Source organism: Pinus tabuliformis, chromosome 9, assembly GCF_031772625.1.
Source record: "Pinus tabuliformis cultivar Carrire ecotype Pingquan chromosome 9, CPIR1, whole genome shotgun sequence".
NCBI lineage: Eukaryota > Viridiplantae > Streptophyta > Pinopsida > Pinales > Pinaceae > Pinus > Pinus tabuliformis.
Genome location: NC_142307.1, coordinates 1,900,636,584 through 1,900,708,672, shown reverse-complemented (window position 1 = coordinate 1,900,708,672; position 72,089 = coordinate 1,900,636,584). Strand labels below are relative to the sequence as shown.

Sequence of the window (72,089 nt, the reverse complement as noted above, 5' to 3'; positions counted from 1 at the left end):
CCTTTTGGGGTACGCAGGTGTTCCACTGGTGACCTGCGTACCCCGACATTTTCTCAGTTGGGAAAATGCCGGGCGTACGCAGTTTGCCTTAAGAGAACCTGCGTACATACGCTCTGTCTCTAAAGGCGGCCTGCGTACACCGCGGAAAGGATTTTCAAAAACCAAATTCTCCAAAATGGACCAACAAATTTTAATTTTATAGACTCTAACAGATGTTTTATGGTGTGTAGATTGCCCACCATGCTTGATTGGCGCGAGAGAGAACACGAAGATGTTGATTTGGCCGCGATTAATCATCAACCTTCCATTGATGCTTTGAAGGCATGCGGTCTTTACAAATACTGGGCCATACCTGGCATGAGGGCCCAGGTGCGCTTTCTAGAGTGGCTGGTTGAAAGGTGGAACGTTCAGGATCAGTGCTTTTACATTGGAGGGCACCAACTCGAGATAGAGCCCTCAGACATTTATTTTCTCACTGGTTTGCCCAAGAGGGGCGAACAATTGACTCTGTACAGGACTAGGCCGGGTGGCCAATCCATTACTAGTCTCCGTCTAGAGTGGTGCAATAATCAGAACCAGGAGAAGGGGATAGAGATCAAAACTATATCCCGACCTGAACTTATGGTAATTTCCTTTACAGTTACCAAACTTTGCGGGGCTGCCGCTTTGCACATTGCCACTGGATCCCAGATGCAGATGGCGATTGATTGCTATCGAGGCACCATTTTCAACTGGTGTGATGGTGTGTTGGCCAATTTAAAGGGCCAACTGACTAGGGCGAAAAACGGGCAACTAAAGACTTTTGGTTATGGGCCTTTAGTTATGAGTTTTGCTCTAGAGAGAGTTCCGATGCTGATCCCGCAGCATCTCACTGTTGAGGTTGGGCCTCCTCTAGAGCCTAAGTTGATGCGATGGGTTGCGGTGATGGCCCGTCATCCTGATGAGGGAGCGGGGGTTGACCGATTTCCTGTAGGGTACTTTCACTGGTTAGAGAACCAGGTCTTTTCGATCCAGGATTTTTCTTATGCCGGAGTCAATTTTCATGGAGATCCGGACATGGTTCTTCCACAGGGAGAACAATGGGACGACACAGGTAATTCATTTTTCACAAGTTTTTAAATTATCTATTTTTTTGGTTTTTATATATCTTCTCAAAACTGACAGTAAAAATTCTCAAAATGCAGATGTAGGCCCACGGTGTCCAGCCAATCTCCGGCCTTTCGATAGGAGACAGCCAGTTGCACCAGCACCGGTCCCACAGGACGAGGCTACAGAGACCTTAGCTGAGTTGGAACAAGACCTAGAGCGTCTGACGGCGGATATACCAGAGACTACTATAGATGATATTCCTATCAGGCTTCAGCGCTATGTAGTCGGAGTCCTAGGACCTTTTAGGAGGTTCTTGTGTAGGGTGGCTCGTGCAGTGGTGTCGTATAGAGAGCATCACCAGTGATTAGATGGTCACTTTGTAGACACATGTGACATTTTGGTTTTTTGTACTTATAATTTTTTGCCGATCATAAGGTGTTTTTCAACCTATGATCGAAGACGATGTATTTTTTGACACACTCCTATCTATATATATATCATTATTACCGGCTTATCTGTTGAACATGTGTGATGAAATGTTTTTAAATTTACATGTATGATTATTGCAAATGTCTATTTAACATTCGAGAAGCAATTGCATCTGCTAATGTATTTAAAGACCTTGGAATATGCTGATATTCAATGTAATCAAATTCACGTTCCAAGAGACGCACTCTCAAAAACAACCTTAATAACACTGGATTTCTAATGGCATAGACTCTATTAAGCTATAATGCAACGAGTTCAGAATCTAACCTCACTATCAAACTCTGAATCCCAAATGCAATAGATTCAGATAATAACTCAATCACTGCACTGTATTCTGCAATGTTGTTTGTTGTTTGACCGAGGCTCACCCCATGCATAGAAACTAACTCGTCAGAGGGCGAATAGATAACCCAGGCTGCGGAAGAGATATTCCGTGTACTACGACAAGCACCATTGGCGAATCCAATGTATGTTTGGAGAGGCGTCGACATCTGCAATATCAAGAGTAAAACCAAGATAAGCCAGAATAACGATGAAAAACACACTCTCTAAGTTAAGCACACTGTCTAAATTAACAAACACACCAGCTAGAAAGAAAACCTTAACCTAACTAAAATCTCCATACCCATCATTTAAGCATAATACCTCTTTAAGTAAAGTCCATTTCTGGGTTTACCCAAAGAGTCCCCGTCAAAGTCTACCAGCTCATAGGCTCCTTTTGCTAGCTTTCGCTTGACAATATAGGGCCCATGCCACATAGGAACGAATTTTCCAGCACCTAATTTATCATTAGCTTGATCATATAATAGCACTAGGTCTCCTTCCGAAAATTTTCGAGGGGTCACATTTCGATCATACTGAGCTTTCATACGTTTTGCGTGAGTCTCGATTGCTAATGCAGCATCATGTCGAGTCTCATCTAATTGAGCTAAGTATAATAAACGCTTCTCCTCTTCGGAAGTAGCTGGAAGTAATTCGATGGCCATTTGCAGTGACAGGATTTCGCATTCAATGGGCAACACAACTTCCAAACCATAAACTAGTTGGAAAGGAGTGAACCCTGTTGATGTTTTCACTGAGGTTCGGTATGCCCAAAGCGCTGAAAATAACATGTGCCAATTCGACCGATGAATACCAATGATTCGTCGGATCATGATAACTAAAACTTTGTTTATGGACTCAACCAGACCATTCGCTTGTGGATAATAAGGAGTTGAACTATCATGACGCAAACGAAGCTGGCCTGTAAGTTATGTCATCATAACATTTCGAAAATGGCACCCATAGTCAGTGATTATCGCTTGTGGGACACCAAACCTAGCAATAATGTGATTGAATACAAAAATTGCAGTTGTCTTGCCGTCTGCCTCGAATGTAGGCATCGCCTCGGCCCACTTAGTAAAATAATCAACCGCAAGGATGATATATGCATGCCCCCCGGCCGAGTGAGGGTTACATGTAATAAAATCGATACCCCATTTGGCGAAAGGACCAACGACAATTATAGGGTGGAGAGGAGCAAGTGGAGCGCGCATATTTCGATCAAACACTTGGCAGTTGTGGCATTTTCGGACCGCATAATACAGTCTTTAAATAAGGACGGCCAGAAGTAGCCAGCGCGCAATATCTTTTGGATGTGGCATACCCAGACATATGACCGCCACACGCTCCAGAGTGACAGTCATTCAGAACCCTTTCAACTTCCTCGTGAGCTAAGCAACGTCGAAAAACCAAATCCGCCCCACGACGATAAAGAGTATCTCCAATAATTTTGTATTGTTGGGTCTGGAATCGAATTTTCCGACGTTCCGACTTTGAAACTTCGGGCCAAAAGGATTGGGTCTGGAGATAGACGATTATATCCCCATACCACGGATCTAAAGTGCTGATGAGAAACAAAGATTCGTCCGCAATGGGCTCCTCTGCCACAGTTTCTGTGTTAGCACGCGGGAAGTCACACATTAACTCTGCAAAAACTAAAGATTTCTTAGACTTAGATTTCTCAAACTCCAAGTCGAACTCCTGCAGGATAACTATCCATTTGGAGTACTTGCCCCCTAGCAATTTTTTAGTCAAAATGTAGATCATAGGGTTGCAATCTGAAATCACTGTAGTTTTACGGAGTAGAATGTAGTGACGGAAACGTGGACAGCTTGAACGGCTGCCAGTGCCAATTTCTCCACATGTGAATATTTCAGCTCAGTTGGGGTTAACGTCTGACTAAGATAATATATTACATGTTCCATTCCGAATTCGTCTTCCTGAACTAAGACCATCCCAATGGTGGAATGAGCGGCAGCGAGGTACAAAAAGTAATCCTGGTTGTAGTTGGGAGGATGCAGCAACGGTGCATGGGTCAACGCGTGCTTGAGTGCATCAAAAGATTTCTGAGCTATCTCATCCCAAGAGAATTGAGCGTTCTGTTTCAACAACCGGGTCAAACCCTTTGTAACCTCGGCGTAGTTAGGAATGAATCGACGTAAAAAGTTTGCTTTCCCCTGCAAACTTTGGAGTTGGTGAAGACTCGAAGGAGGAGGCAATTTGATGATAGCTTCTACCTTCGAGGGATCGACACGAATACCGGCTTTTGAAACTACAAATCCTAGCAATCGTCCCACTTCTATACAGAAGACACATTTGTGTGGGTTCAACCGAATTCGATAATGCCTACACCTCATAAAAATGGCTCGTAAATGGATGAGGTGGTCAGCTCGATGTAAAGAATGAGCAGGCAAATCATCGAGATACGGTTGCACAATGTGTTTGATGTCATGAAACGCATAAGACATCGCCCTTTGAAAAGTTGCTCTGGCATTCTTAAGTCCAAAAGGTAATTTGCAGTAAGCAAATGTCCCCCAAGGACAAATGAAAGCCGTTTTTGGTTGATCGGCAGGTAGAATATTGATTTGATTGTAACCGGAAAAACCGTCCATAAAGGAAAATATTTCACTGCCGGCACAATCATCAATTATTTGATCGATATAGGGTGTTGGGTAGTTGTCTTTCGGACAAGCTCGATTAATATCCCTATAGTCGATGCATATTCTTATTGTTCCCTATTTCTTGTTAACTGGAACAATATTCGATACCCAATCCGTTAACGGGATCGGATAAATGAAACCTGCTTTCAACAGCTTCTCTACTTCTGCTTTAATTGCAGCCGCTTTTCGAGGGTGAATCTGACGCAGACGTTGCCGGACGGGTTTAGCGTCCGGGTAAGTCTTGATCTCATGGAAAACAATGGAGGGATCAATTCCTGGCATTTCCTCATAGGACCAGGCAAACACGTCGCGAAATTCTTGAAATAGGGCCTTGTATGTTTGAATTTCGTCATCTGTACACGAGGCACCTATATGAATGTTCTCAACAATTCCAGGTTTGACTGAAATGTCAATGGGAATAGTTTGAGAAATGTTCCCCAAATTCAGCTCTGAATCAGGATGTTTCATTGGATTCTGAGCTTCTTTGACATATTCAGCTGTAAAGATTGATGAGAAGTCATTTTCAAAATGATCATCCTCAGGTAAAAACGAAGATCTGTGATGGAGATCTTCCCATGGTAAATCGTCTACACACAGGACTTCACGAAGTTGCTCGTCAGATGACACAACTTCGGGAAATGCTATTAACTCCGAGGTTGATGTGAAAAGTGATTCCTCACGGACCACATTCATTTGGTCGATTTTGGTTGAACGCGGGTCGGTAAAAGACTGCACGGCTTCATAGGCAATTTCATATGGACTCAAAGGCATAGCATCACCAAATGAGTCTATTTCAGATTCAGAAGGGACGATCCAAGGATCATCATAAACAATGGTGTCTGATGTAATCATATGAATGGATGCAAATGAAGACACTGCGTTGATTGGAGGAAAAGGAAAAGTTCCCAGCAAACTGGAATCTTTAACTAATCCTACACCAACATCCTTATAAGGGATAGTCGTTTTACCGACATGCTGGATACTCTCTGAAGAGGTTGGTTCAGACGAAAAATAGGCCAGCTGGTCTATTGTTATGATCTTGCCATTATGTGGAAACTTTATGACTCGGAAGACCGATGAAACGACCGCTGTCATAGCGTAAGACCAACTGCGACCCAAGAGAAGGTTGTAGTCTAGAGGGGCATCAACCACCTCCACATCCAGACTAACAGTTTTTCCTTCAACCCCTATGGGCAAATCCTGTAGAATGCCGAACGGATGGAACCCACGACCATCAAAGGCCTTAAGAATTGTCGGGGATTGATTTAGTGAAGGAGAACCAAGCGATCTCCAACACTGTATCGACATAATACGCGTGGAAGCTCCCTCATCAATTACAGTCCGATGAATAGGCCTGTTTTTTACTATCACTGGGATCTGGAAGGCCATCTGATGAGGCAAACGCGGTGTACTATTTTCTAGATCAAAGATTATTAGGTTCGGGCCCTGAACATCAACAGCTCCTATAGCCGACAAAAGTAATTTGCGTTGTGCTGGGCATGATTGCAGCACTTCCAAAGCCGACATTGCTGAGGGTGAAACAACTAAGTCCTCAACAATGTTATAATTCTGGGCCGCTCTCGCATGTGGATTGAAAGCAGACTTTCGAAGTATACCCTTGGCGGGCGGTTTGATTACTAAGTCCGGGTTAGGTTTCTTGATCTGTAGTGGATCGGAACCGGGAGCTGAGGTTGATGGATTAGAATGAGAAGATTCTGCTTCTTTGCCATCAACAGGACTTTTACTACCATAATCTTGCGATCGAGTCAAAATCCGTACATGAGACATCATCAATATGGGTTCTTCACTGGCACTCGAGGAAGAACCTATCATTTTACTCTCCTGCTTTAGAAATGGATCTTTCAAAACAGCAGGAGTTGGGGAACCTTTGACGATTTTTACAACCTCTGCCCGATGAGGACAATCTCTTGTAAAATGATCCTCTTCACAAATTAGACAAGGATAACGAGGTTTGCGCTTTTCGTCATTAGTTTCCGACTTTTCTGTTTTCTCCTTTGGAGTTTTGTCTGCTTTATTCTTCTTCTTGTCTTTCTTTTTCCCACCGTTTTCTGATTTAGCCGTAGATGACTCTATAGCGTGAAGGTCGGCAGAAACTTCAACAGAAGATTCTCCTGTCGGGGAGTTTGGTAAGGTTATAATCGGAGAAGAATTCTTTGAGGATTTCTTCTTACTTTTAGTGTTCAAGGTACCAATCATGCCATCAGCAGCATGAGATCCCGAAGGAGCAGCGACGATTTGATTTGACTTAGGAAGATCTGGGATCTTTTCATGTAACGTACCTGACTGAGTATAAACTAAGTCAAGGTACTGTGCTTGAGCAATCACTTGCTCCTCAGTAACTACTCCGGCCTTAGCTATGTCTTCAGTAATCTTCGGTAACAATGATTTAACAAACCATTCAGCTAAGATTTGGTCCGGGATAAAAACTTTCACTAACAGCCTTCGACGTCTCCATTCATGAATATGATTGGAAATATAAGTGGACGTCGATTGTTTTAATGAAGTTAGTAACTCCGTGCCATTATCATATCTGACCGGCAACTGAAAATGAGTTAGGAACGAGGTAGATAACTGGCTAAAATTATAAAAAGAGGCCCGTGGTAACTCAATGTACCACTTGGCCGCGAGACTAATGAGTGTACGCTGGGAAAGACGTAAGCGGATCAAATCATCCGAGATGGAATTAGAGGCACACCAGAGGTGGTAAGTCATCACATGATTCGACGGGTCCTCTCTAGACTTACCTTCGAACTTGGGTATGTCACTGGGCAACTTATTTGGCATTGGCGGCCAAAACTGAAGATAATTAATTGGATCGTTTGTTAGGCGCAACAAGTCTGGTAAATCCAAATTTGCGATAAACGGTAATTGCCGATTAGGATCCCTAAAACTCTGGGTCACAAGACCAGTTCCAGGAGGAGGATATCCAGGATAACTAGGAATAGGAATCGCGTTTGGGATATTGTATCCTCCTGGAAAACCAGGATTAACAGGACCGTACTGGGTTGTTGTGATTGTTGATAAGTGTACCTAAGATACGGTTGATACTGGTAAACTGGTTGTTGGACAGCAGGACCGTATTGATACTGTCCCTGGTACTGTTGATAAGTGAATTGTGGTTGACTAGTGACAACCGTACTTGAACGAGGTTGTCCTACAAGCATCTGAACCGTAGTTTGAATTGTAGATCCAGATGAGGGTAAAGATGTCTGAGGAATAGTTACAGAGACAGTAGAAACCGGAGCCGTCGATACTCCAGAAGTAAGTGCGGTTGACTGAACAAATGTTGTGCTAGTTGCAGCAGTCGTTTGAGATGGAGTACTAGGTGCAATGGGTGACTGAGTAACTACCGAGGTTACAGAAGTTTGAATATGAGACTGGACTGGTTGCTGGGGTGAACCAGAAATTAAGGGTTGTCCAGTTTGAGATGACAACTGTATACTTAGCTGCAACACCTGTTGAACTTGTGATGGATCCCACACTATATTCATTCCGGGTATTGACCCGTAACAAGTTGAGGATATTGAGATCCGTAACCAGGTTGAGGGTAGGATTGATAATTGAAAGGTACATTTCCCATACCTTGAACATAAGATTGACCTTGGGGTGGTAGGTAACCTTGACTCGAGTACTGACCTTGGGGTTGATACCCTTGAGGCATGTACTGATACTGGTGTTGACCTTGAGGCATAAATTGATACTGAGGTTGACCTTGGGGTACATATTGAGGCTGGGGTTGACCTTTAGGAATGTACTGTACCACGGGTACATACTGTCCTTGAGGTTGCCCCCCAGACACAATTTGTGTACCTTGAGGTTGCCCCCCGGGCGTTAATTGAGGCTGGCCCCCAGGTGGTAACTGCCCACCTTGAGGTTGAGAACTGGGAATTGAACCTGACGTCATGTAAATGTCTCCTACGCTCAACGGTTGATTACCATTGTTTCCAGTTAATAACCCATGTTCAATGGGTTGAGGAGATGCTTCCGCAAAAGTACCAGAAAGGGACTGATACCTAGTGGGAACAGAAGGACCGCCGTAAAAAAAAGATTCAGGCGATTGAGTAAACATGGACGACTGACTAGACATATTTACAGGAGTATAAATACCTCTAGGTGGATAAGGAGTACGAGGTGGAGAAAAACTTGACCCTGCGTTGTCTAAATAATTAGTTAACGAAAGATATCAAGTAGTACTTCTAGGAGGACTGTAAAATAGGGATTCACGCTCCCTTAGATCAATAGTAGGTTGATGTTTAGGGATAGGGACGCCTATATCTTCTTCTGGAGCAAGTTCTTCAATAGCTATCAAACCAGAAGGAAGATTTTCGGTGATGACTCTTTCTACCCTAGGTGAATCTGGAGCACTAGAAGTCGGAGTAATAGGTTCAGATATTTCAGGTTCTTCGCCTATATCACTAGTAGATGAAAAAATACCAGCAAGCTCAGAAACTGCAATAGCTTCAGGATTATAACCTGTTTCTAGACTTTGGTAATCCGGATGAACTACCAACGAGGACTCTCCTTCTTCAGGTGAACCTACTTTACTGCCACTAGGAGTTACAAGGACTTTCAAACCTTCGTAATGACCCAGAACTTCTTCAGGAGGTTGGCCTCAAAGTCTATGAGACCTCCTCAACAAATCAGCCATGGTTACAACCTCAGGAGACTGGCCCCGAATTCTAGGGGATTGTCTCGGTAATTCAGCCACAGTTAAAAACTTTTAACTACTGCACACGCAAACAAAGTAAAATCTCAAAGCAAACCGCCTAAAGTCTCTAAAGAACCAAACAAATTCGAATCACACGCCTAAAGAATCTAGGGTGTCAAACCATGCACAAACAGTAACCTTCCGGACCGAAAACACTAGTTGGTGATGAAGCCCAACATTGTCGAATTCAGTACAGAAGTGGTGGGCGGAACAGTTACCCCGACAACCTGCTTAATGAACAGACTGGACCAAGTTCCTCCACTTTAACCGTCTCGAGTGAAGTGAACCCCCCAGAAAATCCAAGTGAGTCTAGCCGACGTCTGCTCCAGGTACAGTGGGATCTTCCCTCCACCGTCACCTCAGGTAGAACCCTAAAGATAATGGTCACTAAGGTCACCAACAGCAACAAATACACCTGGGGGAATAGTCTACGAACCGATAGCATGCAAGGGCAGAGTAACAAGCTCAATCCCCTTATCGGCTCCTTGACAATAATCCAAGGTTTACTGACAAGTGACCCCAGGCTCCTCGACAATAATCCGAGGTTTACCGTTTGTAGTACGTGTGTATCTGGCGTCGTTCCCAATGGAGGAGGATTGATTCCCTCACTGGTTCGGACACGATCTCGTGCTTCTCCTTTAAGAGGAGCTTTCCCAGAGCATAAATGTAACAGTTGGATTTATCCTACCACAAGATGAGATACTTGTTTGGTTTTGCTCTCTTGGAGAGTTAATTACTCTCCTACTCCAAGACACTAGCCTGATCTATATTGGTGTTTCAGAGCCCTAGTAAATAAAAAGTTACTAAGTTAATTTTACTTTAAGCGTTAATTTTATGGCTTTTCTTTAGGACAAAAGGTAGTGGAGATGAAATTGATGGTGTGTAGACTCGACTCAAATCCACTAAAAAGATGCACTTAAGATGATTTAAACTATTTTTCCTTTTTCAATGAATTCCCTAGCTAAGAGAGTTGGAGAATGCAAAATTTATATAAAGACAACTTTCTTGGCAAAGACAATCAAAGAAACAATCTCTTTATCTTTTCCAAAGCATACAACACATGACCACTAATTATTTCACGAAAATTCCTTTCTCTTTTCAAAGACTTCAAATGCCACTAAAACAAACTTTTCTTCAAAAGAGATTTTTGTATTTTTTCCTATATTAATAAAGCATGTAAAACTACTTAACAAAAATCAATTTTAACAAATCTATGAAAATCAAATCAATTTTACCTAAAAGCAAATCTAAGAGAAATTTACCTAAAAGCAAATCTAATGAGGAAAAAGCTTACAAAATATAATTCCAGGATGTTTGACTCAGTCACAATTTAACCAAGGACCAGTTCATGCAGAATCATAAACCAATCAAAAACAAAAATCAAAATCTTTTGTTCTTTTTCTTAAGAATGAAATTCACAGCTTTAACAAACAAGCTTTCTCGAAATTCCGCAAAGAGACAACACAAAGGTAGGTTTCTCACAAAGGTGGATTTTACGAAAGGTCCGACTCCTAAGAAGATTGAAAAGACCAGGGAGATCCAAGGTTTTTACAACTTCTAAAGCCAAAGTCACTACAAGACCAAACAAAAATCAACCCTAGGGCTAGAACTTCTATGAACTTCACTAAAACCCTTGATGCTAATGAAACAAGTTTAGATGAAGATCTCTGACAGGTAACCAGTGGATCTGGGCAGTAAAAACAAATTATAAACAAAATCTAAGAGGCAAAATGGAAAAAATTGGAAATTTCTCAACTTTTGACAGGGCACGTAGGCAGCCTGTTTGCACAGGTGCGTGTACGCTTTGTGTACAAAGCTGCAATGCGTATAGGTACGCACTGTGCTTAACGCAGAGGGTGCGTACTGCTTTCAAAACCAAGAAAACTAAAAACTAACTTAACCCTAAGCTATTCCACCCAAATTCACAGTAAAACAGTCAAAAACCAGAAAGAAATCGACTTTTCTCAAATCAAAGTAGTAAACAAAAGAGAAATCAATCAAATCCATGGATTCCCCAGCAGAGTGGCCATTTTGTCATGCGGAAAGAGTCAATTTTGCGGCAAAACCAACCTCCCTAGAAGCTAAGGCTTTCTAGTGACAAACAAGACAATTAAGCACTATCCTTCCCTAAATATACATTTAAGATACAAGCAATCAGGTGTTTACAACATACCTTTAATCCAATGCTATTTGTAGCAGTCTAGCCTCTCCGATCCAGATGAGCTCATCCTTCTCTTTGAAACCTTCATTCACAAACAAGTTAACGATTACATAGCACCTGAACAACTCATAAAATAAAACATATTCATCATAAAGACCAAGGAGTATATGAAACAAATTATAAATAACAACTTGTTGAGAAGAATGAACTTAATTGTATTAATAGGAAACAAAATAAACCTTACAACCAGTGCCTTGGTGTTGTGCATGTCCCTCCCAGGGTCCAGCAAGAGTTCTCCTTTACTTTGATCAGCTCACCCACTTCCAAATGAAGCTAAGAAAGGACGGGAATCTCTCCTCTCAAGCTCTATAAGGGAGTCCTAATTTCAGCAGCATCTACCCTTAGGCATGTTCAACTTTCAACCTCCCCTCCCTCTGGCCCAATGCCTGTATTTATAGTGCTTTGGAGGAAGTTAATCAGGTCCACCATGAATGGGATAAGCCCCTCTTTCAATGGGATAGCTCCCCTCTTCATGGGATAAGTTCCTCTTTCTTTGGGGTGCATGAACCATCTGGAGGCGCTCAATACACGTCAAACCATCTTCTAGAATGCTCTAGATTTGACCACAAGTAACTTTTTTGAAGTGAAACTCGCGCCTTTTGACCTTTACAGGGGTACGCACCCACCCCTTTACAGACAGAGCGTACAAGTACGCAGGTATTGTGAACTTGGGGTGCGTACATACAGGTAAGGCTAAGAGAAACTACGTAACCAAAGTTAATTGACTTTTAAAGGACTTTCTCTCTTTCTTGGAGTTTGACATGAGGAGCAGAGGTATAAGACTTGCCAAGGAGGATAGTATGACAGTTGATGGAGCCATACTAACTGCAAATAGTCATGGTGACAAATTTTAGTATAACAAGGCCAATCTTGAGAGAGTGAACATGCACTTAGAGAGGCTGTTGGACAAGGCTAACAAAGACCATGCACTACTGAGACACATCGCTTTTCATTACATGGCGTGCAACAAAGTGTGCAAGGCCCGAATCAGGAATTTGAAGGCGAAATTGAGGAAGGCAATCAAGAAGCAAAAGAGGCAAAGGGAGCTTGATTGTCTTCAGATATTGGCCGAGGCCTCTTTAGCCTAGCATAACACTTGATAAGGAAGCTCCAGCCCAAATTTCAAGAAATTTGGCGCATTTTGAAATTTTTGTGCAAAAAACAGGGTTTTTCTCCCTGTGCGTCGCGCCACGTGGCGCGCGCCTACAATAGGAGGCTCCAAATGCAAAAAAGTTTATAGTTTTGGATTTTTCATGGAAAATCATGACTGTTGGTGCTTGGCCAAGAAATTTAGGCAAGTTCTGAGTCCTCAGGAGGTCAAAAACACCCTAAAAATGACCTCTCTGTCCCTAATTTCACACACAGGAAGCAGTCTTGGGAGATTGAGGTTTTGGAGGGGAAAATGGGCACCAACTTCAGAAATTCCACTTGGGTTGGAAAGTAGATAGGTAGGGCTTTCCAAAAAGCACACTTGGGCTCAATTTGGACTTCCACAAGTGCCTCAAAATCAACAGCAAAGTGGCGTGACGCGTACAGAAATTGGCACGGCGCACAGAGGTTTTTTGACCAATTTTCCACCTTCCAACTCAGAAATTTGGCTAGTTTGACTAGTTTTGCTTTGTGATGTAATTTTTGAATTATATTTATGTAATTGAGTGAACATGATGTAATTTTTGCATTTAGTTACTTGTTCTATAGGATTCATTCACCAAAAGGTGAAATGTGAGTGAATGAATCAGTTTCCTAGCATATAGGGGTAAGTTGTTTGACTACCTAGTTTTCAGTTCCTTGTTTAGAATTAGTTCAAACAGCTCCTAGAATGATGAGCTCGACCCCTAGAGGTAAGGGAATGGGTTGGGCTAGTCTATATCATGTATTTTCTAAGTCATTTTCAGGGTTGGACTCTTGGGAAAAGCTTGGCACTCTATTGTAATTCTATCTCTGCATTTTTGGCTAAGGAAAGACCAAGGTTTTGTAGCACTATTTGGGATCCATGTGGCTTTATGTTTTTATGGTGTGCTTCTATTTGAGATCCATGTGGCTTTATGTTTTTATGGTGTGCTTCTCTGAGTAATTGTAAGCTCATTAGTGTTATGTGTATCATTTTCTTGCTTCTTCTTTTGAATTTGAAGAAAATGAGTGATTAAGGTGGAAACCATAACTGTTACGCTCTGCCTTTGAATTTGTTTAAATTTCCATGTTTTCATCTGTTTAAGGAGAATTCTTGAGACTTTCTTGCTCTCCTTAGCTCCTCACCAGTTTGATCTATCCATCTCACTTGCTTTAAAGCATCAAAACGATTGCCTTCCTTGCCCCAATCAGAACTTTGCAGAAACTGTGCCTCATCCTCGAGCCCAAATTTGCCTTTCCCATTTTTTCAACAAAACACTTAAAAAACCAAATCAAATCCCTGCACTTAACACCTAGCCTAAGATCAGTTGCAAACTTAGTCATCTCGAGCCTCATCGATTACCTTTTACCGATATTGACCCGAAGAGAGCCCTCTCCTGTCCTCGTAGGGCTAGCTACGAGGCTGAGCGTGGTTTGATGTGGACCTGGAACCTTGTCTTTTCAGCCTGAGACAAATCTTGGCTCTAACACAGGTAAAATTAGTTTTTTCCTGGTCTTCTAGGGCAATCTGAATCTGATTGTATCCACTGAAGCCATCCAAGAAAGAAAGGAATTTCTTTCCTACTAATGTGTCTAATACCTGATCAATGAATGGAAGGGGAAAGTGGTATTTCTGGGTTACTTTGTTTAATTCTCTGTAATCTACACAAATCCTCCATTTTCCACTCTTCTTTGGCACCACTACTAGTGGAGACACCCAGTTGCTATTGGAGATTGGATAAATAAAGTTTACATCCAAAAGTTTTTGTAATTCCGCTTTTACAATATCTTTTAAGTGAGGGTTGAGTCTCCGTTGGGGTTGGCGAACGGATCTTACATCCTTTTCTATATAAATGTGGTGTGTACAAAGCTGGGATCAATTCCCTTCATGTTCGGATAATCCCATGCAAAAGCTTCCTTATATTTTCTCATTAATTGGACCAGCTTTTCTTTTTGTTCAAGAGTCAAGTTTTTGTTAATGTTCAAGGTTTTTCCTGGCTCAATCTCTATAGTTTTGCTATTTAAAACAGAGGTAGTGGGTATTGATTGATCATGAGTGTCTTTGAGGGGATCTTCTTGTAGCTCATTGTCAAATGCTACCTCTATCATGTGACATTGTACATGGGATCTGGATTCAGATCGGTTAATGAAGTCATTAATAACGTCATCCTCTATTTGGTCTTTAAAATTGAGGGCATCTTCTATGGTTAATGGGGACCCAATGTTTTCTGTGAGGTATGATACAGGTTGTTTGTTAGTTTTCATTATTGTTAAACTTGGCTGGGTTGGAGGGTATAGAGCTAGATTCTTGATATTACTCCCTCTAGTTATAGTCATATTTCCTTGTCAAAAACCAATGTAAACATCAAAAATCGCAAGCCAAGGTCTACCTAAGATTAAAGGGTGTCCATCGAGTCGGTTTTTGGGGTTGATTATCAGAAACTCAGAAGGGTATTCCTAGGAATCTACGGATACCATTACATTGTGTAGAGTACCTTCTGGCCTAACTACTAATCGGTCAACCAGTTCCAATAAGGTGGAGGTTGGTTCCACTGATGTAATGCCAAGCTTTTGACAAGTGGTGGTTGTTAAAATATTAATTGCAGCCCCTAAATCAACTACGACATTTGAAAAGGTTTTTCCATTGATTTGCACCGTCACTATAGGATTCCCTAGGTCTTCATATTTGATAGGTGCTTCTCTTCCTAATAACAGATCAGATAGGGTGCCAACTACCTGGACAATTGGGATAGTTGTTATTCTCCTCTTTGGCTTTCTTATACTTAACTCTTTGATGGTTTTTGCATATATTAGGATATCTTGGATAGCTTGGAGGAGTGGGATTTTTATACACAAATTTCTTAGTTCTCCTAGAAGATCAAAGTCAGGATGTTCTATAGGGCGTGGTATGATTAATTACTTTGGGAATGGGGGAGAAGACGTGGTTGCTTGGTCGTGAGTTTGTTGTCTGACCACATCCTCTTCTTGTAGTGGTTGTTCTATGGGTAACTGATTTTCAACTTGAGGATTTTTATCTCCCTCAGTTTCTATTATGAACCCAGACATTAATTGAAGGTCATTGCACTCCCTTACATCGGTTTCTAGTTCTGGTGTTTCCATTATTTGAACAGATTGAACGAGTCTATTATTAAGGTTTAGGTTGGGTTGGGCTAGGAGTTGCAGTCTTAAGTTGGATTGGGGATTTTGTTGTAGTGTATATGGCGCTGGCAGTGTGGGTTGAGGGAGAGGGATGGTTCTCGCTGACTGATTCATCGGTCTTTGCCAGTTTGACTACCAGGCTTGACTCTATGAAGTGGGAGGGGACCATTGTGTTGGATATGCATTGTTTTGCCAATATGGTGGAGAGTAGGGAAAATTTGGCCAATTAGTTTGGCTTGTTTGATTTGACCATGGTGATTAAGGAAATGGTTGTTGTGACCAGTTTGGAAAGGGTGGTTGATTTTGCCACATTGTATTATATTGCTGAGCATGATATTGCGAAGGTTGGAAAGAAGAAGATGGATCAGAGGGCATACCTGGTTGTCGTGGCTGCCATTGACGGCATTGATTGAGTAGGTACACTGGTTCTGATTCTTCTTCCACTTCTTTGTACACTGCTTTCAAACCCAGAAGTGAGGGGCAGTTCTCCGTGGAGTGATCTTTTGAACAAATAGCACAGACTTGAGCTGCATCCAATGGGAACTCTTTATGGCTGTGTTTCTTTTTGCATCTAGGGTAGAATATTGGCAGGTCTTGCTCTGGTTCTGCTTGTTTCTATTTAGCTTGCATAATATCGGGCTGCATTGTCAGAGTCCCCAATACATCAGTTTTGAAATTCTCCAGTAAATTCCCGATTTCTGCGCGGGTTACTCCTCCACTAGAGATCTTGTTGTCCCTTGTGAGTATGTCATGTTCTGCTGGTTTTAGCCTTATATTACCTCATAAACTCCTTATGCACAAATCAATAATGTCAGCAAAACTTTCTTGATAGATGTCACCTTTTCACATAATATTTAGTGTTTCAACCCATTGTTCCTTCATCCCTTTAATTAATGTAGTTTTTAACACATTGTCAGGTAAGGGTAATGATGCATAAGGAAATCTCTGAAGATTTATTGAAAATGTTCAACATACTCTTCTTGTGTCTCATTAGGTCAGGCTATCATCTAAAATATTTCATCATTTAATTCTCTAGACCTGCAATAATCCTGATACTTCTTTAGAAAAGCACCTTTTATCTGATTCTAGTTGTTTATAACACCTCCACCTAACCCCATAAACCATCATAAAGCTGCTCCTTTTAATGTGGAGGGAAATAATTTTAGCTTTTGGGGATCGGTGGTATAGTCATACCCTCGGCACAATACATCGAATTCAAACAAAAATGCATCTGGATCTTCCAATGTTAGGCCATGGAATGTAGGAATATGTTGGAGAGGAATGGCCTTCATAGGTGCATTAACTGCAGTATCCACGATGGGATATTGCAATGTGGAGGTTTGAGGTGTTTGCTGGTTCTGGGCCATTTGGTCATATATGTGCCAATATCCTTCTAGGATTTCTAGGGGGATATTCCTAGGCTGGCTAGAAGGAGCAAGAATGGCTTGACAACACTTCCTCTGTCTGGGATGATGAGAGTCCCTTTCTGAACTAATATCTGGGGGGATCTTAGCTTTTCAGGTTCTTCAGATTTGTTCTTGATGATTTTGACAACACTCCCCTTATCTGGGCTATTTAGTGGTTGAACTATTCCAAGACAAGATCTTGGTTTTTCGGTTTCCCCTGTTTCTCCTCCTCCTTCATAGAGATTACTAAGGTTCCCTTCTTGTAAAAATTTTGGGCTAGAATTCTCAATTTCTTGAAAATCTTGCTCCTTTGTTTGGTTGTGCACCTCAGGAAAGGCTACAAATGGTGATTTTGTGGCCCGAAGGGAGCTAGTAGGTTCTCTAGAAGCAACTTTCCTAGGACCTACTGATGGCTAAGATTCTACTTTTTTAATGGTATCATCTATAAAGGTCGATTGGACAAGGGTCACCGGTCCCTTAGCTTTATCAGGTTTGGGTAGTGATTTTGGATTCTTTTTAATATTTTTCTACTTAGTCATGCACACAAATCAAATACTTATTTCTACCCAAAATAATCAACAAATCTACAGGAAAGTGGGTGGGGGAGCAGGGTTATTACATGCTCCGTACGCAGGTTCTTACCTTCCATTTTTAAAACCCAGCTCTCTCCTAGCAGGTACTCACACTACTCTATTTTCAAAAGAAACAAATGGCTACACTCTCCCCGGCAATGGCGCCAAAATGTTGAGTGATAAAAAGGTGTCTTTTAACCCCTATTTATCCTACATTAATTATCAATCTAGGCACGATTTTTTATCTCAAGAGTGTACTCAGTCTGAGACGGTCACTTGTTCAATAGTAATGTTTGCAGTATAGTGCTTACAAAAGTAAATGAATGCTGGAAACAAAATCTAATTGTAATGGAAAGAAACTTGAATGCTCTATAACTAAATCTTTCACTCAAGAAACTGCAACAATCATCAGTCAAGGATGCAGTAATGATAACTCTTTCCCCTGTAAACTGATGCAAACGAAAATCAATCAAAGACAAGAAATCTAATCTAAGAACTTAGACAACAATATTCAATGTTCATTATAGTTGTAGATATTTTTATCGACACCAAAACAAATACTGGAAATAACAATTCGATTAGCAGAAAAGGAACAACAAATAAATCTATTGAAAAGATTGAAAAACTAAGCTTAGTCTACCGAAATGAATTGAACAGCAAAGCTTAAATGAATTGAACAACAGTCTTAACCGAAATGAATTGAACAACAGTCTTCAACTAATAAAGGAACAACAAACCTAATTAAGTGTAACCACACAACGAGTATAGAGTAATTGAATCAGTAATCTTATTCCAGCATAATGGATATTAACCATAGTTATAAAGGAATGACAATTGTAGTTATAATTGAACGACAATTAAGTGAGTAGCAATCACAATTGTGAGTGAACTATAGTTAAATGAATAGCAATCACAACTGTAAATGAACAACAAAATCTGAATTAGACAGTGCAATATTGTTTCAGAATGAACAACATGACATTTTAAGTTTTGAATAATAATCTTGCTATCCAATTACGATTTCGATATAACAGAGAAATTCAGTGAAATGTTTAGAAACAGAAGATTACTGAATAAAGCAAATTAAGGAAATGCAAAGGAAATCAAACCACACACTACTGTAATTGCAAAATAATGATACAAGAAGCAAGTGGATCCACTAGGGCCGGGCCCTTAGCCACCAGGGAAGCACTGCTGCGTTTACTCCAGGATCAGATAATGGAACAACAACTGAGTTATATATTAATCATAAATGGCAGAGTTACAACTATCACTCTTCAAAGAGAGTCGATGATCAAAGTTAAGATTACAACAATAAGTTCTACAAATTGACAATAATATCCCCCCCGCCGGGGCTACTAGCGTTGTCCCTTTTTATAATGGCCAGGCAAAAGTATCAAGAATACAGATAAGTCTTTGAAACAGTGATCCCTTAGGATCAAAGGATCCTGAGGGATTCACAATATCTTTGATTTGTAGTTTATCGTTTTGTCCTCTTGTGCTGATGTCGTGTTTTCTCTTACTTTTTCTAGACCATGCACTCCGATCTTGATCTCCTCATCTGGATACAGCCTCCTGTCAAAGGGACAGCAGCTGATTTTGCTTTGTCTTTTCCTCCTGAATAGTGATTTTCTATTTCCTTCACTTTCTGTATAGAAAAAGACAATAATTAGTTACTTTGTATCAATCACAAATCTCCTTAATTCTTTCATAATTCTTTAACAGAATGTAAAGGAGTTATGATTCAAAGGAAAAGATAAAGAAATAAATGGCAAATACATACCTTTTCCAATGCTCAACAATATGCAGCTATAGGGAAACCATGCTGGTTATCTTCATTACATTTATGTGCCGTCTAATTGGCCCATCAATGGGTATTTACTTGTTCTTTCATGCATGGTTATTAGGTATGATATTGAACTTATCACTAGATTTCAACTCCTTGTCATAGATCACTTAGTGCCTTTGGGGCTAAAGTTGGTCATAACACCTTACCTTGATAATTCAACTATCTCCTTGCATCTCCTCTATCATTTCCCTTTGCAGGTTGCTTTAACAGAATTTTGCTACATCAATGCTTTTACCTTGGGCCCTGTCTCAAGTCACATTGGCAATTTTGATTCAGAGGAATCTTCTAGCACTGAGTTAAATGTATGCAAAGGGTCCTTCATTCTGTTATATAATTCACGGGGGTCTTTGGATAATTCGAGTAGCACAAGTACTAGAAGAAACCTCCTCCTTTTCCCTTTCAAACACCTCGGCGGGCATACATAGTTTAACTGGGTTGGGTGGATATTTGTTTTAACTTATAGGCTTCATATCATGATTCATGGTTCACGGTCTGTGGTGCCCTAGTTCATGGCTTATGGCTTCAAATTGTGTGGCTTATGCTCCATGGCTACTCAGAACCAATCAGTTCAGATCTGTCGTGGTCTAGCTTGGTTTAGCATGCTCAAGGCTCTCCAAGGTATCTCTCTTAAACTACAATCACTCTAGGACTAGGTTTTGATACTTCATGCATACTTTTAGTGATAGAGATTGTGTTTTTATAGAGCAATGCATGTGTGACTACCCTTCATTGTCTTTCGTTGTAAGCCCTTGGTATGTTTGATGACATCGTTAAAAGGAGATAGTGTAATCTCAAAATTTCTAACTTGTGTTATTGTTTTGGTTTCCCTTTACGAAGGCTAATAACACAAATCTACCTCTCTTGTAATTCTTTTTTGAAGTAATGCAAAGTCAAATCTTAAACCAAAAACAAAGTTTTTTGTAAAGAAAAATTTTTCGTATTAAAATTTGAAAACAAAAAAGCACTAAAAGTTAATTAATTATTCAAAGAATATTATAAATTTATTTATTAATAAGTTTTGTTGTTTTTTAAGATATAACCTTATATTAGTTACAAATGGAAATATTTACATTGCTATTCAGAGAATTCTATTGGTCTCACCTTGAATAGGTTTGTTAACAAATACTACCTAACCATGACAAATAGTCCAAAGAAGACATAAGCTAGCTGACCATAGTCATAGAGGCCAAAGATGATAAAAACCTAAAAGAATAAATAAAACACCAAAGGGAATACTCAGTCATCGAAGGTGATAAAATCTGGATTATCTAGCCCCATCCTTGGTGGAGGGGGAGGGAAAAAAGGGTAGCTGAAATGTTGCGTCAAGTGGGCCAGCTAGGGTTCTAATTGTTCAAATTTATCCATGATGCAAGTGCTTCAATGCCATACCGACAACTCACTCCTAAAGATGGCATTGAAAGTATTGGATTTGGGTCACATTCACCATGACAGCTTCATACTCCTCCCTGTGATTTTTCACATAATTCTCTAGCTGCAATTTTACTAACTGTTGTTATTTTGTTGGGACTAGACAAGGGGGGTTTCCAAGCTTCCTCTGGGTTGACCAACATCCTCTGCAAGGGCCTAGAGTGCACCCCCTTCTTTTCCTGCACGGGTCAGCGAGCATAGGCTCCTTTATCTCGTGATGACTTTTAGGTGTTGTATCTAAGGATTTTCCCCTATCATTGGTGCCCAGAATGGGAACTTCTTCTTAGTGCCATAGAGGTAAATATCAAAGGAGAGATTCCCAACAATGCCACCCACACCGCCCCCAAGTCACCCCAAACTCGAAGGATGTTTTTTCTTCCCACAGATGCAGACCTCCCCTGTACCATTGAAAGGACTCCACCACCTGGGTTATAAGTAATTTAAGCTTGTATGCGATATAAGCAAACAAATTCTTCCAAAGGGCCCTTTATTACTTAAAATTTGAAAACAAATGATAAAATAATATTTTAAAATATATATTATATATGGGTGGAATTTAAGGAGAAATAATCTTATATATGAAATGTCTACAAATAGTTAATGCTATTGTTGCTCATTTATAAGGTAACTTATAATATATCATATTATATTTGTTAAAATAGTAGATTTTAAATAATATATATGTTTTCAACATTTGATAGAAAAAAGTTTTTCTTTTTTTCAATATATATAATTTTCATTATTTTAGTGAAGAAATATTTACAGAATTTTCTATTCTTACTACTGTGGCAACTGGAAAATGAGAGAAATAACATAACAATAATGTTTTTTCCACAAATATTTTAAACTTGAGAGAAAAACATGAAAGATAACTGAGTTTTTGAATGTCTAACACAATGTCATTGAACCTACTGCTAGTTATATTTACAATTGTAGTATTGATGCTAGCACTCTAGAGGACAAAAAAGAATAAGCAAAACATCTATTTAGATAGAGAGTCAAATTGAATGGTGTCAGGTAAATCCTCTTACTCTTCATAAAATATGAATTCTTGTCTAATATAGAAAACCTATCAGTGAGCTTCCTTGTCTATTTTTGCATCTTATTGATGTTTTGGAATGCTTAACCAAGACTTTACTCATTATGGTTTTTGATTCCCAATATATATCTATATGTTGGATATATCTAGCCTACCTTGTCCTAGTATTACCGGTATCAAGTACCCAACCTCCAGATTTCTCCCCCACTTATGAATTTTTGATCAAATTTCTTTAAGTCCTAGCTACATGAATTTCTCACTTGATTTCATAATGGGTTGAGTGTACATAGACTACTAGAGTGTTATATTGAATTCTGAACATAATAGATATATGGGTGGGTGTAAATTATTCTTTCTATACATGCTCCACCCCCGCCCAACCCTAACAATTAAAGTGGGCCATTTTGATAGGAAGGATAACAGTAAGAATAAAAGAATAACTCTTATACGCGATTAGAGTTGAAGGATAACCCTAGTTATTGAAAGGGGGACAAGGAGGTGTTGATCTATCTAGAGGGAGAAACAAAAAAGTGGTTGTGGTAAAAATGGTGAATGTTTTGGAGAATTTGTGAGTGGAGGCACCAACAAACATTGGAAAATTGTTGTGATAGAAACTAGTAATTAATGGGTACCCCACGTATTGAAAGGTAGAAAGGGAGTTATTCTAGCTAGAGGGAGAAACATGAAAATAAGGATGGTGGAGATAGAAATTTTGGGAGTTTACTTATGAGACCAAAAGCACATAATCATCTTAAATACTCATACCCAGATCTAGAGATACCATAGACATTTAGAACAACATAGTATAACTGCCAATAATGGGAGATTTAACAAGCACGAGTGGGAAAGAAAAATCACTAAAGGAAACAGCTTCTTTTGGATTGAGAACCAAAAATATAACCCAAATAACAAAGACTAAACAAATGGCATAAAAGGAAAATGTGATGAAAAGATTTAGTCAAGAGAGGATTGGAAAACAAAAATTGAATTGAAACCCTGTGAGTTGAATAGAGATATATAGCCATAAAGTGCATAACCAAGAGAGTGTATTCAATCTGCACTAGAAAAGTAATCACCAATCTTGCAAGTTGCATGTCTCTTATCTACGAGTAGAATGATGACCATAAATATAGACCTAACTCAAATTTAAAACATCAAGTATTTTCTCTCCTTCATTTTCTTGGAAAATCATTATATGTGGTGACATAAAGCAAATGACCAAATATCACACATGTATTCATGGTTGAATTTGTCCCCACAAGGTTTTGAAATGGTCATTTTTTCACCTTAAAGTACCTTACCGAAACACCATGTCTCTAATTGTTTGATACGCTATGAGTATTAAATAGACATTTTTTTTTGTCTTTATGTGGGTGAGACTACCCAAGGGTTTCTATCTAGTGACCTTAACATCAAGGAGTGCCTTAAAGATAAACCAACTAATATTTATTAAAAAACAAGTAAGATATTGTAAGGATAATATTTTTATTTTTATTTTTTTGTTTTTGGGTGACTAGAAAAATCAACAACTAAGCGTGTCTCATATTTGCATGACATAAGGTATCACTAGTAGAGTATTAAGAAATTAGTACACGTAAAAGGATTTACAATAAATAATCATTATGTAAGAAATACCTTAAAATTCCACATTCAAAAATTGTCTGATGTTGCTCCATGGCTTGTATAAATAATTTATTAATAATTTTTTTTTAATTAATTTATTATAAGTAATCTAATTAATTGAATCATCAGTTTAATGGATGAACTTTTTACTAATTTATATGGAAATTTTTTTATTAAATATAATCATAATTCATAATAATATTTAAGAACTTATAGTATTTAACTTTCAAATAAATAACTAACCACTAGTATTAGTTTTAGATATTATTTTAGTTATATTTTTGTTTAGGTATTTTTATTTTTATGAATAATTTTATTATGAAAATAATTTTGAATAATCTACGTTATACTAAGACACATTATTATTTAGGTTTAAAATAATCATATTACTGTTTTCTATTGATTAATAACCTGTTTGTCATTTAACATACACCCAGAAATAAACATTTTGTTGGATGGATTACATAGTTGTAGTTATTATGTATTTAATGTTGTACTTTTATGCATATTTTATTTCTTATACATATTCTTTCTTTAAATTTTTCAGGGTGTATAATTTTTTTAATTATGTAAGTTTAATAATAATTATTATTATTATGAGAATAGAAAATATCGTGTATTAAACATTTGTGCTATAAAGTGTAATATTATCTTAAAGAGAAAAAAATGTCAATATCAAGTTGATAATATATATTAGTTACTTAATGTTACTATCTAACATAAGGCTAATGTGGAGACCACATGTGCTAACATAATTATATTGATAAACTTGTTAGAAAAAACCTAATCATTATAAAAATGTATACACCATAACAACTAGATTTTAATGAGAGGGATCCTCATCCTTGAGCTATGTTTTAGATTCCACGGACGGAGAAACATGAATTAAATTTTGATGTAAAAATTGTGCCTTAGAGATAAAGTTATCAAAAGCCATGGAAATATAAGTAGTGTATTGCTTTCCTTGCTGAAACATTTTGATTTGGGATCGAATACTTCCAATTTCCTCTTCCACCTGCCAAAGTGGTAACCTCTACTCCACCATAATTTCCATGGTTACAGTGAAACTTGAAACCAATCAGTTATAAGTAAATTGAAGTTGGAGTACTTCTTCCTCAAGACATAGGATCTCTTACTAGATCCTATTTTGGCGATCGTTGATCCATAGTGTACCCAAATTATCTTCGATCATAGCAAAACAAACCAATATATAAATAATGAATTGTAGAAGAGGAGGAAAACCAACATGAGACATCATATACAACCTTGGAATCCTTATTCCAACCACTCTCCATGCACCTACCTTGTATTCCACTAAATAAAATAATGTTTATGGTTGAGGAGAAAACAAATTCAGCCAAGGATTGAAATGGAAACTTATTATCCTAACCGTGAACGTGATCATTAATCAAAATTGGTACCTTCCACCACTCTACCCTTATCATAATAGTCAGTAATCAATTTACCTTTTCTATCCTTCGCCACTCATTTTATAAACCCTCCCATATGGATAATAATCCAATTTAAAAAGCTAATAAATTACACACCATTTTCCTCCATCATCACATATCCATTCTTTTCATCTTCCCATGGTATTCCAAGGACAAAATCTCCCTCGCATTAGACAAAATGCATCATGCCACTTTTATATTTCATCAACCTAGGAAAATGGAAGAAAAATAAAAGGGAATATTGCATCCCTATCCTCTCCAAAATATGATGAACCCATTAGTTCCCATAGATAACATATGAAGCTTGATTATATTTTCCCATTCATGGCACACCAACCTCGTCTATAATTGAATGAACCTTAAATTCACTTTCCTTAACATCACCTAAATTCATGTAGACATCCATGCAGCCTCTTGAATGAGAGAAAAAATGTCTAATGCTCATTATCCTGATATGAACAAAATTTAGTTGTTAATAGATTGGATTAAAATCCACCCTTTTATTGATACGAAGGTTTCCTTGTTCCAAAGTGGTGCCCCTATTAGCCAAGAGATAAACTTCTTGGTTAATATGTTGAAGAACATGAAACACCATGTGTGAGGATAACCTATTTAACATAGTTTAAATAATTTTGAAAATGTTTCTTAGACTAATATCCACTAGGTAAGAACCCATGTGGAGATCATGTATTTAGGTGCCAAAAAATCGTGCAATATTTTTATTTTTAGATTGAGAGCAAAGGCTTAAATAAGCCCTTGAAAAAGGGCATAAGCTTCATCTTGGTTATTAGAAGCTTGGACAAGGACTCAGGAAAAGGTTCATTCCACTTGTCCTCTAGGGTGAAGGATCGCCCCTTAGCTCCTACCACCAATATATAAGCTTATTAATTATAAATTGTGTAAACCTACAAGAATATTTAGATAAAATATTTTATTTCTATGTTATTTTATGTTAGATATTTAGTAAACAATGAGGGTAATTTTATATTTTTAATAAAAAATGTAACTATATTTTATTGGTGCAATCTAATTGTTCTACATTTTTGTTATTTTAGCTATAATTTGATGATACAAGTTTTGGAAAGACGATGATTTTTATTTTTTACCAACCAATATGCATCTTGACCCTGAATCAATCAAGCGTCGAGAGGGGTCAAATTTCTTGAGGTTCAAACCTATTTTTTTAGTAAAAAACTAGAAGAAAGGTTTTCACCTAAAGAGATTTGATCCCTCTTGATTCTTAATATATTTGGGGTTATGATGGATCTATGCTAGTTTTAGTCATTCACAATCACACAAAATTTTGATTTATCTCTTATTTTAATGTTATTTTGAATGTGAAATAAAAATATAACAATATTGGATTATAGAAAATATAAATAATGAGAATGATGAGAATGTAGTCAATTACAAATAGTATTCATTGTAATCAATATCAAACTATTTGCTTCTACTATTCTTATTCTGTTACCTAGTAGTTTTTCCATCGTTTCATATTGATCATATTAAAAGGGTGGTTAAAATCGTAGACCATTGAAATATTTAACTCGATCTATTGTAGTAAACTTCATACCTTGTCTCTCTTGCTCTCCAATATTTACGATACCTTTCTCCAAACTCAATCATTGTTTCTTATGGAGTGTTAAACCCCAAGTAATTTTCAATGGTAGTTGTTTTCAATTACCTTGTCTGAATGGAAAGTGACTGACATTGTTGAAAGATGGAAAGTAGGAATAAGAAGAACGTAAACAATTACAAATAGTTGACAATTTTAAAAAGCAAAACTTTCAAGTAAGATGAAAATTCAAGTATTTTATTTATGGTTGAATTATTGTAACATAAAAATCAATACACGACAACAATAATTTTTTGTGCTTACACTAAAATCAATGCACACTATTAATATAATTACTTTGAAATTAATTCTCATGCATGTAGTTATATCAAATCATAAATGATTATCTACTCTGAAATCAATGCATCTAGTGCAAGCAATCAAATAAGAGTAGAAATCAACATCTCCACTGAAATCAATGCAACTAGTGCAAAAAATCGAATGGGATTACAAATCAATATCTATACCGAAATAAATGCATCAAGTGCAAGAAATCAAATAGGATTAGAAATCAACAACTACATTGATATCAATGAATCTAGTGTAAACAATTAAATAGGATTAGAAATAAAAAAAAAAAAAGCTACAGTGAAACCGATGTTTCTTGCATAATAAATCAAATAGGATTAGGAATCAATATCTAAACTGAAATCAATGCATATATTTCAGTAAAAAAATAAAATATTCATAAAATGAAAGCGTTTCTCTCCCTCCCTCTGTCTCTGTCTCTCTCTTCCTCCTTCGCTCTCCCCCCAATGTCTATATCTATATCTTCATCCACTTATTCTACTTTTCATCTCTATATCAGCCCCCCAAACACACACACTGTCTCTATCCATATCTGTCTATATCTCCTTGCCTCCCTCTCTCTTTCTCTCTCTTCCTCCCTCTCCCCCCACAATATATATCAATATCTCCCTCTCTCTCTCCTTCCTTTTCTCTTTATCTCACCCCCAAAACATACACACTCTCTCTCCATATCTATCTATCTCTCCCTCCCTCCCTCTTTCTCTCCCTCTCTCTCTTGCCCTTCTCTCTCTCTCTCTCTCTCTCTCTCTCTTCTCTCTCTCTCTCTCTCTCTCTCTCTTCCCCTTATCTCCGTATCTCTCTTCTTCTCCTTCTCTTCCCTATCTCTCTCCTATACCCCTCACTCACTATCCTTCTCTCCCTTGTAAATCCCTCTCTCGCTCTCCATCTTTCTCTCTCGATGTTTTTCTTCTTCCCTACCTTCCTTTCCAATAAAATATGATTAAGAATCAACATTTACACTGAAATCAATGTATCTATTTTAGTGACAAACAAAAATATTCATAATATGGAAGAGTTTGTCTCCCTCCCTCTCTCTGTCTCTCTATTCTTCCATCTTCCTCCCCTATTTTTTGTCTCTCTATCTTACCCCTCAAACGCACATGGTCTCTCTCTCACATACACACACATAATATAATTTTAATATCCATAATTTTGAAACTTAATATACATGCATTATATGATATGATATTATAGTGTATGCCATATTAAAACACACACACTCTCATATAATATAATTTTAATCTCCACAATTTTGAATTTTAATATGCATGCATTACATTATATTGTATGTGATAATCTATCCCAATATATTAATATATATATCAAATTTAATATTAAATTAAAGTTAATATTATATATTATATTAAAAAACATTATTTACGTTAAAATTTTGATGGCCATTTTAAAGGAAAAATTAACATTAAAGAAAAAGATAAAATAAAAAATTGGGTATTTTCACATGTATTTCCACCCTCTTTCCTTTTAAAACGTTTTACTTCTTTCAATTTAGCGTGAAGTAATACAAAACATAATTTACATCTATGAAATATGTCTTGCTAAAGAGAATCACGGGTGGATGCTCCTAAGCACTAGGATATATACAAAAAAATAGAAAATTATTATATTGAAATCATGTCTATGCCATTAATATTACTCGAGTTTCACGTTCCTTTTGCCAAGTGCAACATGTAGAGTCAGAAATGGTATTTGTATTAAGATGTCGTGAAATGTCGTGCGCTCATGCAACTTAATTAACATATTTAAGTTTCTAACTTCACATATAACATATATACGTAATCAACATAAACTAACTGTGTCTAAGGGTTTGCATGTAGGCGATACTCGAATATCCTTAGCATAAAAGGACAACGTCTAATCATTAACATCTCAAACCCTAAATCTAAACCTAGCATAAGTAATATGTCAACCTAAAACATAGAAAAAGTTTATCGTTTAATTTGTAATAAATAAGTAATTAGTTTTAGAGTTATAATATTTGGTTTGTTTCACTGGAATTTTTTTTACATAGAAGTAGTTTCAAATTTATACAACAAATATGGTTCGATTATTTATTTCGATCTGAGCTTACATCTCAAGTGTCAGATATGAGCATGAATATATCACACAAAAACCTAATCAATAACCTAGAATCACAATTATTATTCTTTACCATCTACTTATCTGGAAGTGGAGCGAGCACAAACAAGACCTGGAAATTGAACGAGTGTGAAGAAGTTTAGCAAGTTCGAGGAAAATGAACCTAGTTAATCCAAAGATAAATTGTAATTGTTGTATTAATAATTTATTATTATTATTATTATCATCATCATATTATTTTTTAAATATGGATATTTTCATTTTTGCTTAGGACGACATTAATTTGTATTAAGTAGATATTTATTTTTATTTTTATTTTATTGTCAACATTTTAACTCCACATTAAACACAAATGAAATTACACATCGCTTTCATATTGCGCTATAGAATGTGTCTCTCAACACAAAAATGCAAATATGAATTCAAAACTAGATTAAGTGCCTTTAAAAACCTACGAGGCACTTAAATTTTGCAAATTACACAACTCAATCTTATGATTTTATCAAATTCGTACCAAATTTTGAGAAGAACTATTGAAAAAGCATAATGGGAAAAGGACAAAACATAAAAGAATTCGATTATCTCTATTCTATTAAATAATAATAATAATCTTATTATATTTAAATTTTCTCCGCTAGGGGTGAGAAATGAGGAGGGTATGGGAATAGGTCGGCATGATAATCCAACACGTGGCAATAGTAATGCATAAACATGGTAGAGATACGGTGTTGGGAAACTGCCTAACGAACATTCTTGAGGAAATTCTTGGTATAATTATGATGAAGTAGGTCTGGATAGTCAGTTGTAACAGTAAGGAAATGAAATTAGGTGCAATTGAGGGTGGTGTTGGCTTCATCTCTAGATAAGGACTCCTTGGAGATCTAAGTTCTTCCTCTAGTGCATGGGAGGCACTTATAGCAACCCAAAGGCATGTGAAACTCAGAGGGTTGGAGCTTCTTATGACTGTGTTTATATTTTTGGATCATGGTTCAAGCATCTTATGGGACTATTGGGTAAGGGAGAAATAGGTTGTATGAGAATTCCATTTTCCTGTCACGCTTCTACTGGATGGTAAGCTTATCTTGTTGGAAATAATACTAAGAGGGGGGGGAGGGGGGGGGGGGGGGTGAATCATTATTATCAAGACAAATATTTATTTTTTCAACTTTAGATAATATACGCTAGTTCAGTTAATAAAAACTGCGTATATACGCAACTTCAGATAAGGAAAACCGCGTACATAAAGCAGACTTATAATTTGATTTATCTTTCAGATGTCAGTTATTAATTTGTGAATCAGAAGCAAATAAACAATACTAGAACCAGTGAAACAGAGCAGAAGACAGTCACACACATGAACACAAGATATAAGGAGGAAACCCAATGTGGGTGAAAACCCCCTGCTGCAATTCGTCTATATCTTCTTTTTAATTAGAAACTTCTCTTTACAATGTTTTGCACTGGTGCAGTCTTTACCAATACGCAGGCTGCAACCTGCAGAGAGATACAACTCTCTCTCGTTCTCCAGCTTTCCTGGAAGGGAGCTCCAACCCCCTTAGTTCTTATACTAGCTTGAGATACTAGTATGCAGGCTCCTACCTGCAGAAGGCTGCAACCTTCTCTCTGCTTTTAGGGACCTCGTTTCATTAATTTTCAGATTGGATCCACAATTAATATCAATCAAACATCAAGTATTTCTGCATCAACCAAACCCTTTCACCACTCAAAAACTGAATCAAATAAACACTTCTCTGTCAGTTGTACCCAGAACACAGTAACTGTAATCAAACACCAATTCTAAACCCAGAACACTGCAGCAATAAAGCAGAAGTAGCTAGAACATAAATCAAGATATGTACGCTACTTCACCATTCATCAATCTGCGTGTATACGCTTCTGTACCACAACCAACCTGCGTATACGCTTTTTTCATTCACAGAAAAAATGTGTATACGCACCTGCACTTCACTGAACCTGCGTACAGATCTATAAAGGATAATTTATTCTTTTAAACATTCAGACATTAGTTAACCCAAATTTATAGATCACGAGTGCGCCACATATAACAGATCAAAACCATACAGAGATACCAATGTTCAAGCCTTGAGATTTTGATCTATCAATACTCCTTATCCTTCTCGCGCTCAAGTTCCTCCCTCATTCAGATCTAGATCTGCACCATAACCCAATCACCAGTATTCCAGATCTAGCACGATATCAAATATTCAATAAATCAGATCATTCTTTGCCACATGATCTCCTTCCTCTTTTATAGTTTTAGCCCTTCCACAATACCATGGTCCAAAACCATAATAAACGAATACCAAGGGCCCAAAACCTGGGGTCAACACTTCTGACGAGATACCATGGTCCAAAACCATAGGTTCAAATTCCAAGGACTAACAAACACAGACCAAAAATAAGTTTCCCACCATGTACGTGTTTTTCTGTGCATAAAAGTGAGTGTATACGCATACGCGACATTTGAACGTATAACCCGCGTGTATACGTGTCTTCGGCAAGGTAAACCTGCGTATACAAGATTTCCTTCATTTTGAGCGCCTAAACTGAGATCTGTCACCAAAGTGAGTTGCCATCAAGGACAACACCTGTACCATAGCGCCACACCGGTGCCAAAATGCCAACAATCTCCCCCTTTGGACTTGATGGCAATCCAAAGATCCTCAAAGTCATTCTCCCCCTTTGTCATCAAGGGCAAAGGGCTGTGCTCCCCCTGAGTACATGTTGATATCTCTGCTCTACGGTGTTGAACATGCTCCCCCTGACTGTAGGCAAGATCTGCAAAATGGTGTTCTTCAAGAAGAACCATGACTTATACATCATAAAAGACCTTCCTATCACGAAAAGACTTAATACATACAACCATCACCCAACCAAGTGGGGATACATCAGAAATTTACATATGACAACCAATTGCATCAATCATCCCAGGCATAGTGGGGAAACCAAAATAGGCCGTTACATGACCTTGATAAAAGAAAATATCCATGACATAGAGACGAAATATCAAGACTATGCAAATCACCAATAACTACTATCAGCAGCATCTTACAATCACTGTATATATCAACAACCATGTTCCCCTTCTGTTCTTCTTTCTGCAGCTGATCCACCTAAACCAAAAACAGATTGAGTACTAGAACCAAGAGCTCCTAAGGTAATGCCAACAACGCATTATTAGAAGATTATCTGATCCCCCTGAACCTGTGCCTGATGGTCTCTGACAGACCCATATCAGACTCTCTTCAACCAGAGTCTGTCATTGCTGATTTTCTTCAGAACTCCATATACGTGACTGCACCTGCATAAATCAGCGTATGTACGTGGATTCCCTTCATCCAACTCGCGTACACAAACTTTTCTTTGAAACAGACAATCTTCAACAGCAGGATGAAGCATCAATTACTCCCAGCTTCTGTCTGAGATATTCAAAAGTTTCCCTGGGCAGCGGTTTGGTGAGGATATCAGCAAATTTGTTCCTTAGAAGGAACATACTCCAACTTGACTTTTTGCTCAAGCACTTGTTCCCGAAGAAAGTGATATTTGATAGGTATGTGCTTGGTCTTTGAATGCATGACAGGATTCTTTGAAATGCTTATTGCACTTGTATTATCACATAAGATAGAGACAGGTGGAGTACAAGTGATTTGAAAATCCTGCAAGGTTTGCATCATCCAAAGAAGTTGAGTGCAACAAGATGCATCAACAACATATTCCGCTTCAGCTGTAGATAAAGCAATCGAACTCTGTTTCTTGCTGAACCAAGATACTAATCTAGAACCCATAAAGAATGCACCACCACTTATGCTCTTCCTGTCATCCATGCTTCCGGCCTAATCTGCATCTATGTAAGCATGAAGTGTGAGATCTGTATCTCTAGGGTACCATAAGCCATAGTTTTGAGTTCCTTGAAGGTACTTGAAGATTCTCTTGACTGCCTGAAGATGAGTTTCCTTTGGATTTGCCTGAAATCTTACAACTATTCGCACTGCATGCATGATGTCTGGTCGGGTACCTGTCAAATAAAGTAGACTTCCAATCATAGATCTATAGGTTGGTTGATGCACTGCTGCCGATTCATCATTTGCACTGAGGCTGCATCCTGTAACCATGGGGGTACATACTGGTTTTGAATCTTCCATGCCATACTTCTTCAGAATCTGCTTGAGGTACTTGGTTTGAGACAAGAAGATATCGCCTTCATTTTGTTGGATTTGCAATCCAAGAAAGTATGTCAATTCTCCAAGCAAGGACATTTCGAATTCTTTCTGCATCACCAAGGCAAAGCTTTGACTCATAACTTCTTCATTGCTTCCAAAGATAATATCATCTACATACACAACAAGTATTAGCAATTTGTTATTTACAATTTTTATATAGAGATTACTATCTACTGATCCTTTTGAAAAACCTTGTTGATGAAGGTATTTATCCAAACGATAGTACCAAGCCCTTGGAGCTTGTTTAAGCCCATAGAGAGCCTTTTTAAGTCTGCATACAAGATTTGGATCATTCCCAAGGATGAAACCATCTGGTTGCTCGATGTATACTTCTTCTTCTAAGTCTCCATTCAGAAAGGCTGACTTCACGTCCATTTGAAATACTTTGAACTCCTGAAAGCTTGAGAGAGCAAGGAACATTCGAATGGCTTCAAGTCTGGCAATGGGAGAAAAAGTTTCTTCAAAGTCTATTCCTTCTTGTTGAGCATACCCTTTACAAACAAGCCTGGCCTTGTTTCTAATAACTTCCCCATTTTCATTCAAGTTTTTCTTGAAGATCCATTTTGTTCCTATGACATTCTTATCTTTTGGTCTAGGAACCAACTCCCAAGTGTTGTTCTTTTCGATCTGCTCAAGTTCTTCATCCATTGCCTTGACCCAACATTCATCTTTGCATGCCTCTTTTACATTTTGTGGTTCAGTGGAGGAGAGTAATGCCAAATAGCTTGAGGCTTCTGCAATTGTTCTTCTAGTTTGTACACCTGCTTCTTTCTACCCCAAAATCTGAGATTCTGGATGATTCTTCTGAACGTACCTATATGGAGTCTTCTCTTCTATCCTTGGCTGTCCCTCTAGTGCCTCTTGAGGTTCTTCTTCATCATTTGTCTGATTTGGAGAGTAGTCTTCATCCTCATCGATATCTTCATGATTTACTTGCCTAGGGATGTATCCTTTTTCATCAACCACTACATCAATGCTGCCAACAATTCTTCCAAGTCTTTTATTGTAACACTTATATGCTTTTCTGTGAGGAGAATAACCAAGGAGAATGCCTTCATCTGCTCTAGGTTCAAGTTTGGCAAGCTGCTCATCAGTATTCTTAATATAGCATTTGTTCCCAAAAATTTTGAAATGCTTTACCGAAGGAGTCGCACCATACCAGAGCTCATGAGGAGTTTGAGTACTGTTCACTCAGACATTTGTTTTGTTGATAATAACAACCGCAGCATATGCAGCTTCACCCCAGAAGGTTGCGGGAGTTCGAGACTCATCAAGCATAGCACGAGCCATTTGTTGGACTGTTTTGTTCATCCTTTCCACCACTCCATTTTGCTGAGGAGTCCTAGCCGTAGAGAATTCCTTTCTTATTCCATGTTCTTCACAGAAATCGAAACATTCACTTGAGGTAAACTCCCCAACTCTGTCGGACCTGAGGCACTTAATTTTGTAATCTGATTCATTTTCAGCCAAGGCTTTGAAGGATTTGAATTTTTCGAATTCTTCTTCTTTGTGCTTCATAAGTCCTAACCAAACAAACCTGGAGAAGTCGTCAATGAATAATATCAAGTATTCTTCTCCTCAAGGTGACCTTGTCCTAAATGGACCACATACATCTGTATGGACTGGCTCAAGAGGCCTGCTCGCTGATCCTTCCTTCTCAGGAAAGTTAGTTCTGGTTTGCTTACCAAACTGACATGATTTGCATATGGTGTTGTCTGGTATTTTGATATCTGGAAGACCACGAACTGCCTGGTATTTGCATGCTTTCCTTATTTTTGAAAAACTTAGATTCCCCAACTTCCGGTGCCATAACCAGTGTTCATCATCCTTGCTCAAATAGCATTGTTGTTGTCCTTCTTCAAATATGTATAGATTATTTGGAGTTCTTCTGCCTTTGATCACTGTTTTTCCTGTATCAAGATCACGAACACTACATCCATTTGATCGAAATATTACCTCGGTTCCTTGATCGCACATCTGACTAACACTTAGTAGATTATGCTTCAAGCCATCAACATACAAAACATTTCCAGCTTTGACCTTTTCTTTCAAATGAGTAGTTCCTTTTCCTTTTATGGCTGCAGGGGTATCGTTTCCAAAAGACACCTTCTTTCCCTTTTCTAATGTAGTATATGATTCAAGTTTTTCTTTATCCCCTGTCATATGCTTCGAACATCCGCTATCGATATACCATAGATTTTCCTGTCCTTCTGCATAGAAAGCTATCCCACATCTTTCTGGTTGTGGTTCCTTCATTCTCCATGTTCTGGCACTTGAGGTATGTTCCTTCTGAGTTGTCTTCCAAAACCTGCTCCTGCATTCAGAATCTTCATGACCAAAGTTATTACAAATAGAACATTCAACTTCATTTTCAAGGGCCGAAAAGTTGTTATAAGTCCTTTTTGTGATTCCAGTCATATTCCTTTGTTTTTGAGCTTCTCTAGTCATGATTGTCTTATAGGCAGCACATTGAGCTGCTTTGTGACCAAAATTATGGCAAGAGAAGCATTGGCCATTGAAGAAACTCCTGCGATTATCAAATCTATCATCCAACCGATTGTAGTTTCTACTGACATCCATTATTGAGGCAAATTGGGAAGATTTTACCTGTGGCTGATTGTAGCTTCTGTTTGTCCTTAAGGTAGCTTGTCCCCGATTTTCTTGATAGTCTTTATTCGTTCTTGAGGTAAACAGTCCCTGATGATTTCTATTAGGCCTTTGCTCACTCCTCCTTGCTGCATCAAGATAATTTTGGAGGTAGAAGCTTGAGATGTTACTCCATTATATCCCAGACCTGTCTTGATTAGTGGAGAACGCTGCACATTGATAATCTCATCCAGAGTTTCATATCCTTTAACAAATTTAAGATTAATAGCTTTTGTTTTCTCAATCTCCTTTCTAAGACAAACAATTTCACATTCCAATTTTTCAAGATGTTTTTCCCTTTCAGCCAGTTGACATTGTAGAGAATCAATAATTGCATTTTTCTCTTCTAAGCAGATTTTGAGATTAGTCATCTCTTCACAAAAACCTTCTACATCTATAGCATCCATGTAGTCATCATCTTCAAAAGCCATTAAAAGTTTATATTCATTACCTCGTTCATATTCGTCACTATTTGAAAGACCATCACTATCTTCATGAGTGTAATAGCTTTTCTTATTTGCATTCTGTTTCTTGTTCCATCTAACAGGTTCCTTTCCCTTGTCAATCTTATCCTTATGAGGACATTTGGCAGCATAGTGACCTACTCTTCCACAAGCAAAGCACTTGAAAGGTAACTTACCTCGGAATCGTCCGGCACCCCTTTGAAGATTTTTGACAAAATTTGATTCTTCTTCTTCTTCTGACACGTGTCCTGATTCATAGTATTCTCCTTTGCCTGAAGCCTTGAAGGCAACTTCTCTCCTATCTGATGGACCTACTTTCCTCATTTCATAAGCAGTAAGAATACCGTGCAGTTGTGACATTTTAAGACTTTGTAGATTCTCCTTTTCTTCTATTGCAGAAACTTTAGATTCAAACCTAGGCGACAAAGATCTTAGAACTTTTTCAACCACAACAGCCTCTTTTATCTCATCTACATGAAGAAAATAGTTAGCCACACTTTCATCATTATACATCTTGAGATTTTCATACTGAATCTTGAGGGTTTGAAGTTTTTCTCATTTTACCTGATCATCTCCTTCATAGCTTAGGACAATCTTGTCCCATATTTCTTTTGTTGATTTTAACTGCATAAATTTCACGAATTCTGATTGAGATAGACATCCTAGAAGAGTATTGACCACCTTTGCATTTGTTTCATATTTCTTCTTCTCAGCTGGATCTATAGGGGTAGCTGATGGAAAAGTATAGTACCCTATTTCTATGATGTCTCAGACTTCTGTACCCAGAGATTGAAGATAGGTAGTAACTCTTACCTTCCAATATATGAAGTTTGTCCATCAAAAACTGGTGGCCTGATTGATGCTTCCCTCTCGTAGTTGCTCATGATGAAAGATCTTCCTTCAAGCGATCAAGCTTCTTCAGAAGGACCTGCTCTGATACCAATTGTTGGAAATAATACTGGGGGGGGGGGGGGGGGGGGTGAATCAGTATTATCAAGACAAATATTTCCTTTTCAACTTCAAATAATATACGCTACTTCAGTTAATAAAAACTGCATATATACGCAACTTCAGATAAGGAAAACCGCGTATATAAAGAAGATTTATAATTTGATTTATATTTCAGATGTCAGTTATTAATCTGTGAATTAGAAGCAAATAAACAGTACTAGAACCAGTGAAACAGAGCAGAAGACAGTCACGCACATGAACACAAGATATAAGGAGGAAACCCAATGTGGGTGAAAACCCCCTGCTGCAATTCGTCTCTATCTTCTCTTTAATTAGAAACTTCTCTTTACAATGTTTTACACTGGTGCAGTCTTTACCAGTACGCAGGCTGCAACCTGCAGAGAGCTACAACTCTCTCTTGTTCTCCAACTTTCCTCGAAGGGAGCTCCAACCCCCTTAGTTCTTGTACTAGCTTGAGATACTAGTACGCAGGCTCCTACCTGCAGAAGGTTGCAACCTTCTCTCTGCTTTCAGGGACCTCGTTTCATTAATTTTCAAACTGGATCCACAAGTAATATCAATCAAACATCAAGTATTTCTGCATCAACCAAACCCCTTTCACCAATCAAAAACTGAATCAGATAAACACTTCTCTGTCAGCTGTACCCAGAACACAATAACTGTAATCAAACACCAATTCTGAACCCAGAACACTGCAGCAATAAAACAGAAGCAGCTAGAACATAAATCAAGATATGTACGCTACTTCACTATTCATCAATCTGCGTGTATACGCTTCTGTACCACAACCAACCTGCGTATACGCTTCTTTCATTCACAGAAAAGGCGTGTATACGCACCTGCACTTCACTGAACTTGCGTACAGATCTATAAAGGATAATTTATTCTTTTAAACATTCAGACATTAGTTAACCCAGATTTATAGATCAAGAGTGCGCCACATATAACAGATCAAAATCATACAGAGATACCAATGTTCAAGCCTTGAGATTTTGATCCATCAATAGTCCTTATCCTTCTCACGCTCAGGTTCCTCCTTCATTCAGATCTAGATCTGCACCATAACCCAATCACCAGTATTCCAGATCTAGCACGATATCAGATATTCAATAAATCAGATCATTCTTTGCCACATGGTCTCCTTCCTCTTTTATAGTTTTAGCCCTTCCATAATACCATGGTCCAAAACCATAATAAACCAATACCAAGGGCCCAAAACCTGGGGTCAACACTGCTGACGAGATACCATGGTCCAAAACCATAGGTTCAAATTCCAAGGACTAACAACCACGGAACAAAAATAAGTTTCCCACCATGTACGCGCTCTTCTGTGCATAAAAGTGCGTGTATACGCATATGCGACATTTGAACGTATAACCCGCATGTATACATGTCTTCGGCAAGGTGAACCTGCGTATACAAGATTTCCTTCATTCTGAGCGCCTAAACTAAGATCTGTCACCAAAGTGAGTTTCCATCAAGGGCAACACCTCTACCATAGTGCCACACCGGTGCCAAAATGCCAACATATCTTATGTCTAGGCAGTCGATTTGAATTATTCAGTTCTCTCTCAGCTAGTTCTCCACCCCCATTCCCCATCTAGTAGGACAATTTGATTTTATTTTGATGTGAAGGCTACTCATCCCCTAAGGTTATTTGAATTTTGTTGTTGTGCACGCTGTCAAAGTTTTCGAGGGGATAGTTACCCTTTGGTTCTGTTATTTTGGGAGAATTATGGTTTTTTTTATTAAAAAAACGTTTCTTTACATGGGATGCTAGGGTTAGGAGACCCCATTTCATTTTTATCACTTAGGCACTAGATTCTAGTTCCCTGATTATTTTGGTGACTGAGATAGTAACATAGGGGCAGTGTCACCCTACCAATAATCTCTAGTTGAGAGTAGGGAAATTTAGTTATCTTTTCAAGCCTTGGTGGGGTCATTTGGGTGTCATAGTTAGGTTTCAGATGGAGGGCTCATTTCCCTTAGGCCAGGGTTGAACTATCTATGAGATACTCATGATGAGACAACATAGTCATCCTCGTCATGGGGGCAGCCAACAAGGCATGGAAGGTAGAAGATGAAGTGAGCAACTGGCAGATGAAGGTGAGCTTGAGCTGCCTCAGGGAGGCTCACCTAGATGAGTTGCCTTGCCACCCCATTTTGATTCCATTGAATCCTATATTTGATTAGTGCAAGCCACGGTGGACCAGCTAGCTCAAGACCACCAAACTGACCACAATGAAAATATTGGTTTATTTTTTGTCATTATGCAAATCAAGGGTGCATTTTGGACCACCAAGCATCACTATGCCATAATCAACAGCAGTTGCATCACTGGATAGATGGAATTGAAGGGAAAATTTCCCATATAGAATCACATATCCATTATGTATTCCATTGTCTGGCTAACGGAGGTAATTATGCTCAAACCCCAAATGAACAAAATATACCATGAAGAGAGGGATATATTTTTCTTCATGCTAAGTTTTGTGCTTGTTGGGCTCTCGATATGAATTCATCTAGTTTAGTCCATAAATCATCAGTTATTTTTCATTTGTACTTAGCGTCCAACAAATCTAGTAGGAGTGAGGTTTTATTGTCATGACACCTCGTAAAAATAAGGAATTATTTTCATGGCACCTGCTCTACTCACGATGTATTCTTTTCTTAAATTAATAGAAAAACAATTGACCTAACAAAGGTTATTATATTGAAAATTTAATTAATAGTGTTTCTCATTATTTTTAATTCAACTTAATAATGCTAAAACTATTTTTACTTTTTAGTTATCACTATTCTTGTTTTCTTTTAATAAAATATATGTTTTTTTTTATTTTTCCTTTACTCTCTTTTCTTAACTTATTTTTTCACTTAATAATGATCCTATGTGTTTCGATTTCTTAGTTTTGTTATAGTTTATTTTTTATTGCATTTATTTATTTTGAATATGGATTATAAGCCACAAATATATTTCTTTATAAATATGTGCATTGAATTAATATAAATAGAAGTAAGGTTGTAAATGAAGATGGAATATAAAATCACAAAGAGTCCATTAAATAGGAATAAATTAGACTTAAACCGATAAAATGAAATAATGATATTATGTTATTTCACATTGTTATATTTAAACCTGTTAAGTGCAAAATGCATGTTAATTGTAAAGTTAATAAAAAGGATAAATAATGGTATTTAAATAGAGTATATACGTTTTTCAGCTTTAAAAATACTAATGTGAAAACCAATATTCTCATTATTATTTTTTAACATGCATAGTACAATAAATCTAGATTTTCTCCAATCCTTCATATTCCAATTCTTTGATTAGAATTAGATTACAGTGGATCAAAAAACAATTAGCCAAAAATCCATCAACGAAAAAACCAATGTTGAAAACCATCTATGAAATTCATTAGTTGAAAAACATGGACCAAAAACATTAACCCAAAAGGAGTCTCGTTACAACAAATAATATAACACATATTCAAGATTCTCCCACTTGTTGCTTTCTTTGTATATATGGGAGAACATTATTTTATCAAATCAACAATCCAACACATGGATGACCATTTCTTATCTAGACTAAATAAACCATTTATTTCTCCCAAAAACTTTCAAGGAGTATACAACATTTTATAGGGTGTTAACCTTCTGTAGCAATACCTTGTTTCCTTCAACCATTTCTCTTCCAAAGTGGTATTGCACATCAATATGATTTATTTTGCATTGATAAGCAAGGTCCTTTCCTAGGAATATAGCACTTTGACTGTCACAAAATATAACCTCACAACTTGTTGTTAAAACACTATAACCCTACAACCTCATTACTTCCATGAATGGTTGCCATGTATTCAACTTCTATAGTTTATAATATCATTACAACCCATTTCTTACTAATCCCAATGATTTCTCCTCCAAATAGTGTAAACATATAACCACTTATAGACCTTCTATGATCCAACTCTCTAGCTTAGTTAACATTAACAAAGCCATGTACACCTAACACTCTATCTCATTTAGGTCTTCCTTAATAATAGATTTCACTGTCTATGGTTACATGCAACTATGAAAGAACCCATTTTGTAGATATTCATTGCTTCTGTCCCAATTTTGAAATATACCTACTTAAAACTACGACTACATGGGGAATTTGTTGGGTATGTATTATATTCTTTGCACGACATATATGCACCAAAAAGAAAGGAATGTTTTTTGTCTCAACTTTTGGCAGTTTTTGACTCACGATTTTGCTAAAAGTAGTTTATTGGTGCATAGTGGTTTTTTCCATGGTTTTGTAGTTTCAATTATGGAACTATAGTTGGATTGGCAGTTGAAGTATGCCACAAGATATAATTGTATTGTAATACTATACAAAAAGTATAATAATAATAATAAAACTTGTTGGTTTTCCCTAGTTTGGGTTTCTAGGATAAAATCTTTGTATGATAATTATATCTTTTTTGTTTTTATGAAGAATCTATTTGTGCAAATAATTGTATACGGTTAAAAAATACATTTCATATTAGAGAAATTTTTTCTTCAAGGGGATGTCTTTGTGTCTAAGGGGTTTGGCATGGGTTAATGCTAGAGCTTGTTGCAATGGGGGGTTTGTAGGAGTCATTCTTTTGTGAAAAGAAATAGTGAGCAGTTGAAACTTTGAGATTGACAAATTTAATGTGAAACACTTTGAGCCATGGAAGCTCAAAATGGAATAATTGTTGGTGAACAAATATCAGGGAATTTTTTTGGATCTAGATAGTGCACTGACAATGATGTCAATAGAAGACTCGATGGAGTTGTACCAGAAGGAAAAGGGTATAATACCATTTTTTCTCTCATATTTAGTATTTCATTGAATCTGTTAGCAAAAGAAACATCAAAATCTTTGGAAAAGTTTGGTGCTTTCTATTAGTCTAAGTCCCTAGTGAGAAAATGTTTCCTGTAGAAAAAAATGTATAACCTAAGAATGAAGGATTGAAACTGGGTGACAGAGAATCTAAATGAGCTCAATACTATGGTTAGTCAATTTCTATCTATTAATATTCTTGTTTGAAATGAGGATAAGTGCATTAGTCGTTTATTCTCTCCATTGGACTCATTGGATAATCTAGTTGTTTCCATAGCTAGTATTGGAATTACCTTAAAATTCAATGAAATAGTCCCATCCTTTTTTTGGAGGAGATGAGAAAGAAAAACACGGAGATCTAGAATGGAGATGCCTTTCCTTAAGAGAACACTACCAAAATAGAAATAGAAACAATTCCTTAAATGGTAGACATAAATTGATAGGAAGATTGAAATCTCAAGGAAAATTTATAAAATATGTTGTAGATGTGGAAAAGAAGGCCATCACAAGAAATGTTGTAAAGCACAAATTGTAGAGAAATGGAACAAATTTGAAGATGCTCCTTCTATAGAAGAAAAATCTTTGTTAGAAGAAGGAGGGGATGTGTACTTGGATTCTTCATGTATACAAGTAGATCATGAGGCATGGTTGGTTGACTCAGGTGCACCATTTTAGATGATTCCTCACAAGGAATGGTTTTGCAAGTGTCAAAGATCTGACAATAGTGATGTTTTTGTAGGAGGCCACTCAAGAGCCAAAATCATGGTATGAAAAAAAGATAAGCTAAATCTCATGGATGGCAGGATTAGGACATTCCTTGGTGTTCTACACATCCTAATATTAGCTATAAATTTGACTTATTTAAGAAATATGAGGGATTAGGTGTAAAAATATTGTTTGAAAAGCATACCTACGGGATGGCTGGAGGAACAATGGAATTACTGAGGGGAGTCAAGATTGGAACTAAGTATAAGTTATTAAGAAGAATTGTTAGTGCTTGGTGAAGACTTCTGTTTTTCTTGAGAGTGAAGTAGAAAACGAAAAGAATTCTTGAAGCTTTAGGAGAAAAGACTTCCTTGTGGCATCAAGGATTGGGAAATATAAGAGAGAATGGCCTTTGAGTACTACATGGTAATGGTATGGTAGAAGGTTTGTCTAAGTTCTCTCAAAATTTTGATTTCTATGAACATTTTCTATATGGGAAGCAGAATTAGATGAGATTCTCCGCTCATGCTAAGAGGGTAGAAGAGTTACTCCAACTAGTGCACAATTGTGTGGTTGAACCTATTCCAGTTCCATTATTGGGTAAATATGTGCGCTATGTATCATTTATAGATGAATTATCGAGGAATAACTGGATATATTTCATTGGGAATAAATTTGAAGTATTTTACATACTTAAAGAATTTAAGGCTCTGATGGAGAATCAAACATAGAATAAACTAAAGGTGTTGATGATAGATAATGGCAGATATTTTTGCGGGAACTAAATTGAAGAGTTCTGTTAAAATTGTGGGATAGAAAAACAAAATATTATCCCATACACCCCTCAACAAAATGGAGATGAAGAAAGGATGAATAGGATGTTGATGGAAAAAGAAACAAGCATGCACAGTGATGTTGGGTTAATACAATAACTTTGAGTAGAGGCTATGGATATTTCATGTTACTATGTAATCTAATGTATTAAATGTGTGGTGGAAATTAAATAAGAGAGGGTGAAAAAACCCTATGGTAATAGTGATAAAGTGCAGCATGAGGATGAGGGGTGAGATCTTGATGCATGGAATTGGATATCCATGGAAACTGCATAATCATGTCATTAAATTATGCTTAAATATATACAATTATAATTATATCATCTTCTTATATGTTAGTGCAATTTGGTCTTGTCACATGATGATCGTTATCATCGTGTCATATGCAAAGAAATTTGGTGATATCATGTTCGTAGTATCATATTTTTCGTGGGATGTTAGGTGGAGTTTCAATTTAGAATTTTCCATAATTGTTATTTATTGTCAGACTCATTTTCTTCGTATTAGCATAATGCCCTATATCAGGCTAATATTAATTAGAATGTACAAGGAAATTATGGAAACACATATTACATGCAAGCTTCAAGCAAGAGGTATGTGGAATGCAATCATATATTTGGCTTCATAGTTCTTAATATTTCCAATTTATTGGTTTCCTCATGTCAAGAGTCATTTAAATCTTGAGAATTCTGGGGATGAAGTTAGTTTTTAGTATCATAGAATCAATTCCAAAAATTGGAAAGTAAAGTCATGAGAAAGCTGAAAATTTTATGTGTGAATAAACTATATAGCAGGAAAGGGTGGTTATTTACTCTAGGTTTTGGATCTATCCAATTTACTGGAATGCCCTACTTTATTCAATCCATGGAAGATTCAAAGGAGAGGGTAATACAAGTCAATGAAGTACACATTAAAAGGAGAGTGCCAATGGATATAGGTTCATCTCCAACTTTTCATGGTGTCATTCAACAATTTGATAGTGGTGAGTGGAGTTTGAAGGTAATCCTTGTTATTCCCTTATAGTGGAATGATATGGGCTAGAAATTGGTAATTTTTGTGGGCAAAGGGAAAGGTAATGGATTTGGGATTTGTAGACGGTGGTTATAGTTCACAATGGCTAGTAATTAGGGTGCATTTAAGAGTCAAGTAATGGCATAGATGAAGAACTTGCAACATTGCATTCTTAAATTAAAAACAAAATGCAACCAACTAGTTTGAACCATCACTTTGACAATAAGGATATTAATCTACCAATTTTATGTCATACGAAGAACGAAGGATGAATTAGCAAGTGTTCATAAAAAAGTAGAAGAATCACAACAATCCTTAAGCTAGGGATAGCCAGAGCCATCTTCTTCAAGCAATTTTTATATTCCTTCTATGTTTGAAAGCCCTGAAGTCAATTTTCCTAACCCTGTTTGGAAAATATTAAAACAATAGGGTTGTCTAGAGCCTCATGCTGAGTATGTTTATAAAAGTATGTAAATTTTTTGGTGTGTTTTGGAAAATATTTAACACTAGATATAATAGGAGGGGAGTTGTTCTAGATTGGGCTTTTGACCTCATATATAGTTGGGATGAATGTTAAAAAAATCATTCATTAACAATATGTGAAAAAACTAAACTTAAACAAAAAATAACAACCTATAATCCTAGTAAACCTATATATTTTATGTTTTAGAAGTAATAATATCATGCTTTCCAATGATATTAGAAAAATTAATGATACCACACACTTTTTTATTTCTTGCCAATTTTTTCCTCCCCTCTCACGCTCTATCATATATTCTTAAAATTTTAGACTCTAAGTTGATTCTTTTCATTTTTATTTATAAATAAATTATAGAAAAATTTAATCTTGTTAAAATCAAATCAAATTACTAACCAAGTTGAATTTGTGAATCCTCAAGAAACCTCTTTGATCTCAGAACCAACCATTATGATACTACACAAGTGTTTACATATCTACTACCAAACTATAGAAAAATTGTTATTTTGTGAGGGCAAAGAATCCTATTGAAATTTACCATTTCTTGTGTCAATCGGAGTTGAGCATAATGTATTTGTTGTTTAAACTAATGCATGTGAAATGAAATTATTTTTAACTAGATAGAATCAGAAATGAGAAAACATTTATGACTTTGAAGCAACTCCTTCGCGATATAGAGAAATTGTATAACCTTATATTATCATTGCACAGCTAAGAAAACCATTTATAAAACAAACAATTTGTGCAATCTCTAATGTAGAAAAACCTTTGAGAGTTAGCAAAATTATATGACTTTATATTGTCATTGTATAACTAAGAAAATCACTTAAATCTATGACATAACATGCTTGGCCACTTCTAATTAATTTTATATTAGATTCTGAAATATTTTTGAAAATATGATAGAGATGAGAAAGGTCAGACAAATAGATAACTTCGACCATATCTTTTGTTAAATATTCCAAATCTACCAAATTTAGTACAAAAACACAAATTTGATAAAAACTCAATTCTAGTCACAGTATTGACAAATTTGGAACTGTAGCTGGCAATAACAGGAATCAAGCTAATGAATACATTTGAGAAGTGAATTTTAACAAGTTATGTGCTTTTTGTTAGTTGAAGTATCTACTAAACAAATTGTTCCTGCACAAAAATTGTAAAACCTAAAGATGAAGGATTGAGACTAGGTGATAGAGCATCTCAATGCCTTCAATACTATGATGAGTCAATTTTTATCTATTTATATTCATATTTCAAAAGAGGATAAGTGCCTTAGTATTTTATGCTCTCTATTGGACTCATTGGATAGTCTAGTTATTGTCATGGCTAGTAATGGAACTACCTTAAAATTCAATGAAGGAGTCCAAACCTTTTTTTTGGAGGAGATGAGAGAGAAAAACATGAAGAGTCGGAATGGAGATTCCTTGCCTTAAGAGGACACTCCCAAAATAGAAATAGAAACAATTACTTAATTGGTTTATACAAATCAAGAGGAAGATTAAAATCTCAAGATTCATTTAAATCCTGAGAAGTGTGGGGATGAAGTTAGTTTTTAGTATCAAGGATTCAATTCCAAAACATAGAAAGTCAAGTAACGAGAATGTTGACAATTTTATGTGTGAGTAAACTATATAGCAAGAAAGGGTTGTTGTTTACTCTAGGGTTTGGATCCATCCAATTTAGAAGAATGCCCTACTTTATACAATCCATGGAAATTTCAAATATAGGTCAATCAAGTACATGTTAATAGGAGGGTGCCAGTGGATAGAGGTTCATCTCCAACATTTCATGGTGTCATTCAACAATTTGATAGTGGTGAGTGCATATTGAAGGTAATAATTTTTATCTCCATATTTTGGAGTGATATGGGATACCAATTGGTAATTTTTGTGTGCAAAGGGAAAGCTAATGGATTTGGGAGTTGTAGACGGTGGCTATAATACACAATGGCTAGTAATTAGGGTGAATTTTAGAGTCAAGTAATGGCACAGACGAAGAAGTTAAAACGGTACATTATTACATTGCAAATGAAATACAACTAGCTACTTTTAAGCATCAATTTGATAATGGAGATATTAATTGACCATTTTTTTGTCATACAAAAAATAGACGATGAATTGGCAAGTGTTCATCAACAACTAGAAGAATGACGAAAATTATTAAGCTAGAGATAGTGAGAGCCATCTTCTTCAAGCAATTTTTCTAGTCCTTCTATGTTTGAACTCCATGAACTCAATGTTCTTAATCCGGTTTGGGAAAGAGTAAAACCGTAGGGTTGTCTAGACGCTCATGCTCCTAGGATATCAATATGTTTATAAAAGTATGTAAATTTTTGGGTTCATTTTGGAAAATATTTACCACTGGATATAATAGGAGGGACTTTGTTCTAGATTTTCCTTTTGACCTCTTGGATAGTAGGGATGAATGTTAAAATAATCATTCATTAACAATATGTGGAAAAAAAAACCTTAAACGAAATCTAACAACCCATACTCCTACTGAACCCATATATTTCATGTTTGAAAAATAATAATCTCATGCAATCCAATGATATTAGAATCATTAACGATATCACACATACATTTTTTTATGTATTGCAAATTTTATCCTCCTCTCTCACACACTATCATATATTCTTAAAATTTTAGACTCTAAGTGGATTCTTTTCATTTTCCTTTTTAAATAAATTATAGAAAAAAATTATCTTATTAAAATCAAATTAAATTACTAACAAAGTTGAATTCTTCCACTCACTTTATCTCTAAATAAATAACTAAGCATAAAAGTAATACGCTATTCCTATGAAAACTTCAATTTCTAACATATGGATACCATTTATTACATGATCACATCAATAATATAAGTTTAACTAATAATTATTGCACAACAATAAGTACAATAGTAGTTGATGTGAATATTATTTATTACAAGATCACATCAATAATAAAAGTTTGCCTAATTGTTATCCACATATTGCGCAATAATAATTAATATAAATAATGACTTAATATATTTTAAGAAAATCATCATGAATAAACATGCAACTCACCTAACACCATTTCACATTTTGTTTTTGTCAAATCTCTTTCAAAATAATATAAACAATATATGTGAAACAAACCATATGAAAACATATATCAATCACCAATGTTGTTGTCTTAGATATTTGCAACAAAACCGAGAAATAACACTCCAAAAAAGAGAATGTCATTGTATTAGATAATGGAAACAAAACACATGAATAACACTCCAAAAAAAGAGAATGACCATACAAACACCAATCCATCATCACTTGTGACTTCTTAAGTCATGTTTGAGATCATGAAGCCACCCCTTAAGGATAAAGAAACAAAACTTTGTGAATCCTCAAGAAACCTCTTTGATCTCACAACCAACAATTATGATACTACACTTTACATATCTACCAAGATATAGAAAAATTGCTAATTTGTGAGGGCTATGAATCCTGTTGAAATTTACCAGTTTTTGTGTCAACCGGAGTTGAACATAATGTCTTCGTTATTTAAAATTCAGCCTGTCGAATGAAAGTCTTTTTAACTAGATAGAATCACAAATGAACCACGGGTTGTGACTTTGAAGCAACCCCTTTGACAGATAGTAAAATGTGACTTTGAAGCAACCCCTTTGAGATATAGCAAAATTCTATAACCTTATATTAGCCTGGTACAATTAAGAAAATCGTTTATAAAACAAACAATTTGTGCAATCTCTGATAGAGCAAACCCTTTGAGAGTGAGCAAGTTTCCATAACCCTGTATTTCCATGGTACAACTGAGAAAATCACTTAAATCTCTGATATAACATGCTTGGCCACTTCTAATTAATTCTATTTCAGATTCTGAAATACTTTTGAAAATATGAATGAGATGAGAAAGGTCAGAAAAATAGCTAACTTCGACCATATCTTATATTAAATATTGCGAGTCTGCCAAATTTAGCACAAAAACACAAATGCGATAGAAACTCAATTCTAGTCACAGTATTGACAAATGTGGAACTGTAGCTGGCAGTAACGGGAAGCAGGCTAACGAATAGATTTGAGAGATGAATTTGCGCAAAGGTAATATTTTTACATTACATTTTGGAGCAGTTTACAAGTTTACATCATCTTGTTCAGGATTCGAACTAGGATTGGACTAGATCAAACTTTCCCACCTAATCATTAGACACAATATCCCTAAAACACAATATTTTTATATAAAACAAGGAAAAAAGCTAGAGGTAAACTACAATATTTTTACATAAAACAAGGGAAAAAAGGTAAAGGGAGAAGCATCAAAAGGCAAACTTAAGAATGGAGAACCTTTTTGTTTATATACAGAATGGATCCCATAACTGCAACAGATCTACATCGTCCAAACCAGGTGGGTTTGTATACGCGTACTCACTCTCCTGAATTGACGCACTGTCAAAATTTGGATCCAGCGGTTCTTGACATCCTGTAATGAGCATTAAAATATGAGCATGTTGTACACTCATGTTGGCCATAACTGCTTTTGCAGAAGCCAATTGTGACTCCAGCTCTGCTAAATTTCTGTAGAGTTCATTGATAACTCCGGAGCAACCGTGTACAGGATCTCGAACTCTTTCGCTTGCTTCATACACCATGCTGTTCACTGCTTCACCTCTTTCCTCCACGGGGAGATCCTGTAACATAACCGTACGTTATCACACCGCAGATAGCTTCACAAATGTGCAATGTCGGATTCTTAGCATGACCATACTGTTTATAAAACAGTATATATTGATTAATTTGAAACAATCTTCAAAAAAATATTTGAAGGCACACTAATCTTGATTATATACATTTAGTTTAATGTTTGGTATTCTACGTTATTTCATTTCTTTGTGATTTGATTTATATGGATCAAAATTACAGACCACATCTCGCTCTTTTAAATAAATTTGTTGTTAATCGAATGGGAGGTAATATAAAAAGACAAGGAAATGGGAATAAGTATATGACAAAGATATAATCATTATCTTAATTATGTTTCTATTATTACATTTAGAAAAGGAATAATAATAAATATGAAGAAATTGGTTTAGGATTGAAAGTTGAGCAAATTACTTCAGTAGTATTAATGTAAATAATAATAATGTCGAGTTTATTCTACATTTCAGTTTGAGGAAGATGTGTAAGGTTATGGTGACATTTTGAAATGTAAATTCAATGTGTTATATTTATTAATATCAATATTAATTCAACATATAAATTTTAAGGAATTAAATTTATTATATATTAAATAAAAAAATTAATTTTAAAAGTATAATTAATTTTTTTTTTATATCAATATTAAATTAATTTAGTTTAAATTATTAATAATATTTTTAATATACAAATTTTAATATAGTGAAAAATTAGAAAAATTCTAGAAAAAATCAACAAATACATTTTTATTTCAATAAAAATTCTTCCTATATCTATTTATATTTCAATTTAATTAAATTATTAGTATCAATTTAATTAATTTATTAATAATAATTTTACTAGAAGCCTTACTTTTTAGTCATCTCCTCTGCATATAAACTAATTCTTCAATTTCCTTCTTACAAATCTATTGAATGCTTGTATTGCCGATGTTCCAATTTTATCTAAGTCATTCTATTAGGTAACCACTCTCCATCTACAATCCATGAAGGTGGGTAAGAATGGTAAATATATTTTTAATAGTTATTAAATTAATTTTTATTATTTATGATTTTGTAAGGTAAATATAATAATAATTAAATTATAAAATAATATATTTAATACATGTGTGTGAATATGAATCAAAATTATACAATATTTTGGTGGTTTAAATAAATTTGGTGTTAATTGAAATGAAAGGTAATATAAAAACTTAAGGAAATAAAAACAAGTATCTCAAACAAAATCAATATAGATCTATTTTAAGTACTGATCTAACATGAGTTAGAAACGATCAAATGTTTTGATAGGTAAACTTAAATTAAAATGATTTTTTTATTATTAATATATTTTTAAGTATATGTCAACATTACTTAACATTAAAATGCTTTATTGATAACCTATATTAAATATTAAATTATTTTTAAGTAATTTAAGCCATAGGATCACATTGTGCCAAACACCTATTGTCGTATTAAGAGATTTCATTCAATTATATTAATCATTTAAATATCATTTATTAGAATATTATTAATAAGCCATAGTAGATCTCTCTTAACTTGAGATGTACAAAGGGTCTAGAGGGATCAAATCTATTTTCACTCTAAAATAGGTTTTAAGCTCAAGAAAATTGATCCTGATGTTTAGTAGATATAAAATTAAGATGGATATAGGCTAGTTATAACAATAAAAATAATAATTCAATTTTTGTTTTTATATAATAATTTAATTATTTAAGTTTATTGACTTATTTGTATATATATTTTTTAAATAAATATGTCATTATATATATTAAATGGCTACACTCATTATATATGGATATTTTATTTTAATAATAATAATAATAATAATAATAATAATAATAATAATAATGATTTTTACTTTATAATATTTAAAACTAGTATAGATGGATCTTAACTTTTGATCTACCAAGCAACTACAAAGGTCAAATTTTTCAAAATGCAAACCTTTTCGGAGTGCAAAACTTGAGAAAAGGTTTAGGCATAGAAATGTTGTATTCATCTAGGCTCTTGGTAGGTTTGAAATTAAGATGGACCTATGCTTTAAACAACACATTAATATAATGTTTTAACTAGAATTTTATATTTTTATTTGTTTGATATAATATATATAATTACTATTTTATTTTTTAGCCCCTAATTTTTGTATTACAAATTAAATAAATTACACATCTCCCTTATAATGAAAAGTAATAATATAAGATTTTTTTTTTTATTTTTTTTTTTTTAATTTTCTCTATATAGAGGGGCTCATTCTATAGCCTAGTAAGCTCGGCGGCTTATCAGTCATTTATAATATAAATAAATTATGTTCTAAATAGAAAAATAATCTAGCCTACAATAAAAAAAAAATGAATATTATGTAAAGTAATTAGAAGTAAAAAGAAAATGTGTGAGTAATATATTTAAAAATTATACTTTTCAAAAATATTTCAACAAGAGATTTAAATAAATTATTTGAAGACCTATGTTAACTAATTTATGTTCATGTCAACTTCATATATATGGAGAAAAAAAATTTGTTGAAGTAAATTATTTTAGTTGTACATAATAAAATATTCATTATGGGTTATCAATAAAATATTGTTATACTAAATAATATTGACATATACTTACGGTTTGAACGGTATGAGGTGGAAGAAGCGGAATGAGGGTTTTGAACAGGGTGCGATGGGTGCGAGTTGGTAACAATGGAGGGGCGAGGAGGGGGGAGCTCCACTCACTCCTATAATCATGTAGTTGCGAACAGAAGTAAGGAGGCTGGTTCAAATCGATACAAGTAACCAATGGAGGCAGAAACAGAGAAGATAAGCACAAAAATACCGGAAAGCATCAAATCTCATGAACAGGAAGAGAATCACGAGGAAGTCAGAAGAGAGAAGAGACCATGAGATAATAGTCAGAGAACTAAGCACAAGACTGTGACAGGACCCTGCAAACCTAGGTCAACCATTAAACCCTGGGTTGTCTTAAATGATCCAGTGCTACAAGTGCACAGGCATCACATGGCAGCATACGTGGTTATATGCAAATTTATGGGAATATGGCCAACAGAGAAGGCTTTGCACACATGGATAAGAAACCATTGGAAACCAAAGGGAGAAATAAACCTTCATCTTGGGTCCAAGGGTTTCTTCACAGTGGTTTTCACAAACCTAGAGGATAAAGACAGAGTGTTCAAAGGAGGACCATATTTCTATGCTGCTGCAGGCCTCTACATGCAACCATAGGCGATGAATTTTGTTCCGGAGCGAGAAACATTCACATCGGTACCAGTATGGATAAGACTCTATGCCCTACCTTTAGATTATTCGCTGCCAGAATCCTTAAAAGCCATAGCCAATAAATTAGGTCATTTTTTTAAAATATCAGATGCGACTCTGCGAGGTAAATATACCTCCTTTGCCCGCATATGTGTAGAAATGGACCTATCGGGAGCACTTACAGACGAAATCATTTTAGAAATATATGATGAAGAATGGGTATAGGTAGTGGCCTATATGAACACATCCCATTCAAATGTCATAAATGTCATGAACATGGGCACCTCTTCAGAGACTGCCCACTCAACAAACTAGAGGACAATATGAAAACCAACACAAGCGAAGATCCTGAAGGCTTTACCAAGGTGGGAAACAAAGGGAAAGGAGGAAAAAAGCACCAAAAGAAAACTAACGAGGATAAGAAACCAAGTCATAACAGTTTCAAGACTTTAGAAGAAGAAGGTGGGAACACTGAAACAGACTAGGCATTGGAGGATAATCCAGTAGATAAGGAAAAAGATGACAACATGGAGGACATACATGAGAACAAAAAACTATAGGAGGATCTGCCAAGCACTATGGAACTTGGCAGGGACCATGAGATGACCCGAAGTTGGTACGGAGGACCACGAACTACAGGAGATTCTTGAGAGGGAGAATCTTGATCTAGAAAAGTCCTTGTAGCAGGGAACCACCAAAGGTGTTGGTTCTCTACCACAAGAGGAGTTTGACGGAGTGCAACAACTCTTCCTCTGGAGATCTCCAGCAAAGGGTTTTGGAGTCAAAAGGAACCATGATAGTCGGGAAAATAGAGGGGTAAAACCGATGGAGGTAAAATCAGGACACTCTTCCAAGAACCCGGGCAGGAAAAGAGGAAGGAAGATACAGAATGAGTTGCTAACAGAGTGTGGGAAACTCATGATTAACTCAGGCAAGATGAAAGATCATACTAGTTACTCATTTACAACCTTTCATAATGAAGCTCACAACTTGGAACATTAGGGGTCTAGGAAGTAAAATAAAACAAGGAAATATCAGCAACAGAATAAAGTAAGAAAAACCAGATATGGTGTTCATACAAGAAACAAAATATTCAATAGACAAAATCAGAGAGATTCATAGAATATGGCTTATTAAGTATGAATATCTAGAAGTTAAAGTGAACAACACAATAGGAGGGATTCTCACTCTTTGGAACCACCAGAAACTTGGAATACTGGATGCTGAAGCATCCAGGAACTACCTTTCGATGTTTATCCAACCTTTGGGTGACAAGGAACTCTATATGATCACAAATTTATATGTTCCTCAAAAACTTAAAGACAAACTCAGGCTTCTCACCTCATTGGAGGAGCTGAGAGAGACATATCATGTTATGCCCTGGATTCTGTGAGGAGACTTTAATATGATCAGATCTCTTACAGAAAAAAAAGGCGGGACCAGAATACTAGGTAGAGACTCCGTTACCTTCTAGAACTTCCTAAACGACATGAGGCTAGTGGATACAGAGACAATAAATGGTAGCTTCCCCTGGAACAATAAGAGGGGAGGGGCTTCTCAAGGTGCCTCTAAACTAGACAGATTCATAATCTCAGAGGATGTCTTTCTAACTAGCCTTGACTTGACTGCTTTAATCCTTCCTTTCGAAGGCTCAGATCACTGGCCTATTTAGCTTGAAGCTTCTTTTATAGGCACTCTGAGGAACAAACCTTTCAGCTTTGAAAATGTCTGGCTCACTCACCTAGACCTCATCACTAATATTAGAAAATGGTGGGTGGAAGACATGCCCATTTAAGGCATGAAGATGTTCCTACTGCAACAAAGAATGAAACACATCAAACGCAGGCTAAAAAAATGGAATAAAAATGAGTTTGGTAATATTTTCAAAGCCAAAAGAGAAGTTGAATAGAAACTACAGGGAATTAACCAAATCCTCATCATAGATGGATTCACCAAGGAAAGGAAAATGAAAGCTGACTCTCTTCAACAAGAATGGGTAAACAGATGCCAGCAAGAGGAGATCTTCTGGAGACAGAAATCGAGAGTGCAATCGATCAAAGAAGGGGAAAGAAATACAAAGTTTTTTCACAAGTCAACCATGGATCACAGGGCACATAACAGGATTGTAAAACTCAGAGATAATCAAGGGAAATAGCTAAGTACCCACAAAGAAATGGAATCTGCTCTAGTACAACATTTTCAAAGCATAGAAAAGGAGCCTCTCTTAGATAGATCACAATTTATCAACAGCTTCACATAGTACATTCCAAAACTAGTAACTAGGGAAGACAATTACAATGTCAACAAGCCCGTGACTGAAGAGGAGGTCAATGAAGTCATCAAAGAGATGCAAAATTGGAAAGCTCTAGGCCTGGATGGGTTCAGTGTAGACTTCTTCAAAACATGTTGGGAAATAGTCAAACAAGATATCGTTGATGTTGTGGAGGACTCGAGAAAATCTAAAACAGTTTTGAGGGCACTCAATGCATCTTCCATAGCCTTAATTCCAAAGCAGGAAAAACTACGACACCAGATAGATTTAGACCCATAGCTTTAGGTAATGTGGTGTACAAAATCATTTCTAAAGTTATTGAAAATAGACCCAAGCCCCTTCTTCCAACTCTTGTGTTTGAGGAGCAAACTGGATATGTGGAAGGAAGGCAAATTCTCAATAACATCATTCAAGCTCACGAGGTGGTTCATTCTCTCAAGAGCAATAAACAAGCAGGTATGATCATACAACTTGACCTAGGGAAATCTTATGATAAGCTAAGCTGGTTGTACATCAGGGAGGTACTAAAAGCATATGGCTTCGACCACAACTGGATAAGATGGGTCATGACCCTTGTTACCACAGCTAGCTTTTCAATCATACTTAATGGCACTCCATCCAGAACATTTAGGCCTTCAAGAGGCCTCAAACAAGGAGATCCACTCTCCCCCTTCCTCTTCATCCTTGTGATGGAAGGATTAGGCAAAGCGATCAAATCATCTGATGCAGAAGGAAGAATCCAAGATTTCAAACTAACCCCGAATGGGGACAACCTGACTCATCAACAATATGTGGATGATACCATGCTGCAAGGTACACCCACAGTCAAGGAAGTTGAAGATTTCAAACAAATCCTGAATGATTTTGCTATGGCTGCTGGTACAAAGGTAAGTCTCACAAAATCAAAAAAAATATTTTTTAATACTGACATTGCAATTCAAAGAAATCTCTCCAGAATTCTTGGCTTTCAAAGAGATCAACTACCCTCCAAATATCTAGGAATACCTCTCACTGAAAAACCTCTGAGTAAGGAAGTTTGGGAGCGAGTGACTAATAAACTACAAGACAAAATTAGAAAATGGACAAGCAGATCTTTGAATTTAGCAGGATGGCTAGTGCTTACAAAGGCTATCCTACAAACCATCCCCATCTTCATGTTTTCAGCTCTTCTTGCCCCAAAATGAGTTTTACAATACATCAGGAACATCCAAAGAAATTTTCTTTGGGGAAAAGGGGAAGAGAAAAGGAAATGGGCTCTGTTAGCTTGCGAAAAGCTCTGCAAACCCAAGATCCATGAAGGTTTGGGACTTCATGACCCAGAAACCCTAAGCAAAGTTTTGGGGGAAAAAATTGGTGGAGATGGCTAAAGGAAACAGGAACTCCTTGGGCCAAGCTCTTGAAACAGAAGTATGCAAACAACTGGCAAGAAAGGGATCATATTCACATGACAGGGATCGTCAAGGGCTCCCACATTTGGAACAATGCTTGGGAAAATAGAGCCATTGTTCAGAAGCATAGTTTATGGGAAATGAGAGATGGAAACCTAACCTAGTTTTGGGAGGATAACTGGTAGCAGGAGCATAACCTATGTAAAGAGGAACTAGACATTCTCAAGAATGACACTGATAATAAAGCGCTGCTCAGGGTACGTGACTTCTTGGATCAGCCAAGGGACAAGGAAAAATGGAGAACATGGAAGGACCTAGTATACAGTGAAGAGACCCCTCTAAAGGCCCAGGCAAGAGCTCTTGCAGTGATCCTGGAATAGAGAAATATTTTCACTTCAACATCGTCTGACCAACTAAGATGGGGAAGAAACAGCGAAGGAAACTTCAACCTCAAAGAATCTAGAAGAATTGCCACTTGGCTTGACTTTCCAAACCCTAATAAGATATGGAAGGACCTATGGGAGAACCCACACTGGACGAAAATCAAATTCTTCATGTGGTTGGTGCATCATAAAAAAGTTATGACTTGGAAAAATCCCAAAAAAAGAGGTTTAGTAGGTCCATCTAGATGCCAGTTGTGTTGTCTACAATAAGGAACAATCGATCACCTTCTCAACCTTTGCCCTTTCACCTCTACCTTGTGGAATTGGGTAGCCTCAATCTTCAGGCAAACTGACAGGGACGAATACAACATCACTGGAACTTTAACGAATTAGAGGAGAGGCTTCTCAGAAAATGAAATAGTCAACAAAGCCTGGACTCTGGTAGCAGGTTTTTTGATTTGGGATGTATGGAAATAACACAACAACAAGATTTTCAAGAACAGAATTGGGTTAACCCAGAGCATCATAGCTCATATTTTAAGACAGGTCAAAGAGACTGTGAGCACCCTTCTAAAGCAACCCCCGAGAACTCTCCTCTAAACCTGGATTCTCTTATTCTTCCGCATTTGGGTCTCCAGTCACCTGTTCCCCAGGGCGTAAGCAAGATCGTAAGACATGCAACAGTGGGGAAGGACTTCTGGCAACTGTCCCTGCATGGATCTTTGAAATTTAATATAGATGGAGCCTCCAAGGGAAACCCTGGGGTTGCTGGCTATGGAGGAGTCATAAGAGATGAGAAGGGAAACATAAAAGTCATCTTTCATAGTCATTTGGGGAATGCCACTAATAATATGGTGGAACTCATGGCCTTAGAGAAATTCTTAGAAATCTTGATTAAATCCAATTTACGCAATACCATCATAGAGACAGACTCTGAATTGACAATTAATTCGGTGAAAAAAAATAGGCAATGGAACAAAATTAGAAAAAGTATCAAAGAACTAGCGGTTATTGCAAGTCTATCGACGTATACAATCCCATGTGAGAACCCTAAGAACGCTCAGATTTGTTCACGTGCGCAGAACAACCAACAGATTAGCGGATCATCTAGAGAATGAAGGAGTGATTTGTACAAGAGATAACATAAGTTATGCATGGGAGTTGACATCCTCAGGGAATCTGCGCGAGGACTATCACAGACAGGTGATTGCACATGGGAAGTATTCTCAATCTATGAAAGAAAAGCAACAAATTAACCAATGAAGAAAGGAGAAAATGCACCAATAACAGGGAAGAAGCAAGGGGTAAACAATGGGTAGGTTGAGAGGCATTCGATCGATGATGGCAAAGAGCCTCAACATCCAACGGATTTCGAGTGGATAGATGCTTGAAGGATATCCCATAAAAAGGACACAAAATACTATAGAGAAATGGTTTAGGCCACCCATTGGGTCCGATTAGAAAAATAGAGAGTGGGCATGTTACTGGCCCGAAATCAACTCTGGACCGTCAGATCCTATGAGGGATGGATCACACGGTAGTCGGGCCATAAAACTAATCGAGGGATAATCCACATTTTGGACCCGAAATTTTATAGAAATATGGCTTTAGTTTCTCATCGAGTCCACAAGGCAATTAAGGAGTGGGCTAGTTGGTTGATCCGAAATCAGTTTATACCGTCGGATCTTTGAGGGCTGGGTCACTTGATCATCGGGTGGCCTAGTCAACCACAGGTTAAGGCCTATTTTTAGTCACTCAATGTTGCTTTGTGGGCCATAGGATATGTGAGTTCTAGGTTTTTGTGGGATGTATTTTATGTGGGCCCTCGTCAGTAAGAGTTGTCATGTTCTTTGTGGCTCGAGACTCAGGATGTTTAGCGGACCCAAAAGTACCTTAGAACTTTTCAAATTTACCTTTTGGGTTAGGTTGGAAGGCAGGTTTTATAGTGCGAAGCTTTGAGAATGAGCAGTTCATTTGTGGTTACATATCATTCCTTTTGTAGTTTTGTTTGAGTCAGGTATGGGGTTGTGTCAACCTAGCTGTCTACTGAGTGTTCAGAGAGTTGGTGTTGTTGTTCTTGGCTCCATTAGAAAAGTGTAAGTTATGTAATTTTTTCTTGATTAATGGAAGACTCCACTCTTACTAGATCAAAAAAAAAAATTGACATATACTTAAAACTACATTTATAATAAAAAACCATTTTAATTTTCCCTTCAATGTACATGTCATGTAAAATATTTTATTTTAGTCCTATTATACTATATATAGCATTGAAAAATACAATTTAAACAATGAAAAATTAGACATTGGATTTTGCACTCTAGAGAATGAACCTATGCTAGTTTTTAGATGTCATTTGTCAACTCAGTAGGAGAAGAATTACATATCCCCCTCATACTAAAATGTAATTTTTATTTTATTTTTAACTTTTAATTACTATATCTCTCTATATAAAGTTGTATGTGAAATTAAAGTGTAATTTAAAATATCTTATTTACTAATGACATTGATTGTTTTTTTATAATATTTTGTAATTAGTTATATATATATATATATATATATATATATATATATATATATATATATATATATATATATATATATATATATCACATTAAAAAATAAAATGTTATCAATAATTTTTAAATATTAATATAAATTTTATATTAAAAATTAAATAAATTACACATCTCGCTTATAATGAAAAGTGATCATATAAGATTTTTTTAATTTAAATTATTTTATTTTTCTCTATATAGAGAGGCTCATTCTGGTAAGTTCGGTCATCTATTTATAATATAAATAAATTATGTTCTAAATGGAAAATAATAAATTATGTTTTAAATAGAGAAATAATCTAGCCTAAAATAAAAAGAAATTAATATTATGTAAAGTAATTAGAAGTAAAAAGAAGATGTATAGAAAAATAATCCAACCTACAATAAAAGAAAATGAATATTATGTAAAGTAATTAGAAGTAAAAAGAAAATGTGTGACTAAGATATTTAAATATTATACTTTTCAAAAATATTTCAACAAGAGATTTAAATATACTATTTGAAAACCTATGTTAACTAATTTATGTTGATGTCAACTTCATATATATCTAGAAAAGAAAATTGTTAAAATAAAATTTTTTAGTTGTATAAAATAAAATATTCAATGTCAGTTATCGATGAACTATTGTTATACTAAATAATATTGGCATATACTTAAATATACATTAATAATAATAAAAAATCATTTTAATTTTCCTTCAATGTACATGTTACGTAAAATATTTTATTTTAGTCCTATATATACTATATATAGAATTGAAAAATACAATTTAAACAATGAAAAATTAAACATTGGATTTTTCATTGTAGAGATCTCACCCCATGTTAGATATGTGCTTAAAATGGATCTATGCTCATTTTTACATGTCATTTGTCAACTCAGTACTAAAAGAATTACATATCGCCCTCATACTAAATGTGTTTTTTTTCTTTTTCTTTTAATTACTATATCTCTCTATATAAAGTTGTATGTGAAATTAAGGTGTAATTTGAGGTATTTTATTTACTAATGACATTGATTGTTTTTTTAATAATATTTTGTAATTAGTTAATGTAAGAATTTTTTTAATGTAATGTCTATTAACAACATCTCTCATACTAAATTATACAAAATATTTAAGCAAGATTAAATAAAAATAATTATTTTCTATATTATCCAAATAAATCATATAAAGATAAATTAATTAAAAAATTTACACAAAATAAAAATAAATAAAATATATATATATATATATATATATATATATATATATATATATATATATATATATATATATATAGATATAGATATATATGAAAACTTGATAAAAAATTATATATCGAAATAAAAAGTAATACCATTTTTAATGGAATAAAAAGGTAAGGGTATACATGATTAAATTTACAATAGGGTTCTCTGCGCCTCAGAGTGCCACCATTTTCCTGTTTGATGCCGCATCTTCGCAACTCCACGAGTCGCGAATGAATCCCTTGCCTTGGGTGCACCTCGCCACTGTGATTCCCTTTCCATTATTGTAGATTTCACCATTGTAATGGCCACGATCGTTTTGTTGCAATGCATGCATCATAACAAGGAGGGAGGGCTTCATTCAATGCTTTTCCATCATTACATGCATAGACTACCCACCAATGAATACTTAATGTTGAAGGCACTAATATTGTGTTAGAGAGGATACAGGTGAGCTGCCCCCTCCACTTTCATCAAAAACTTGATAGGAGAGAATTTGACATTGACAAGATGTCGATGTCCATGGTAGGGGAATGTGCTATCGCTCATTTGAACTTTTTATACCTAGGCGTAGTTCGCCATGATCCCACTGCCCTACATAGATGACCACTGCCAAACTTGTTTTAAAATGTATGTACTAATAGGCCCATAAATCCATCGTAGAATATCCTCACCCTCTTGAATCTCTATGTTTCTAAATGCCAACACTATTGAGAGAAGTTGATTTTCATTCCCGTGATCCCTTCTATATTCTTGTTAATGAACTCTCCATGTGCGCATTGGTGGATTTAGATTGTGGAAATCCCAGTAGTGCTCAACTTTGTTGAGTCCTATGCTATTTAGATCAACGCTTATTGGTCTAGAGTTTCCAAGGTGATAAGACGCGAGCATTGTTTCCAGGAATATTCCTAGAAGAGATGACTTTTTCCATTCCCTACTTCTCAAAAGTTGTGAGCTTGCACTGATGCTTTGTTTTTCCATGTCGCATTCCAAACTTGTGATCCTATATACTTAAGGCCAATCTGATTATTTGGGACCCATGCACATGTGGAGAATATTTTTTTGACCACATTTGGCTCCATAGCACCATTGGTGTTTTGATCCATCTCCACCAAGTTTTGGCACTAAGGACCTAGCTCAATGTTAATGGGTCCCATAGGCCAATGAATCCCTTAACTTTAGGAAACCATATTTTGTCCTAGTTTACTAGAGCTCATTTTCACTCTAATTTGGTCGCTCCCCATAAAAAATATCCTTTTATTTGTCGCAACTTATTTAGAATAACTTTGGGAGCCGCAAGGGAAAAGAGAAGATACAAAGGCATAGACTAAAGAACAAATTTCAGTAGTGTGAATTGACCTGCAATATTTAGCGCTTTGAAGGTCCAACTAGATATTTTTGACTCAAATTTAGTCAAGATACTCTCCCAAACTACCTAACAAAGGGGGTTTGAAGTTAAGGGGGCACCAAGATAATTGGTTGGGAGGGACCTCTTCTGAAATTTGAATTTTCTTGAGATGTGAAGTTGGAAGACCAAGCGAGTATTAAAAAGGAAAATTTGGTATTTCTATTGTTTATGTGAGTGCTTGAGGCTTCAATAAAAACATTTAATATACTTTTGATTCTTAGCCTTCCTTGATGGAGGGGTGACCCATGACGAGTGTGTCATTGACAAACTGGTGATGACCAAAAAATTGTTGATTGGAGCATAGTGGAAGACCTTTGAGTTTTCTTTAGCTTAGTGTAGATTTTATAAAGCATGTCAAGCCCTTGACCACCAAAATAAAAATATTGGATTATAGGGGATCTCCTTGCTTTATGCCTCTATATGGGGTGTATGTGGGGGAAGGTGATCTATTGACCAAGAAGGAGAAGAAGGCTATGGAAATCAAGGCCATTACCCAGAAGATCCATTTTTCTTGAAAGCCAAAGGTAGATATAATATGGAAGAAAAATTTCCAGTTGACCCTATCAAAGGCTTTTGACATATCTAATTTGATAAACATGCTTAGGAGATTTTGAGAGTGCAAGGAATGTATATGCTTTTCAGCCAAAACAATGTTGTCTAGAATTTGTCTGCCTTTCACATAACCAATTTTTTCAGGAGATATTAGTGAGGGAAGGAGGGCTTTGAGCTGATTAGAAATGGTTTTGGAGATGTTTTTGTAAATGACATTACAATGAGCTATCGAGCAGAAGTTATCTAGGGAAGATGCATTTGTAGACTTAGGCATCAACGAAATAAAATTTGCATTAAAGCCTTGCAAAAGGGATGTTGAGCCTATGGAATCCTCAATAACCCTCTAGATATCTTATCCTAGGATGCGCCAATAGGCCTCGAAAAATTCAGAGGTAAATCCATATGGTCCCAACCCTTTATCTTTGGGAATTGTCATTACTACTTCCTCCACTTCTTCCACAATAACCTGCTTGAGTAAGAGCACATTTTTCTCTTTTGTTTGGGGATATGTGTCATCACTTTCTCAATAGTCAGTCTTCTATCTAGTATCGACTCCTAAAGTTAAGTCTCGAAGTGAGAAGTTTGAGTGATATCCTGACGCTCTTCCCTTATTCTATTATGAAGATCCTTAATATGATGAATGTGGCTCCTTTTTTTGTAATTTACCATAGGATTATGAAAAACAAATTGCATTCTTCTTGCCTTCGTTTAGCCATTTAAATATATAGTTTTATCTATAAATAATTTAATCGTGCTTAAGCCTCTCATTCAACAAGTGAATTGTTTCTTTTCATTCTTTCGCTAAGGATTTTGTCCGCCCTTCCATTATTATTGACTATTGGATCTGCGTGCTTCTTGCCTCCAGCTCTTGTTTAACCTGGTGGATATTTCCAATAGCCTTTTTGTTACATTCTTTCAATTTTTGTTTCAACAATTTCAATATTTGTTGGAACCTGTACATTACTCCTCCTATGGTTGAAGTTGATTCCGCCCACCATGATTCTATATTTGTGAGAAAATCTTGATGTCACAATCATTTTTTTCAAAGCGAAAGGGATTCTTTCATAGAGAGCCAAACCACCCCAAATTGAGCAGAATGATCCAATGATCTGAGCCATATCTAGGAAGGATTTATATTTCCAGAGTAATTCTTAACGTGAATAGAGTTCGGAAACCAAAAAACGATCCAGCCGGAGGAAATTTGATTGGAGCCTCCCCTTTTCTTGGTCCATTTAAATGTGCCATTGGAGGTTTATACAACAACCAATTTTGATTTTTCAAGGAAGAAGTTGAAGCATTGAGATTCCATTTAAATGTGCCATTGGAGGTTTATACAACAACCAATTTTGATTTTTCAAGGAAGAAGTTGAAGGATTGAGCTTCCGCTTCCAATTTCCTTAAGCCACCTTTTTTCCCTTGGAAGGATCTAATCAAATTGAAAGCCCTAGTGAAAATCCAAGGAGTGGGGTTGTTTATTTCAGCTACAGAATTCAAATTAAAGATAAACTGCCTTTTTTCCTAAGCTATATTGGGGCCAGACACGTTGGTTATAATTCCAGAGTTACTAGATCCCATGGGCTAAAAATGAGCTAACAATATTCCTGGAATTGAGAAAGCATTTTTGAGGACAACAATTGAAGGATTTGAAATGATTGCCAAGCCACCATACACACCTGTTGCACATTGTGAGATAAATTTGCAGGTTCTCCAATCGGTATTAATTATGCAATGCGGGGCGTCAAAAGAACAATTCATTTCCTGGATTAGCAGGATGTCAATATTTTTTGTCGATTTTTTCTTTTAAGAATCCTGCATTTACATTTACCAGGCAAGCATCTTGCATTCTAGGAGATAAACGTCATTGATTAGTTTTTGGTAGGGGAGGAAAAATAGTGTGCATAGGGGAAACCCTTAATGAGTTCAGTAGATATTCATCTAGATCTCGTAGGAGCTGAGCTTTTCAGCTCCTTCCCTTTTCTATGGTTCCTTTACTATGATAGATTGATCAAAGGATACATTGCATTTAATGCCCTGCAAGTGAAGAAAATTAGAGATTGAGGAGTTATTAACTGAGTTTTTGATTTTACGAAGGATAAGGTCTTGGCATCTTAAATAGGCTCTGGTGACTAATTTCACTTGTTCTTTCAGAATGGGAACCAAGTCCTTATCTTTCTACTCCTTAGTGATTTGATGAATATTAACAATTTACAAGTATGGATCCTCCATTTCCTCTTCTTCCATGGTGTCAGATCATTTTGATTGACTCGATTAGGGCTTTCCATTTGTGTTTGGTATATAGGGTTCGTCGCTTCCTTGGTACCCTTCCCTCCTTTTGTTGGAGCCTACATCTCTTCTACCTGTAGGGCATTCTCTTCTTCCATTTGTTGGAGAATAGAGGAGGGATTCTCATCTTGAGGCCCTAGTTCCTCGGATGATTTTTTCGTTTTTCTAAAAAATATTTACCTATTATTAACTAAGTCGAAGTCATTACATTGTGACCTTTGATGCATTTGTTTTTCTCCTTCCCCCTCTTGTCATGTTTGATTCATCGCGAAATCCCTGACCAAGTGCCCATACTCATGGCATTTGTGACATCTAAAAGGGATTTTCTCATAATCTATGGGTTGATCCCATATTATATCCTCGTTGCACAATAATATAGATCCTACGAGGGGATTTTTTAAATCCATATAAACACAAATTCTCGCATAAGAAGTATACCTTTGGTTCTTTGTTACATCAAATAACATTACAAAAATTCCCAACTTATTACCTATGTGTGTGAGAATCTCTTCATCCTATAATTCATATGGAAGAGTGTATAATTTGATCCAAATTCGAAGCATAGAGAAATCCTCCTCTTTTGAATTAAATGTAGGCACCAAGGGTTTCATAAAGAGGCATGTAGAATTCATGAAGTATGGGTGTCCTTCAAAAATGTTGTCTCTATCTTTTATGTCATTAAAAATCATTGTGAAAAATCCTTGTGATCCTAATTTAAGATCCATTTCTCCTTTTATAAACCAATTTTTTCTTATCAAATTTGCTAGAGTTCACTCGATGAGCCATGGGTTTACAAATTTGCAAATGATTGCATATTCTTTCATGGGTTTCATTATAACCCCCAACTTTTGCACATGGATTTCTAAGAGTGACGCCTATTTGGCTTAAGCCAGATAGGGGATATATATTTGTGCTCGCGTGCATAACGATTATGATGGAGGAATATATTATGTCTGACAACTAGGCCTTGCTATTGTAGGTTTCCAACCGAATTTTGTATTTGTAGGTGCTTTACCCTTGGAATTATTGGGTTTGTGCATAAGCTTCTAGTTTTGGCCATCGGAGACAAAGTTTTGAAAGGAGGGGCCACTATCTCCCCCGCATGGGGGTACCATGGAATCATAATAAGAGTACGAGAAGAGGGAAGGTTGCTGAAAATCGTAGGGCGCACTCAAAGCCAGAATTATATTATAGCCAAGTAAACTTAGTTAGATGTCATTGCTAAAAATATATATATTAATAACAAAAAAAAACTCAATAAAATATATATTAATAAAAAAAGGAAATTCAATATGAGTCATAAATAAAATATTTCAATAGTTGTAATACCCTTAGTAAATTTTAAATATTTTATTTACTTCTCGTTGAAGTTATTTTTTAGACTATGGGCCCATGCTAAGGGTCAAGTATGAATAAATGATGAACATAATTTTTTTTCCTAATTTTACATTAATAAAATGTTGCATCTAGTCATCCATGAAAATTAGGGTGGGGAAAGATGTTGAAAGAGAATTTCACATTCTAGACAGTTAAAGGATAGTTGAGAAAACCCAAGTAGGGCTATTGGTAGAGGTAATTTCCTGCATAGATTCATCTCCCTAGAAATAGGTTATCTCAGTTAGGGAAAAATTTTGGCCAAGAGGGTGAGAGGAGTAAAATCCTAAGGAAACCTTGTAGAATTAGAACCTCTTGGAGGAGGCCCAAGAGAGGATAAATAACAAGTTTTAGCTTAAATCCCTCATGAGAGGACGTTGTTAGGGGAGATACAATGCTACCAAGTGGAATATATGGATTGGACCTAATATGGTTAGTGAAATCCTAGGTTGATCCCTGTGTGGTCAGTAAAATCCTAGGCTGGATGTGGTGGTTTCAGAGAACTCCTAGGTTAACATTGTATGGTCTCTTTCAAGAAACCTAGTTCTGGATTTGAAATTGGCATGGGGGTAGGCTTGGTTTTAGAAACCAATTTTTGTTTTTGGAAGGAGAAGTCTTTTGTCCACTACAATTTTCAGGGCAGTCTAGACTGGTTAAAAAGATAAGTGATTTGTAAATGTTTTTATGTTATGTGTTGCATTCTAACCATGTGTATAGATGGTTCTTTTCCCTCTTAATTGGTGTTTTGTTCGTAAGTATTAATGGATATCTAAATCAATTGATAACAACAATAATAGCGTAATCATTATTAATTTGTGGGCTAGGTTAATAATCGGGAAGGAATCGACAAGTATCCAACATCTTGGTGATTGTCATTAGATTGAAAAATAGGTTTGGAAAGGATGAGCAGGCCCATGGGTTGGGCTCCACTCAGGTCTCCAAACTAAGTTAAATTTCTAATAGTTTCTGTTCATACATATGTACATAATATGTCATTATTTAGAAATTTAAGTTGGGTCTTCCATTATATTAACTTTCCAAAACCCTCAAGCGAAACTTCTGTAAAAAGAAATAGCATATGTAATTGTAAGATTTAAAAACAAATTACGCTAAGTAGACACGAGGATTCCATCAATTGATCACATGTCCATATTATAAAATAAAAATAAAAAATATTTTCATTACCAACCAAACCAGAACAGGTATACAATAACTATTTTTTTAATAGAAACCCTAAATCCAGATATACAGAAAACCATAATTTCTAACAGTGCCTGTAATTGTTGAGAAAAATTCATAAAAGGTAAGCATAAATAATAATCCTTAAGAAATTTTCGAGCACACATACGCAAATATACATATCCAAATAAACTTAAGGGTCATTTAAGACCGATACCAAGTCTGCTAAAAACAAATTTATACAAATTTCAGTTATCAAACCTAAAATTTTGACTATGGAAACAAATAAGATAGATCCACAGGGGCTTCACTCATTGAACCTATGACATATTGCGTGTGTCCATGGCATACTAAGAAATACCCCTATTTTGACTAAATCTTGAAAAATACCTCTAAAAGGCACATTATTAAACCCTCTAATAATATGAACCCAATACACCTTCCTCATTTAAAAAACCCCTACCTTTTACTAGATATTGTAAGTATCCATTTTTCATTAAGAAAATTTATACCCCTTTATATTTTTTCATTAACTTTGAGCTCCATTTTTATACCTGCTAATATAAAAACCCTTTACACCCTAGTATATGCACAATATATTATGTCATTTTTTCCTCAATATATATCCCCCAATATGAATGCACGTGGTATGGTATTGCTCCCACAGTAAAGACCCTGTGGATAAACCTTGTGAGGCCACATGGCCTTAAGTATAAAATTAAGAAGGGCATGTTTTAATAAAATGGTCATAGAAGTTATTGTTTATCCATGACTGACAATGTGTGAGTGACCATGGATCACCTCCTAGGTGAAACCTGGAACAATAAATAAATATGAAACTCATTCGGGGAATTTTGGGGTCTAAAATGGGCCTCCTAAGAAAAATATACAACCAAAATAAACTTTATAAGAACCAATAGGATTCAAGATGTGATGTCAACCATGGGTGATGATTCAAGTAATAAGTGTTTTTTAGTTATCTACAACTAATAAAATTTTCTATTTTAACTTACAATCTTAAATAATAATCTTATCATTTTCTTCAAGAAAATTTATGAAAATATTACACATAAAATTTAAAAATTATATCAATAAACATCAAATAAAATAAAAGTAGTCTAACAAGGCCACAATTTTGCCAATAAAATAGTGGAAATTCCAGCATGATTTTCCCAAAATTCAAGTAGAAATTTTGGGAAATCTAGACTGCACTTGTCAAGCTATAAGATTTTAGGTTGTTTAAATGTTTTTGATAGTGTTAAATTCATTTTCACAATAAAAAAAATTATGTTAATTAATTTATCACAATTAGTAAAGAAATGAAATCTTATAAATAAAATACTTAGAAAATATAGCTATCAACTAAATGAAATCTTATAAATAAAATACTTAGAAAATATAGCTATCTTAAATAACTTCCCATCTTAGAGGATACACGTAACATAGAACTACCAATCTTAAAAGATACGCATAACAATTAAAAATTATATTAATAAAGGGAAAAAAAATTATTTGAAAATTCCATCGTAGGTTTGAATATGCAAAGAAATCCGATCCTATAAATAGAATATTTAGTAAACTTAACCGCCAATCTTAAAGATTAATGTTATCATACCCTTTAAGAATATCAAATCACTCTTAAAGAATAATCTTATCATGTCCTTTAATAATATCAAATCCCTAAACATACGACTAAAAGGATTTGGGACTCAAAGCATGATAAATCTAAAATTAGCAGTCACACTAACACGTAGGGAAAAGCCCTTCAGTGTCTGATACTAAAACCATAAATATGAAGAGTGCGTTAATTCAATTGAACCTGGAGTAATTTGATACTAAAACCATAAATATGAAGAGTGCGTTAATTCAATTGAACTTGGAGTAATTTGATACTAAAACCCTAAATATGAAGAGTGCGTTAATTGAATTGAACCTGGAGTAATTTGATAATATTGCCGTTTCCGAACACCCTGTGTACCAAGTGGAACTTGTCAGGATCGTCCCGTGGAAAATATGGCGCGAGAACGCATTTGTCTGTACATTTCTTTCTCTGGAATTTGCAAGCAGCGCACGCACTTGTGGACAACGCCTCTGGATTCGAAGTTGTATCGCTCATCTCCGAAACAATTTGAGAGAAAATAAACTCTCTCTTCACATAGGGATGCTTCACTTCCCGCTGCTTACCTATGCAATAAATTTTAAAGGAGCAAACAAACTACGAGAAACGTCACAAAATAGGCAACCCGGAAATTCCCGGAAACTACCAGAGCTTCCGGAAATATCAATCTGCACACCACGCTTGTAATTTTGATTGGACATAGTTTGCACATTTCTCTATTTTTTCTCTCATCCGAAAAGATCTGGTCTAGAGTAGCTCTCATGTATATAGTTTTCCCCAGTTTTACTTGGGGAGGTGTATATAATCTTTACATGGGCCGGTGTATATAGTACTACTTGAGATTAGACCACCCGACTTTCCCACCTTAAACATTTACCCATTTGCACTGCATAATAATATAAAAACACATACACAAACAAACCAATTAAAAACCTAAGTGCTCCATATTTCCTAGTCGCATTATATGGCCATGGAAAATTCTTCCCAAAAAACAATTGTCCAACCACTCTTATGCGCCTGACACTTGAATAATAATAAAATTTCTAATAAGACACGACTGTCACTTCAATATTTCCATTTTCTATGAAATTTCTATGAAGTGGCAGAATATTTACTACTTCCGACCATACAAGGAAGGATCGTAGGCCAGTCATCCTCGAAAGTTTATTATGTTCAATCTCAAATGCAAAACGTGGTCAAATCCATAGGAGTGAGCGTAAATTTCCAAAATTATTAGACTTTTGCCGCACATTTCCTACTTGCCACACCAATAAGATGACAAATTTCCTGATAAAATATTTACGCATGTCTGTCATTCCCATAAAAAGACAGTTCGTGTTAAAATCTTACACAAGTATGCCATTTCTGTCTTTTCAACAGCCGACAAATGTCTTATTAAAATCTTTCACTGCTCTGCCCTTCCAAGAATTAGCCATATATAAGGCTAAGGGTGGGAATTTGACGGGTATTTTTTTCCTTTAAAATTTTTAGATGACGGTTTCTGATTACGTCTGTGAATATGTCGTTTCAACTGGAGTTTGCGCCTAGTCTCCATAGTCTAAATAGATCAATGATTTGAAAGATTTGGCTGATGAACAACGATATCTACCCCATTTATGAAATATTATAATGTTTTCAATACTGTGTTCGCTTGATTACAAACTCTTCGCCACAGACCCCACATTGACTCTATGTTATTATGATAGTGTTAAAAATGCAGATTAGTCAATTCCAGAGTCTTTGAGATGGAGTTTTTTTCTTGAGAAACTTTCTCTGTTCACATTAATGGAAAGAATCCATTTGTTTTGACTAAAATTATAATGGAAAACCTCTATTTGTTTTTACTAAAATTATAACATTCAAATAGTTTAATAAAAATTCAAATAGAAAATAGTGAAATAGGAGCACACTGATTGCAATACAACATACTAAAATTATAACATTCAAATAGTTTAATAAAAATTCAAATAGAAAATAGTGAAATAGGAGCACACTAATTGCAATACAACATTCAAATAGTTTGATAAAAACTCAAATGGAGAATAGTGAAATAGGAGCACACTAATTGCAATAATCGCGAGCAGTGTGAGTACAACAAACTTTTAGATTTGCCCATAATTTTTCTTTATATTTTATAGAAAAAATATAAATAAAATCTAGATGGTTTAGGAGTTATTGATCTCATTAATCCAAATCTTTCATTAAATTGATGAAATTCTTCTCAAGTAGCTTGGCTTTCATAAAATTGAAGAATCCTTCTCAAGTGGGTCTCATAGTGAAGGTGAGGAGGACTCTCATGAAATCAACCATCTTCAAGATGTTTTCACTGGTCATGTTTGATGATTGAGAAGAAAAAGAAACCGAAGGAAGAAGAGTGACATAGGAATTATAGGTTTGAGAGGGAAATGTTTGTGAAAAAACACAAGGGGAAGATTCAGATAATGATGGAGTACTATAATCGCTTCTCTGAATAATATAACGAGAAAGACGATATGGCAAGATGTAGGCTCAAGACGGCTAGGTTCGGAGTATTTGTGTTTGGT

The 72,089-nt window shown here is 36.0% G+C and overlaps 1 pseudogene; it reads right to left on the bottom strand.

The window, feature by feature from the left end:
* Positions 1-49,701: 49,701 nt before the first annotated feature.
* LOC149156534 (LOB domain-containing protein 1 pseudogene) lies at positions 49,702-70,044 on the bottom strand (annotated as a pseudogene).
* Between the last annotated feature and the right edge of the window lie 2,045 nt (positions 70,045-72,089).